The following is a 72089-nucleotide window of genomic DNA, read 5'->3' as shown; positions in this document are numbered from 1 at the left end:
TCCAATAAAGATGTTAAAAAAAATAAAAACAATGGTGCACACACTAGGTTGACATCTAGGACAGATTCCTGCGAAAACTGTTGTCAGTCTTGTAAATCTTAATATTTGCTGATAGTGGTGGGTTTGAGATAACACCCCTATTGACTTCACACTTAGCACTCCAGATATGAAAAAAAATAAAAACTGTTGGAGATTTTTGTCCTGACAATCTCATATTGTCCCTTTTTTCCCTTTCCTCTCCTGCAATCCCAAAGCATTTTATCTCTGCTTCTTAGTCCTCTGACTGAATCAGCTCTGGAAGGAAGGCATTACCTTACATGAAGGCATCTCATTGGCTCACAAGCCCCCTCCGAGGCCTCCAGTGCAAGAGTAAATATTTCTAAATTCACACACATCCTTCCTGGTTTTTCACTAGCCCTGAAACAGGTGACATCAACTCTGGGACTTAGACAAGAGGGTAAAATCCTCCCTTCTCTCTTTACCTCCTGAGCTTTCTGTAATCTGGTGCAGTTGGCTTTTGACACACAGCTACTTCACTGCTGCTTCTGAACAGACCACTCCAAAGCCTCTGCTTGGTCGTGACCCTTGACCTCTTTGAAATTCCAGGCTCTGTAGAGCACAGCCTCCCGGAGGGAGGCTTTTCCCCTGCTGATTTCTGCCTCAGTCTCCTCTCCAACTTGCCTGCCCACTCTCTTTCCTCCGTTGTTACCTGGTGGATCCTGGGTTGCCTTCTGGCTGTGGGGCTATACACCCAACTGGGCAATCTTTTCCAACACCCCCCAGTCCGTAGTTTCAATCATATTTCTGTTTCTAGCTCTGACCCTCCCTTCACCGACTGATCATGCCCGTCTCTAGATGTCTGGGAAGGGGTGAGTTTCCCATCCATGGCCTGTCTTGTTCTTTTTCCTCCTGTAGTGAATTCTAGCTCACCAAACATCCTAGTCCTTTACCCAGGAGGCCCAGATAGAAACCTCAGTGTCATCGTTGCCCTCTCCTTTGCCCCAGCCTCTCCTGCATTCTCATCTACTCCCTCACTATGTCCTATTGGTTCTTCCTTTTTCACCGTCATGAGACACATCAGAATCACCTTGCTGCTTCTAAAACAAACTTGCTGGGCCCCATCCTGGAGACTGTGATTCAGTACATCTAGGGCCAGGCATCTGTGTTTTGGTTTTTTTTTTTTTTTTTTTTTTTTTTGCGATACGCGAGTCTCTCACTGGCCTCTCCCTTTGCAGAGCTATAGGCTCCGGACGCGCAGGCTCAGTGGCCATGGCTCACGGGCCCAGCCGCTCCGCGGCATGTGGGATCTTCGCGGAGCGGGGCACGAACCCGTGTCCCCTGCATCGTCAGGCGGATTCTCAACCACTGCGCCACCAGGGAAGCCCGCATCTGTGTTTTGATGAAGCTCTGAGGGATTTGGACGCGCAGCCAGGGGGAGAAACACCGCTGGAAAGACTGGCTCTACTTTCTGTTTCCACAGAGCCTGCCTGGGGTCAGGCGGGCCCCTCTTCATCCCGCACTTAGCTTGCCCCCGCCTCCCTGGCTTTCTTCCTCCAGTTGGACACCCGGCCAGAGGAACTTTCTAGAGAGGCATCCAGTCGTGTCATTCCCTTGTTTGAAAGTGTGGGCTCCTGTTTTCCACCAGCAGTTCCATACCCCTTATCATGATTGTTCATTTACTCCTCTTCCCCCCTCTGGGCGCCTTCCTGCTATCTTTCCCACCATCAGGAAGGCCAGCTACCCCTTTCTGTGCCCTGCGGATCATTGTGGCAGCACGTGTATTAAAGCTGGAGTTGTTTTTCCAAGTCCAGCTCCAAAGCCAGGTCTCTCACCTGCTGGGGAAGCCCTTGTTGGCCAGAGGCACTCCCTCCTGTGTGTCCCGCAGCACAGAGCCCCAGGCCTGCTACCCCTCCCCCCGACCGCCACCCCCAGAGGAGAGGGACTCCTGCAAGGCAGGGCCCACTGCCCTCCACGCTCCCCTCGGTGCGCATGCAGACAAACGCACGTCAGTTTTCACAGAGACTTAGACAGTGTTGTTTCAAGCTAAGGGATAGGGCAGGTTTCCAACAACAAAAAAATTAGAAAGAATGAACATTTTTTTCCTTCATTAGAGCTATTACCCTCTTTGTTAAAACATTTTTATTTTCTACTGGAGTAGAGCTGACTAACAATGGTGTGCTAGTTTCAGGTGTACAGCAAAGTGATTCAGTTGTACTTATACATGTATCTCTTCTTTTTCCAATTCTTTTCCCATTTAGGTTATTATATAATATTGAGCAGCCTTCCCTGCGCTATATGGTAGGTCCTTGTTGGTTATGTGTTTTAAATATAGCAGCGTGTACAAATATACCCAGCGTGCTACGTGCTGGAACCACAGTGGTGTGAGTGGGAGAAGGACAAGGGCTCAGAGAGAACAGGGTTCAAACCCCAGCCCTGCTCTTTCCCTCCACGTGACCCAAGACCGGGCATTTAATATCTTTGTGGCTTCGCCCCTTTGTCTGTAAAATGATGTTAATTATACGTACTTTGCAGGGTTGAAATAAGAATAAAATGGGATGGCGTATAAAAAACACCCAACCCACAGAGGATACATGACAAATGTCATTTTCCCTTTTTTCTCCAGGAACCAGGATGAAGTATAGTCAGTCCAATAGGACACCAAAGGACAGTCCTCAACTCCCACAGGAGTCCCACAGTCCAACTTCCACAAGTCTGCTTTCCCTCGGCTTTGTTGAGTCCCCTCACCCCTCCCTCCCACCTGCAAGGCTTCCTGTGTGTGTAGTGGTAAAGCCAAGCATGGAAGGCATGATCTGGACTCAGGCTGTTTTAGCTACTGCCTGATCCCAGAGAAATTACTTAATCTCTGTAGACTTTAGTTTTCCCTTCTGTAAAATGAGGTAGTAATATGACCTATCTCACCATCTTGTCATGGGAATTAATGATATATACACACAGTGCCTGACACACAGGGCTGGGTATGTAGTAGTTATTATCATTAGAAAAGGGAGGCAAGATGGCTGTCATGTCCTAACCAAGCTGTTGATATTTGGGGGCATAACCAAGAGAAAAGATGTCCCTCTCTCACTGGTATTTCTCTTCAGTTTGTCTCCTAATACGTTGGGAGTTCCATTTCACCATCTGAGAGAAGAGTGACTTAAAAATGCTTCCACCCTTTGGTAAATTTTCATTGTGCTATGCAATTTACTGCAATTAATTATAGGATTTAATATAATTATACTTATGTAATTAATTTAATAAGCCAACTCAATTTAAATTGTCCCCCCCCCCTTTTTTTTTGCATAGAGTGTGCAGCTCCTCACTCAAGTCGTTGCCTCAGGCTTGCAGGAGAGAACTTGGCTTCCTGCCTCTCTCCAGTGTTTTGGAAAACAGGAGGGGAGAGCCTTCAAGGTGTTATTGGGTCAACTCTCTTCTTGGATAATTCAAGCTTGAGGCTGCACAGTAGAAAGTGTTTCTCACTGTATACCTTTCTAGGTGTTTCTACCTATGGAAAAAAGCATAAGGCCAAGTTCTTGTGGTCCTCCTGGTGAAGCTTAATGACTGGGCTTACTGGGAACTGCTTTCCAAGCCACAGCGATCCTCTCCTCCCCATGCGGACAAAGGCCATGTTGCTTGGGTCTTTGTCTGTGGGAGTTGGAATCCTAGAAAATATTTTTCAACTCAAGACAGCCTAGTAATGAAAGATTACTTCATATTGTTAAAGTAAGTGACACGAAAGAAGGGTGGGCCAAGACTCCTAGAACCGTATTACACCATGTTACATGTTGAACCACCTCCCCTGTACCAGGAAATTCCATCCGATTTCCTTTAAAGCCAAGGGTTAGTTTGTCCTTTAGAATGGGGTGAATTTGAAGTTGGAATGTTTTTTCCTGATTCCTGTTTCTCTAAAGAAATAATCAGGCCTCGATGCTATGGTTGGTGAGGTCCAAAGCTTGTGTAACACTGCTCCCTGCGGAAGGAGGATCTTCCCTCTTCCAGATTGCACAGACTGAGGCACAGGAACACAGAGGCGGTTCATGAGCTCTATCATGGTGAAGGCTATTTAAATCAATTAACACTTACCATGTTTCTGGCACTTACTCTCACTTATGTGTCTGTGGATGAGCTCGCATTGATCTGATTTACGACGGGCTTGGCTTCAAGCTCCTGACTGGGTCTAGGTCTGCTCCACATGCTTCTAATCTACCTTGGCTCAGTGGTTGCCCAAGGCACACAAAGAACAATCCAACTGTGCAAGCATCTTTTGTGTCTGTGCTCAGAGTCACACCTATTAACATCCTGTTGGCCAAGGGAGCAGCACTGCCAAACCCAGAGTTAAGCGGGTGTAACTCCACCCTTCATGAAGCCCAAGTCACAGAGTGGGGGATGGGGGCGGAGGAGTAATTATTTGCTGAGCAATAATATAAGCTACCACCGTCACCTATTTACTTTACGTGCAGGGCAAGGAATTCAAACTTACCTACTTTTATTGTTTTAGTTAAATCGTATATGAACATAGGAATAATGTACTACCTTAAAAAATTTGCATTGTGAATCTTTAGTTTCATGGCAATAGCATGGAAGTTGGAGACAGATGACCAAATCCTGTCTCTGTGACTTCCTGAGGGTGGCTCTGTTGACAAATGAGTTGACCAGCCTAAACCTTAAGACCCTCATTATAAAATGCAGACAATCCTTCAGTCTGGCTTCCAGTGTTTCCATGAGGATGAAGTAAAGTACTTTGAAAATGGTAACGTGCCACCAAATTACTGTGGTTGTTTTTTTCTAATTAGCAGAATGAAAACCTTAGCCAAAACGACACTCGTGCTTTTTACAGAGGGAAAAGGGAGCTGTCTTGGTATAGGAACTTGGGTTGGAACCTTGACTCCATCAATTACTTGGCCTTTATGAACCTCTGTTTCCTTCTCTGTAAAACTTGGATCATAACATCCGCTCTGCTTACCTCTAGTGTTTTGGAGACATCAAATGAAACAATGGATGAAAAACACTTCATAAACTGTAAAATGTCATGCCATGTGCAACGGGAACTCAGAGCATCATCTTCAGTGCCGTTAATGTTTATCTGTCATCTGAAAGAAGGGGAGTCACAGAGAATTACAGGTTCAAAATGGTTATTCTTTACATGCAGATATGGTTTTGGAAGAATAAGTGGTTTTTGAGATCAAAGTTTAAGGAAAATTGTGTCTTATAAATGCAGTAGAGGGGGCAACTTTTGGAGGAAAGTCAAAGGTTGATATTCTCTTCTGAGTAAAGGTAAGCAGAAGGGCTATAGAGGTGCCAAAGGGGCTGTTTTACAGGCATCTTATTACAGGGGACTCAGGGCATATTCCAACTGGCTTTTCTGTAGATCTTCAAAACCTCTGAGTTTAAACGAGGGAACTGAACTAAAGGGAGGGAGGTGAGGCCGGTGGTCAAGAGTGTGAGAAGATAGGTCTGGATTTATATCCCAGTTGTGTGTGGATTTATATCCCACAGCATGCTGTGGAGTGGTATGACCTTGGGAAAATTACTTAGCCTATCTGCTCCTGGGTCTTCTCATTTATACAATGGGATGAGCATCTGTGCCTAACTAACAGGAAGTGTTGAGCACCTCATGGGCGGTTAATATGGCCACCCAGCCCCTGAGACCTCAGGGTCATACCTGGCAGGCCTGAGGGAAGGCAGAAATAGAAGCTGATGTACTTTTTAGGAGTAAAATGCTTGACTGGTGGGGCCTCAGTGTGGACCATCGTATAGAATGATCCTCTATCTTTAAGAACTTCCTCTAAGTTCTCAGTTTAACCCCCTTGGACAGCCTTTAAATACCAACATGGTCAGACTGTATTCAAGGTCAATCACTAAATTAGAATTGCTGGGGGTTTTGTCCAGGCATTGGCATCTTCAAAACCCCACTCCCACCCCCAGGTGCTTCCCATGTGCAGACAGGCTGAGGACAACCGCTCTGGTGCCACAGGCAGCTTCCTCCTGTAGGACAGATTAACCTGGTGGTCAGGGATGCAGGGCTTTGGAAGTAGACACATCTGGGTTCGAATCTTGGCTCTGCTGCAAGTAGCTGTGGCCCTCAAACCTCAGTTTTTTAATCTATAAGTGGAGACCACAGTCCTTACTTCATGAGGCTGGTGCAAATATGAAATGAAATAACAAATGTGACCTGACTGGCATATAATGAGTGTTCCAAAAATGGTGGCTACTGTTATTAAAAGAGGCCTTCTCTGAGCAATCACTCCCTTTAATTCATCTTCCTTTGATCTCACTCTACTCTCTACCATATTACCTGATTTTATTTCCAATGTAGCATATAAGAAGTCATTTTTGAAAAATCTTAAGTCATTTTTATTTATTTGTTTATTGTAATATAGGTACTATCATCACAAGGATATTATCTGTCCTGCTTGCCTCTGTGTTCCAAGTACCTAGAACAGTGCCTGGCACACAGTAGGCCTTCAATAAATACTTGATTGAATGAATGAATACATGAATGTTACCCATCTTTGGAAAGTCTAATTAAAATAGTCTCCCTTCCTGTTCAAGTGAGAGTTTTTAACTGTTGAGTTCCCCTTAGAAGAGATAATTGATTGCAACTGGAAAAACAATCTAGAAACTCAGGGTTATAGGCATAGTGTATTTCTGGAGAGACTTCTGGCAGACGGCTGCTTCTGAGAGCCCTTCTCCTTTCTCTGCCCTGGAGGCTGGAGAAAGCACACCTGCTTTTCTTTTTCTCCCAGACTGACTGCAGACGGGGAGATTCAGAAAAGGCTCCTCTCCCCACCAAATGAATTCCACCCCAGGTCACTGGGGGTAGTGGGAGGTGGAAAGTGAGAAGCCTGCATTGTTCTCTCTCCCACCCTCTTCAGAAAGATCTTTCACCTGTCCCCTCAGGAGCCTGCCTGTGTCTGTTGAACATTCACTCACCTTTTGCTAACCCTTTAGCTTTTCAGAGCAAACAAGCCTCTTAAAGAGGAAGAAATGCTTCCAGGCAGTTTATGTGAATACTTCAATGCAAAATTGACAAGTTTGTGCTCGTTGGTAAACTCAGGTGGGTTACTTCTATCGTTGATTTGAGCCAAAGAGATCGTTGATTTAAGCCAAAGAGAAGGAGGTGGGGGGTGGGAGTGAAGGCTGTTGAATAATCACAGTTTGAAGGTGGCTTCCACCAGTTGCTTAGACCACCAGCACACCACGTGGTAGACGCTACACTTGGTCATGACTGAAACTCTAAGACAGCCCTTCCTTTCTTGAATCAAAGATTATAAACCTGGGAAGGACTTCAAAGTTGGCCTTGTGAAGTACAACCCCTTGAGTTTTACAAATGTGGAAACTGAGGCTCATAAGAGTTTAAACCACATGTGCAAAGTGCCCTAGCTGGTTACTGTGGACCCAAGACTGGAATCTTAGTCTTTCAACTCCTGGTTCACTCACTTGTCTATGACCCTACGTCTGCCCTCCTCATGTACTAAAAAAGAGCAGAGAGAGACAAGAGAGTTTGACATCTTGACTGAAACAGAATAAAGTTTCTGGATCTTCTAAAAACTGAAGGTGAAAAGTATGGAGAGAAAGGACAAGGGTTTGAGCAAAACAAACGGCCCAGGTGAATGAGTATCTGAACCTTGAAGTGACTTTCTGGTAAACCCAAGCAGGAGAGAGACTTTTTCCCTCCGTAAAAAACCATCCAGGCTGTGTGGGAAAACATAGTTTATTGTTGTTATTTGTTCCCTGTTACCTGGAGACCTCTTTGGGTATGGAGAATTTGTACTTGTTGGAAATTCAGTAGAACCTTCATTATTTCATTTGAGTGATTCTCTAGGAAGGTTGGGACCCAGGCAAGGATGTGATAAAGATACTGTGAGCTAATCCACGCTCTATGTTCACTGTCTTATGTTTTGCTTTCTTTACCTCACATTTCCCACCTAGATTTGCTGGTCTCTCGGGTCAATCATTTCTTCTGAGAAAATGCACTGTACTCTCTGTTACCCACACGTTATTTAGTACAAAGCAGTTGTTTAGCTAAGTGCTTTTACAAAGTGCTCTAGAATCATTTTTGTGAGATATTCTTTACCAAGCCACCATGGAGAGCATTGAAACACAGACTCAGAGACAGTGGAAACCGCACAGCCTCACATCAATTTGTCATTCTAATCAACACCAAATTCAAGCTAATTAAATCTATATTTTATGAGCTCTATTGATTCATGTTATTTTGGAGTCTATCAGAAAGGCGAATTTTATTGGTAAATTGTTGTTATTATTCCTGGAGTGAGACCATCTCATGATTCCTCTGATCCTTGGAAAATACAAATGACCAAAATTGACTCAAGAAGAACAGGAGGCTAGAATAGAGCAATAAATAGAGAGTAAGTTCAAATGCTATCAAAGAATTGCTTCTGAGAGAGACTTTAGCTCAGATTATTATTCCAAGGGATTTTCTTCAAAGTTTTAATGAAAATTCCCATTACGTATAAACTGTTCTGAAGCAAAGGAAGAAAACCATTGCAATTGATTTTTCAAGGCTAACATATTCCTGATACCAAAACCTGACAGAAATGGCGTTAAAAAAAGCTGCAAATCGATCTCACTCATGAATAATGAGAAGCAATAATTCTAAATAAAATACTAGTAAATTGAATCTAGTAATGTATGAAAGAATGATTCACCATGAACAAATAGAGCTTATTAAACACATGAAAAATGTTTTACTATAGAAAATCTACTGGTATAATAGGTCAAAGAAGAAAAAATATGACAATCCCTACAGATTTTGAAAAGCTAAAATTAGATATTCATTAATAATTCTTTGGAATCATAGATTCCTAAGAATAGAGGGAATTTTCCTTAATTTGATATGGAAAAATCTAACTCAAATGAAAAGACAGTGGCACTTTTGAGGGTAAAAATATGGCATTCTTATTAATTCAAGAACAAGGGAGGAGGCTATCACCACTGGTACTTAATATTGTTCTAGAATCTCTGACAAACGCAATTGGTGATAAAGAATAAGTGCACTTATAGTAAAGAAGCATAAGAGGTATCATTTATCTGTGCATTACAGAAATGTCTACCAAGAACAAGTGAGCAAGTTCAAAATACACAGTAAAGAAAATTTCATTTATAATAGAAAAATACTTAGAAAATATACAGCAAAAGATTATATTCACAATAATAACAAGAAGATACAAACTACCTAGGAGTATATTTACAGGATAATTTGGGTCTATTTGAGAAGAAAACCTACAAAACTTCACTGACTGTCATAAAAGAAATGTGAATAGAAGGAGTGGTATTAGTGTATCCATGTATTTGCTGATTCAATATTGTAAAATTTTAATTTCCTTAAATTAACAGATAAGTTTTATGTAATTACAAAAGAGAGTCCAGATTATAATTCTCATTTTATTTTGGAGACAACATTTGACAGAATGAATCTAAAGTTTATTTGGAATGGCAGTGGATAAAAATCCTCAAGAAAATTTGAAAAGCAGAAAGTAATAGAAACAGAAAGTAATGGAGGGGAATATTTGTGTTGCACAATATTAAAATACCTTATTTTTATAATAATAAAATGGTTTTATACCAGTGCAAAAATCGACAAACAGATGTCTGGAAGGAAATAGAGTCCAAAAATTATATGTAGAAAAGGTGGCATTTCAAATCAGTAGGGAAAGGAAAGTTTTTTTTCACAAAAGAGTTCTCAGAGAGTTGATTAATTATTTGAAAAAAATACCACAAAATAAATGATAATTTGATTAAAAATTGAGTATAAATATATCATCACATGATAGCTAGAGAAAGGTAAATATCTGAGTTAGAGACAGAAAATAATTTTTGTCTATTAAAGCATACTGGAAAAGACCGATTGTATTGGCTATAAAAATATAACAGCTTATGTATATAAAACAAAATGTCAAAATTAACTTTTTCAGAACACCATCCTAAGTCCACAATAGCCTTAGCAACCTGAGTCAGAAGTAGCTCAGTGTGAAAAGCCTTTGTCCTGGAACTTTACCAAAAATAATCAACAATTGTTTAACCTTATAATTTCCTGGGACAGCAGTAACAATAAGAGAAAACAATTTTAAACACTTAAGGTAAAGATGAAAAACTTAGAGGTGAAAACTGGAAGATGAGATGTCAATTGGGGGCTTTGAAAACCTCCAGCATATTACTGGAAATCTAGATTGTCACCTGCAGGAGAAGGGCTGTGTGCACACCCAGGAAAGACCTGAAAATGTCCTAATATTTCACTTCTGGCTGACCTGGAAGCCCTGCACAAGCAGGAAGTGAAGGCTAAGGCAGAGTTGTCAACAGTCCAAGTATTGAAGATATGCCTCAACATGCACACAAAGCTCCTTGACAATGGCTGGAGGACTTATTATTTTAAGGCATTTGAAGAATCCTTGCCCAATCATTAACTGACCTAAGCTAACCAAGCCAAGGCTTCAGTGGATACACATAACAAAGAATACAGACTTCACAGAATTCATTCATGAAAGTCACTAAACAAACAGCAATAACAACAACAAACAGCAGTGACAATGAACATTGTTGTAAACATAGCATAAAGAAAAAAGTATTCAAAAAGGAATTTCCCGGCAGTTACTAAAACATATAGATAAACCTTAAGTAAACTCCTGACTAGTGTAAATGTACTGAGATAGCATAATCCAAATGGCAAGTTATCCCTAAAAGGTTTATATTCTATTTCAGTGCAGAAACCCAAGAGAAGGAGATGGCTGGAACACTTAAAATGATGAAGTCATCTCTGTTTTTAGAGACCAAATAGGGAGCAGTTGCTCTTGGATACAGAGCTCTGTACCAGTATTATATCAGTTCTGATACTTAGATGTGAGTCCTTTCCTGTGAAGCCACTTGGACTGAAAAACCTCCCTGAAGTGAAAAGGATTGGGCAAAGCAGAAGAGGGAGAATAGAAATAGCCCTGGACCTCTGATCCCTATGCTTCATTAATAGCCTGATTAGGAGAGAAGGAGAGTTAATAACAGAGCTAATCTGGTGTCAACTATAGCTAGAATTGTACATTTGAATTTGTAGCATATTAGCTAATGATTTATTAGTAAGTTTCATCAAGTTCATTCTATACTGTACATTGGGCTCTTCTCAATTATTTACTTTATCTTTATGAAATTGCCCCTCACCTGGCTTTTTTTTTTGCGGTACGCAGGCCTCTCACTGTTGTGGCCTCTCCTGTTGCGGAGCACAGGCTCCAGACATGCAGGCCCAGCGGCCATGGCTCACGGGCCCAGCCACCCCGCGGCATGTGGGATCCTCCCGGACCGGGGCACGAACCTGCGTCCCCTGCATCGGCAGGCAGACTCTCAACCACTGCGCCACCAGGGAAGCCCCATCACCTGGCTTTTTTCCCACCATAGTAAACTGAATGGTATTTTTCAAAAAGAACTAAATGTTCTTTTTCTTCTGTAGACTCTTTTTGAGTAACCTCATCCAATTTCCTTGCTTTGAATACCAGTCTATATCTTGATGGTTCTCAAATGTATATGTGCAGCCTCATCCTCCCACATTTGCCTCTTAAACAGTCACACTTGATATCCAATAGATATGTAACTCTTGACATGTCTAAAACAGAATTATTAATTCCTATCCTACCAAATCCACTTCCCTATTTCAGTAATTGGCACCACCAGTCACCCAGTTTCTCAGATCAAAGATCTAAGAGTAATCCTTTATTTCTCTCTTTTCTCACATCCACATCAGTAAATCCTGTTGCTTGCCTCCACAGTGACTCTTTTCTCTCCGTCGGCATTGCTACAACTCTAACTTATCTGCCACCATCTCTTACCCTGATCGCTATAAAATAGCGGCTGGTTCAACCTCTTGAAAACTGTTTAGACGCATCTGCTCAATCAGAATAAATCATATCCCACGACCCAGCAGTTCAACTCCTGTATACATACTCAGCAGAAATGCATATATACACCCACTGAAGGACATGAACTAGAATGTCATTATTCAAAATAGCCCCAAATTGGAAACTATCCAAATGTCCATCTACAGTAAAATGGATAAATTAACTTATGGTGTAATCACAAGATTTTATACTATACTGCAGTGAAAATGAATAATTCATGACTATGTACAATAATATGGATAAATCCCATAAACACAAGGTCAAGCTAAAGAAAATTGACAATAATGAGAATATACAATATGATTACATACATATATAGTACAAAATACGGAAAACTAAGTTATGCTTGTAAAAGTCAGGATATCCTTGAAAAGTGTGTGTGGGGGGGTGGGTGGTGAGAAGAACGAATTCCAGGGTACTGGTGACATGACATTTCTTGATTTGGGTGCCAGTTACATTGGAATGTTCCATCTGTGAAAATTTATCAACCTGAGTACTCGTGTGCATTTTCTGTAGGTGTATTATATTTTAATTCAAACTTAAACTTTTTTTTCCTAAAAAATAATTCACAGACATAAATGTAAGACATAAAGCTGTAAGATTCTTAGAGGAAAACATAGACATATATCTTCATGACCTTGGATTAGACAATAATTTTTTAAATATGACACCAAAAGCACAGGCACACAAGAGAAAAATACAGATAAATTAGATTTAATCAAAACTTAAAAATTTTGTGCTTTAAAAGACACAATTATAAAGTGAGAAGACAATCCATAGAATGGGAGAAAATATTTGCAAATCATATACCTGATCAGAGACTTACATCAGTATATAAAGGATGTGTACTACTCAACAGTAAAAACAAATAATCCAATTTAAAAATGGACAAAGGATTTGAATAAATCTTTCTCAAAGAATATATACAAATGGCCAATAAACACATATAAGATGTTCAACATTATTCATTAGGAAAATGCAAATCAAAACACAATGGGAGGGGCTTCCCTGGTGGCGCAGTGGTTGAGAGTCTGCCTGCTGATGCAGGGGACATGGGTTCGTGCCCCAGTCCGGGAAGATCCCACATGCCGCGGAGCAGCTGGGCCCGTGAGCCATGGCCGCTGGGCCCGCACTTTCGGAGCCTGTGCTCCGCAACGGGAGAGGCCACAACAGTGAGAGGCCCGCGTACCGCAAAAAACAAAACCAAAAAAACCCAAAAAAACCCCACAATGGGATACAACTTCACACCACAGATGGTTATAGAGTAAAAAATATAATATTGTATGACAATGAAATAACAAGTATTGGTGAGGATTTGGATGAATTAGAACATTGCTGGTGAGAATGTAAGATGGTGCAGTCACTTTGGAAACCAGTTTGGCTGCTCATCAAAAAGTTAAACACATGACCCAGCAATTCCACTCCTGAGTATATATGCAAGGTAACTGAAAACATATGCCCACACAAAATCTTGTGAAAAAATGTTCATAGTAGCATTATTCCTAATAACCCAAAATTCAAATAACCCAAATGTCCATTCAATGATGAATGAATAAATAAAATGTGGTATGTCCATACAATGAAATCACATTCAGTCATAAAAAGAAATGAAGTACTTATACATGCAACAGCATGGATAAGCCTTGAAAACATTATGCCAAGTAAAAGAAGCCAGATGAAAGAATAAATATTGTATGATTCCATTTATGTGAAATGCACAAATAGGTAAATCTATAGAAATAGAAAGTGGTTGCCAGGGGGTAGAGAGAAAAGAGTATGGGGAGTGACTCTTGGTACAGGATTTACTTTGGGTGGGTGATGAAAATGTTCTGAAATTAGTGGTGATAGTTCCCCAACTCTGAGTTTATTTTGCGTATGAATTTTACCTCAACAAATATGTTACTTTAAAAATATCCCATGAGATATATTCCTTTGGGTGAATAAATTATCAATTAAAAAAAGAAAGATAATAACCAGGGTTGACAAAGACGTGGTGAAACAGTCATTCCTACATGTTGCTTCTTGGAGTTCTGAAGAGTATTTTTCCACATGTATCAATAACAATAAAAATATTATGCGCTCTCATGCAGTATTTGTATATGATATTCTATGTAAATGATCAAAGGGTTAGACCCCCTCATGCCACATTTTGTCTAAGTGTGTTCATTGAAAAATTGAAAATAATATGTATGATTTTTTGGAGGAAAATTGGCAAAGTAATTTTGCATATGCTGCTAAGGTAGAGCCCTATGTGATCATTAAAATCAAATGGTTGAAGAATATTTAATGACTTAGTAAAGTGCTTGTAATGTAATGTTAAGTGAGAAAAAAGCAGCATACAGAAGTTTCTGATTCTTATTTGTAAGAGAGATAGAAATAGAGATAGAGATGTGTGTGTTTGCGAGACAGAGAGAGAGAAAGAGAAAAGTGAAGCTGATACAAAGTACTTAAAGGAGACTTCCAGTCACCCCAGAACTGATCAATGCATCTCAATATATGAAACTGAAAAATGGGCAAAATAAAGAAAATACTCTAGGCATAGTCTGTGTAACACAATAAAGAAGAGCTGTTAGATGCTGTGTTTTATACTTCATATTCTACTACAGTGCCTATTATTGGATTTCTTTCCCCAACTTCACTCAATTCAGTTCAATTAAACAAATATTTACTAAATACCTACTAAATGGAAGACCTTGATCTGGGTGTCATAGCAAAAGTAAAGACGAATATATAAGTCAGTAAGAGAAGCTTTGACCACTGGTCCAAGCAATGTAAGAAGACGGATAAGAGGATAAGAAAGGGGATAAAGATAACGTAAGGGTGAAGATGAGGTTGAAGTGCAGGTGCAGTTGTGAAAGAAAGGAAAGATGGTTGTAGCTTCAGTCCTTTGGAACATTTCTGAGGGTTGATGAGACTGTCATTATGGCCTGTCCATTTCCCAAAATAGAGAAATAGCTGATAGAGCAGAGGAGGTGAAGGCACTTTTAGAACATTGCACTTGGATGCTGAAGTCATGGGGATGAAGAGAGATGAATTAGGAAGGAAGGCTGTGCACTTGCTGTGGAAATCTAAGCACCTGCGTGTATTAGGTATTTAATAGATACCTGCTGAATGAATGAATGAACTGCAAGTCTAGAAAAGGATAGATAAAATTGGGGAGAAATTATAAATAGATCACATGGACCTTCTAGAGCAGGGGTCCGCAACCCCCAGGCCACAGATCAGGCTGCATGGCAGGAGGTGAGCGGCGGGCAAGTGAGTGAAGCTTCATCTGTATTTATAGCGGCTCCCCATCGCTTGCATTACCACCATCACTCCACTTCCTGTCAGTGTTATGGTGAGTTGTATAATTATTTCCTTATATATACAATGTAATAATAATAGAAATAAAGTGCACGGTAAATGTAATGTGCTTGAATCATCCTGAAACCATCCCCCATCGCAGCCCATGGAAAAATTTTCTTACATGAAACCGGTTCCTGGTGTCAAAAAGGTTGGGGACTGCTGTTCTAGTGGGAGGTTTGTTGAGGGACAGTGAGAGTCCAAAGGGTTGGGAGCTAGGTGCATCCTAACTCCTGTGGGCCTGAAGAAGGAGGAGAAACAACTTTTCCCACCAGGAAGGTTTGTCAGGGACTGGTGGAGTCAGGGGTTGGTTAAGGTGAGGAAGTTGGGAAGAACCTTAGAGAAGAAAGTGAAGATGGAGAGCTGTCATGGGGATCCCAGGAAGGACCTTATTCCAGGGTGATCTAGAGTAAATATGGAGGTGAATAACTGCATGGGGGCATGGAGAGAGGATGGGGGGAGATAAAGGGAAGGAACTGGGGAAACTAGCATGAAAGAAACAAAGCTGGAAGCTAAGCCTGGAAGTAGGCAGAGGGTCAAATAAGAAGAACTAAAATAAATTCTCACATCTCTTGATCTACCTCCTGAGAGCTTGTTTGGTTGTATAAGGCCTTGTAACATCTCCATTAGGAATGGAATGGGATGACCAATCATGATGCCTTTTTTCTAAGAAGTTGGGCTTGTGCTTTGAAACAATAACAATAATAAAAGTATAGCTTATCTCATGACCCCCCTTTACTTGTGCTGCCCACCCCCTAACCCCCCTCCCCTTTGGCAACCCCTGATCTGGTCTCTGTATCTATGAGTTTTGTTTGTTCATTTGTTTTGGTTTTTAGATTTCACATATAAGTGATATCATACAGTATTTGTCTTTGAATTATTTCACTTAGCATAATACCCTCAAGTCCATTCATGTTGTCGTCAATGGCAAGATTTCATTCTTTTTTATGGCTGAGTAGAATTCCTTTAGATATATGTGTGTGTGTGTGTGTATATATATATATATATATATATATATATATATATATATATATATATAGTCTTCATTTATTCATCCACTGATGGACACAGGTTGTTTCTACATGGTGACTATAGTCAATAACACTGTACTGCATATTTGAAAGTTGCTAAGAGAGTAAATCTTAAAAGTTCTTATCGAGAAAAAAATTTTGTAACTTTGTATGGTGACATATGGTAACTAGACTCATAGTGGTGATCATTTTGCAGTGTATACAAATATTGAATCACTGTGTTGCACACCTAAAGCTAATATAATGTTAAATGCCAATTATATCTTAATTTTAAAAAGTATAGCTTATACTTGCAAAGCATTTACTCAGTGCCAGACACTGTTCTAACATGTTACATATGTTAATTCATTTAATCTTCTCAATAATTCCACTGAGGTAGATACTATCAACAGCCTCATTTTATAGATGAGATTACACAGTTAGGTTAAAAGTTTGCCCAAGATTCTACAGCTGGCAAATGGAGGAGTTGAGAATTTAACTTGGCCACTCTGGTGCTAGAATCTATGCTCTCATTTCTCTGCTATTCGGCCTCTCCAAGGTTATGTAGAAGTATTATTATCCTGTGACAATCTCTCATATATCAGTAAATCAATGGGCTCTAAAGATATCACTAAGTAGCTGCAGTGATACTCCTGAGATCACTGTGTGGTTTATTTATTTGTCACAGACAAAATTTGAACTGATTTACCTAGTAAGTATTTTTCCCAATGTCAGTTTAGATTCAGAAAGTTAGAGGGTAATGGATGAAGGCTGGAGACGAGCACCATTGCAATAGCAAGAAATGACGATTAAAGGCAAAATAGACGACATGAAAAATGAAGAAGTAAAAAATACAAACACTTGAAAACTTCCTGGATAAATCACATGAAATGCAAAGTGAGGCCCTGGTGATGGGTTGGAAGGAGACAAAGAACATAGCTCAGTGCTCTCTAAGAAATCAGTAGGTGGCTGTGGTGGGTTGAGCAGTGAAAGAGAGCCTAGCAAAGAGCTTGGAACAGGATGAACCAGGACAGAGAGGCAGAAGAAATTCTTAAGAAGGTCTAACATCCGATTCTGACTGATACGCTTTCTGTAATGTTAAGCTCCTCTGTGGACTCAAGCCTTCGGTAAAGTCTAATACATACACTAGAGCCTGTGTGGTTACATTTTCAGCCGATGACTTGGAGAACATTCAAGGGAGGCTAAACCCAATGAGATCAAGAATTCAGTGGAAGCAGAAGGTTGGCACCAAGAGTGGGTGAACATGAGAATTTGCAGACTCTGTAATTTCACAGAAATCTTAGTTAGGGCATTCGTTTTGCATAGAACGTGGGATACGTGGCTTAAGTTAATTTTCCAGAGATCTGAAAGGACAAGGAGATCTTGGCTCCATCTGACTTGTCCTCCTTGGTCTTTATTAGATTAGTTTTGACTGTGGGCATCTGTGCTGGTGAGTGGAAGTACAGTGAGGGATAGGGAGAGTATATAAGATTAGGAGAAGTAATCACAGGCCACATTCTGTAAGATCTTGTCCATGACAAAGGGTATGAGATTTGCTTTTTCCCTAAGTACAAGGGGAAGGTATTGGAGACTTTCTGGCAGAGGAGAGACCCTACTTGTGCTATGTTTTAAGAGGATCACTCAGGCTGCCTTGTGGAGGTGTTCAGGAGTGGAATCAGGAAGACTGGTTAGGAGGCTATTATAGTCAATCAAGTGAGAGAAGGTGGGGAACTTGGAGTAAGGTGCTGGCAGAGAAGGTGGTCTGATTCAGGGTATATTTTGGATTTGGACTCAATAGGATCCACTGATGGACTAGAAATTGTAATAAAGAGAAAGAGAGATGATGCCTAGATTTTTGACTTTAGCAAGTGGGTGGAGAGAGGCTGCATTTGCTATGAATGGAAAACCAGGAGAAGAAGGGGCTTTGTTTTAAAAAATGTGTTTTATTCATGGTAAGAGGACAGGCTACTTTTCCAGTCTGGTGTATCTGTGGGGAGGAAGGTGATCTCCGCGTCTTACTCTTCTGCCATCTTCCCAGCACCCCCCCTACTTTTCCAATCTGGATGTGAGTTAAGGACTTGGGAATAGAGTGGAGACCAAAAGAACAATAAAAGAGTGTATTAGAGAGACCTCCTTAAAAGAAAGAATGGAAGAGACTAGAGGGTGAGTAATGTGAGGGAGGGCCATGCAGGGAAGGGAAGGGAGTCACACTCAGCTATTCACAGTTACTGCGTAGGCCAAACTCTTTTGCCTGAAGAAGGATCTGGGCTTAGAGAGGTTAAAGGATTTGTCTAAGGCCGGCTAGTCAGGGCAGACTTGACATTGGAACCCACGTGTCCTGACTCCCTCTGTTAGGCAGCGGGAGTTGATAGCTACTGAAGACCCACAGGTGTTGGTGTTGAGCGCTGGGCTTCACAGGCTTTTCTAATTCAATACTTGTTAACAACCCTAGGCCCCGAGAGTGCTATCATCTATCTCACTTTTTAGATAAGGAAATTGAGTCTTAGAGAGATAGGTAACTTGTTCCTTGTGCAAACACATGCAATAAGTGAAATTTCTAGATGAAGAGTCAAATAATTTCAGACCTTAGAGATGTCCAGCTTCCTCATTATAGATCAGGAATCCAGTCCCCAGAGAGGTAAAGTAACTTGCCTATGATTCCTCAACAGTAGAGCTAGGATTTGAACCTAGGTGTCATGACTCTCTGCTCAGTGTTTAAAATCACTGGATTTCTAAATAGAATTTTTCCAGATATTTGTTTAAAGGGTCATGTTGGAGAGAATTGAACATATTATTAAAGCCAATATAGACTGCATTTCCTAATTTCCCTAAGTTTACTGTATTTTATAACATCATAGGAGGAGACTTTAATAATTTTTATAATATCAGAGTGCTTACTACCTAATAACCCGGTCCTAGTCTATGCATTGAAAAATTGATTTTGTGATGATTCTTTCCTGTGTCTAATCAGGTCAATAAATTAAACGTATAGGTCTGTTATTCTAGGTTATTCTTTTTCCCCTACAAAGAGCTTTAGCCATTGCCCCTTTCCATATATTACTCTGAAGCTTTCGTTCGCCTATTCAGAATCTAACATCTGAAGCTCTTTGCTGCACACCAATGACCTCCCTTCCACAACCCCGCTCGCTATGATTGCCTTTATTGTTTCCAAAGACAATGCACTGTGATAACTATTTCCTTTTAGATGCTGCTTCTGATCTCTGATTGACAAAATGCGATATTTGAGAGTTCCAGAATATCCTGATCAGATTCCTGATCCTGGGCCACATTTGCAGTTTGGAGAACTATATTAACTATGCCAGAAAAGCGCATTCTTCCAACGATTTCCAAATTTACTCCAGAGTTATCTAGGATAAAAATAAAGTTTCCAGACCATGCACATCCAAGATGAAACATTATTATTTAGAACATGTGTTTGGTTCTTTAAAAGAAATAAATTGGGGGTGATTTGAGTACAAATCCTGCTACCGTGGTTTCCTATTTAAACTAAGCACATTAGCTTCCCTTTTCAAACATACCACTCAATTTCAGCCCTGCTCCGATCATAAGAAATGGGGAAAAGAAGTATCTACCTTTTAAAATACGTGCCAATCATACACTTGGCAACTTGACATGCTGTTTCCAAATACTATTACTTCACCTTTGAGCTGTTATCAGCACCAGTGATTAATTAATGGATTATTTACTAAAGTTAGTTTCCTTTCTTCTCTCCTGCAAAAGATGCAGGAGACAAGTGAAGAAAAGCCAGACATGTGTATTCCATTTGAAAACCATGATTAAAAAGTTTAAAATTTCAAACCAACGGAAGAAACTGTTTTATTTTAACACTCTGGAAGGTTTCAGTGAACTCCATTATTTTCACTCACTATTTGCTTGAATAATTTAGGCAAGAAAGCTAAATTATACATAAAGTGTACAGTTAGAAGAAAAAGTTCATGCACAGCCCTAGGCTATAGCCTCCCCTAATGATGTCTGAAGTCAGTGAAAAGAACTCGTTAGACTGAGAGTAATTTCTCAGGGTTTAATTTTTTTTTCTTAAAGCAATAATGTTCTTATAAAAACCTGACAAATAATACACTAAAAGAAAAGCCACAAAAGAGAGTTTCCAGTTAAGTCCTTAGCCCCTGTATATTTTCATTTAATTTCATGTAAAAGTTGGCTTTCCACACACCACAATAGATGATCATTGGCAGCCTTGAGTGATTTGATCCAACAAAGAAAATACACGTCTTGATTCAACAGAGTTGCTATTTGGCCTCATCAGAATTCTGAAGTTACAGAGTTAAAAGGAGATGCTTCAGGCTGAGAGACAAACTTGAAATCTTCTGTAGAAAGGGGATCGGCACCCACTCAGTGTACCATCATTTGAGCAAGTAGTTGTCACTTGCTAGGGTATTGTACTTGAGGAGCAATCTGTATCATTAAACGTTTACAGATTCACTAAAATGTTCACATCCCCTTTAAGTGTAACAAAGAGAGTCTGACGGCTGTAAGACGACAGGAATATCAAAATGATACATACTGGAGTCACCTTTGATTCCCGAGCTGCCTTTGTTTCTTTTCTTAAAGTTACACAATTGTAGAATTTGAAGAATCCAGTTCAGTCCCTTCACTTTACAGATGAAGAACCTGAGACCCAGAGAGGGGAAGTGATGAGCTCAAGGCTATGCAGCTAAGGCATTTGTTCATTCATTCCCCAATGTTTATACACTTGGAGAGAGAGAAAGGAATTCCAAACAGAGAGACCAGCCATATGTAAAGGTAAAAAGGTGGGAACCAGCATGATTCCTTGGGGGAAAAAGATGTGCCAATTATTGTCTGGGCATCTCTTCCCCCACCCCTACTTCTAAGAAAATTTGCACCCTGGCCATAAGCTGGCGGGGAAGGGCACAGAGAGTCTGGGGTCAGATTGCCTGAGACTGACTCTGACTGTGCCTTGTAATAGCTGTAAGACTGTAGGCAGTTCACTTACCTGTCTCTGATTTATTTTCTCCAACAGTAAAATGATGATGGAAACAATAGAACCTACTTCTTAGGGTTGTTTTGAATGGATAGTAATGCATATAAAGGGTTTATAGACAATGTCTAGCAGTAAGAGTTCTATAAATATTAGTTATTCTCATTAACATATTAATAGAACATAAATTCTTCCACATGTATGTTGTCTCCGGGTCATAGCTGACCAGAAAAGGGGTGGTGGGCAGTTGACCCAGGTGGAGTATCTGTGAAGCAGCCAATGTCCTATTACTTGTATGACCTGCTTTTGAAGAGATAAACTGGACTATTAAGGAATTATGAAATGGGCAACCAAAGATCCAGGCTAGTTAACCAAAAGGCTGAGAAAAAGATGATTGAGAAGACTAAGGGCCAGGGCAGGAGTTATGGTCCCAAGTGAAAACTGCAGTTACAAAGTTTTGAGGAAGCCAGTTGGTTGGAGAGGAGGATGGGGCCTGTGCACACACTTGTGCACACTGTTCCCCACCGCCCCCCACCCCAAACCTCAGTTCCTAAAAACTTTATATGTCTAGTCCAATTCCATGGGTAAGCAATGCTCACAAGACCCTCATTTCTTAGAGGTAAGTGGAATGAGTCTCAGGTCCTTCCAATTAGAAGAAACTACCAAATACTTACAGACAATTCTTCAAGGAAGACGCCCAATACTGGGATAGACAGAGGCCAATTGTGAAAAGCTGGGTGTGCCAAAGTGAGTTTAAACTATCTCTTGAAAGCCACTAGAAGTTACTGAAGGATTGAAATGGGTGTCATGTATGCTCAAATTTGTCACCAGCTCTGTAAGATCATGCATGCAACAGTGCAGAAGGTAAATTTGAAAGACAAAAAGAGATTAGAGAGGGGAAGCTATTAAAAGGCTTTGGGTAGGGCTTCCCTGGTGGCGCAGTGGTTGGGAGTCCGCCTACCGATGCAGGGGACACGGGTTCGTGCCCCGGTCCGGGAAGATCCCACATGCCGCAGAGCGGCTGGGCCTGTGAGCCATGGCCGCTGAGCCTGCGCGTCCGGAGCCTGTGCTCCGCAACGGGAGAGGCCACAGCAGTGAGAGGCCCGCGTACCGAAAAAAAAAAAAAAAAAAGGGCTTTGGGTATAATCTAGGTTAGAAGTGGTCAGGAGCTCAACTAAGGGAGTAGCGGTAGAAATGCAAAGAAAATACAGATAAGGATGATATAAAGAGCCTGATGACCTACTGTGGGGCACAGAGAAGCTCTCAGAGTTGAGGAAAAATTTCTGACTTGAGCGTTTGGATGGATAAACTCGGAAACATAGTTTGGGGCATAGAAATTGAGAGAGACGCCTTTGCACATGCCGATTTTGAGGCCTCTACGGGAAATCCAAGTGAAGATGTTCCATTGCATTTGGATAGGTGGTTATGGAGCTCAGCAAAGAATCTGGGATCATAGATTTAGGAGTCTACAGGATAATACTGATAGTTGTAACTAGTGGTCTGGCTATGTCTTTCAAGGTAAGTTTAGATCATGAGAAGAGATGTATAGTCTGGGGAACACCCATATGTAAGACGTGAGTGAGCAGAGGGGCCTGTGCAAGGGTCCAAGGAAGGATAGATGGAGAGATGGAAGAAACCCAGGATGAAGTGGGAGAGGGAGGCTTAGGAACCAAGACGGGAGGACATTTCAAGGTGAAGAAAGTGATCAGCAATGTCAAGTGCAGACAAAGTTTCTTGTGAGCTAAGGGCACAAAATGATCCATTGAACGTAGCAGCGTGGGAGGTTTTCTGAGACCAAAGCTAAAGGAGTGAGAGGAAAATAAAGATGACAATGGATTGAGGGATGAAGTGGGGGGAAAACTAAAGGAGGAAAGCAAGTATACTCCAGCTGTAAAAGAAAGAAAGGTGAAAAGGATTAAATAAGGATTATTTGTTTGTTTAGTACAGAATAGACTTGACGTGTTGCTGAACTGAGTCAGAAAGGGGAAGTTAGTGATAGAGGAAAAAAGAGGTCTGACAGAGCAAGGTTCCTCCTGAGGAGGTAGGAGACTGCAAGATCAAGGTGGATGGATTAGCCTTGGATAGGATGAGGGACGATGCTTCCATGGAAACAGGAGGGAAAGAGGAAAAGATGGAGGCCAGTAAATTTAAGTTTGTATTTGTTGATTCAGCAAGTTAAAGGAGCTTCGTGTTTGAGACAGTTGTTTTTCTTAGGAAAGTAAGAAGCAAGAACATTTGCTGAGAACAAGAGGAAAAACTATGATGCAAGGAGTTTGAAGAGAAAAGGGAATGTTAGGACAAACCACCGCAAGGACCAGGAGAAGGGCCGAAGAGGAACTTATAGAACAGTAGAGCCATTTAAGAGCCCAGCTGAGTCTGAAGACCATTGGTGTATGAGACATCAATCCATGTGGTGATTTGATTTCTGCAACAGTAGTCCACACCCCAGAGGTAGGAGGAGGTGCAGGATAGGTTTGACGGTAAAGCAAGAAGACAAGGAAATCCAGAGTGATGCTAAAGGAAAGGTGGGCTAATTTAGGCTTCCAAAGGACAGAAATGACTCAGGAGGGAGGAGTCAGCTTGGGAGGAAAGAGACAGAGGTTTGAATTGGAAGCTCTGGGTAGTCAAAAGTGGGGAATCATGAGAAGAGTGGTGGCACACAGGACAGGAGTTTGTTATCAGTGTGAAATCTTCAGCGTTGAAGATCTCAGAAATGTCAGTTAATCGTTGCCCAAACCAAGACCAAAGGCAGGTCCCCTAATTTAGTCACAGATTTTCTTTTCCTGGAATGCCTCTGGCTTCTCTGAAAAGTCCTAGAGCCATAATGAGAAGGCCAAACTTGTTATAGCCTGGCAAGAACTTTGCCAGGGTAATTTACCTTTGCCAAGGTAATTTATCCTCTTTTGTCACTAGAGTTCCAACTGAGGCTGGGAAAGATTGAGAATGTTTAATCACAGTGTTCTTTGGAGTCCATTGCAAGGCATTAATAACTTGCTGTGATATTAGCAGCTTTACATCTTACACTGGCATCATTTTGTCACATTAGTGTAATATTGCCATCATGTAGCTTAGTATTAACGTGACACAAAGTAAAATTACATGTGCACTTTTCATATTGTTGTGTTGAAATCCAGTACGTATGTGACACTAATACTATTCAAATTCCATAAAATATACAGTTCCGAATACAAAGACACTTTAATGTTATGTTAGAATAAGAATGAAGATCATTACACTTTCAGAACCGTGCAGTGGAGGAAGAAGAACTAAAGGGCTTAACATTTGTGAGCTCAGGGGAGAACAATCCAGGGACGGTTCCCACTCAGGACAACCCCACCCTTGCCTTCCTTGGCAGTCGGGGCAGTGTTCATTGCCCACTTGCATTAGAACAAGAGCTGGAAAACTTTTTTTTTAAGGCGTCAGCAACTAAATATTTTTAGTTTCATGGACTATATATATGGTGGCAACTACCATGGTTCACCCTGGTGGTGCAAAAGCAACCCTGGGCAATATGTAAATGAATAAGTGTGGCTGTGTTTTGATAAACTTTTATTTATAGACACTGAAATGTGAATTTCATATACTTTTCACATGTCATGAAATAGTATTCTACTTTTGATTTTCTTTTCAGCTGTTTCAAAATGCAAAAACCACTCTTAGCTTGGGGGCCATACAAACACAGGTGGAGGACCAGATGTGGCCCTCGGGCCATAGTTAGCTGACCCCTGTGTTAAAAGATGATGAATCCAGGGTTCCCTGGTAAGCACGCTCAGAGCCAAGCTCTCTTGCAGAGCTTATATAGGTGAGCACGAACATTCTCATCCTGGCCTTGAAGCGGGGTAGACACGTTGTTTTCTTTCCGTGTTTTCTATTTCCTCTCTTCTCACCCCAGAGAGCTGGTGCTGCCTGTCACAGTAGCATGTCCTCTGAATGCCTGGCCAGAGCACTGAAGGAGGTGTGCCACGACCTTGTTTGTCAAAAATGAAAGGATCTAATTCTTCAGTTTAGACCAAGCCTTCGGATGCCCTACCCTTTCTATTTTTTTAAAAAAAATTAATTTATTTATTTATTTATTTTTGGCTGCGTTGGGTCTTTGATCCTGTGCACGGGGTTTCTCTAGTTGCGGCGAGTGGGGGCTACTCTTCATTGCAGTGCACGGGCTTCTCACTGCGGTGGCTTCTCACTGCGGTGGCTTCTCTTTGTTGCGGAGCACGGGCTCTAGGCATGTGGTCTTCAGTAGTTGTGGCTCGCGGGCTCTAGAGCTCAGGCTCAGTAGTTGTGGCGCACAGGCTTAGTTGCTCCGCAGCATGTGGGATCTTCCCGGACCAGGGCTTGAACCCGTGTCCCCTGTATTGGCAGGCGGATTCTAAACCACTGTGCCACCAGGGAAGTCCCTCCCTTTCTATTTAGTAGTAAAATATTTCCCAAGCAGAAGACCAAAATTATGCTAGTAAATGCAATACATTGTTTTCGAGCTTTTGTGTATATATATATACATATTCATACATATATATACATATGGATGTATACATACTGTTAGAATTTTTATTCACTTTTAGTTAGATGTCATGTCAGGTAGCAGGCTTCAAGTCAAATCTGAGACCCTTTGAACCCATTTTGAAGTAACATTGTAAAACTTACCTATGATCTATGGGAGAACTAAACTACTTCCCTCACCTTCGTGTTCTTTGATTTAGATCCAAGAGAGTAAGACAGAGATAATCCTAATAGATTGTTGAATAACCAAAAGGACCTAAGTCACACTTCCAAAGGAAACCTGGACTTAGACTATCTGGAGCATTTCATCAATGAGGAAAAAAGAAAACTACGGTCCATGGATACTGAAGGGTGAGGGACCATGTAGTGGAGATGAGGGGATGACGGAGGGAGGAAAAAGTCATGTAGTTCGCCTTATCCCTCTGCAGCTCTTTTTCTTATTTTTTCTTTCTCTTTCTCTAGTCCAGCCATCACAGACCTGGCCCTGTGCTCTTCTCGTGCTGAGGCTGAGGAAGCAGAGGAGGTACAAGGAGTGCCATGGTGGCACAGGGGCTAAGCAACTGGGGAAGCCAATCATAGGAGCAACGTGATTACAGACTGATGCTCTACCTCTAGAGATGGATATTTTTTCGCTTAGGCCTCAACCCAGAGACAAGGATTTATTGCCATCTCACATCCCCTGGACATACAGTAGGGAAAAAGAGTAAGATCCCTATTCAAAGAAGGGAGTTAAGCTTTGGTTTCTGATTGTTTCAGAAGAGGGTGGATGGAATGCTACTACCATCCTGTAGGTCCGCGGGACCCTGAATACTTCCTGTCCAGTCTGAGGGAAGAATATATTTCGGTAGTGGGTTTCAGTAGGTGTGAAGTAGACTTGGCACCATACCTTGTTGACCCAAGCTTTCCTGGAGAGATGGGCATTGGGGCCATTCTCTCTGGAACCAGTTGAGTGTGGTCCTGATTCTTGTTGAAGGTGGCCAAGCTTAAGAGGGGAGGTTCCCCAGTTACAAAGAATCCACTCATCCTTTGAAAACATACATCTAACAGAGTAGGCTGAGCATAGGACCCTGTTTACCTGGGACAATCCCAGGCATTTATATTCTGACTAGTTATTAATGGTGCCCCTTCCTTTTAACTATGGCATTGGGTAATAAATTATATGGTCACTCTAACTGAAAGTTATTCTATTACAAGTCCAGCTTCCTGTGTCATAATCAAATCACAATCGCCAGCTTATAAATGACTCACTCTATATTGAAAGCTTATGATCTTCAGCTACTTTCAGGGATAGTCTATTCAAAAGTGACATTTTCGGGGGCAGCAACCAATGTGAGGAGAGCCAGAGTATCTGAGGAACAAAGTTGAGTGGACCATAGGGAAAGGTGTGTTCAACTCTGCTGGAGTCAGGGGACAGAAAAGACTTTACAAAGAAAACATTTTGAGGAAAGGGGGAAAGGTGTTGCAGGCAGAGGGGACAACGGAGCAAAGGCTCAGAAGTGAGGAACAGCATTGAAACCACTGAGGAATTGAAAGTTGATGAGAGTGGCCGAAGTGCAAGGAGCAAGCTGGGTGGATAAGCCATGAGGAAAGAGACTGGAGGGAGAGGTATGTTCGGGACCACACAGGGCCCTTGGTACCTTGTTGGGGGACTTCAACTGAATCTTGTAGTCACTGGAACTTACATCTGGCTCGTCTTCTGAAAACCTGGAAAACATTTTAAATGAAGATTTATTCCAAGCCAAACACACACAACATTTATTTTATAAAATTAAGGAAATGTAAGTATGAACTGAGTATTGATTATGTTAAGGAATGATCATTACATTTGCCATTTTGCAAAAAAATGAAACGCTTTTAATTTTTCCTTTGTGAGGTGTATTACTAAGTATAAGGGATCAAATGATGTAATGTCTGGGATTTGTCTTGAAATACTCCTGCAGAAAAAAAGGGGAGACTGGGGATCTTGAAAAAAATAGGATTGGGTATAGGGAAAGAGTGTTGGTTGAAGTTGGGGGACAAGGCTAGGCATAAAGGAATAGATTTCTTGTATTTTCCACTTTTGAGTGTGTTTATATATTTTCATAACAAGAAGTTGAAAAAATAAAATGCATATTTCCTGGGTCTCAGCCCAGATCTACTGAATTAGGATCTTTGGGTAAGAGGATCAGATGCAGATGTTGGATTAAGGGGGGAGTGGGGGATGGGCAGGAGGCAGGGGCCCCATCTGGAAAGCCAAAGCAATGGAGGGTTGAATCTCAGCTGTGGAGCTGGGGAGAGGAAGTTGGATATGAGATGTCTGTTGTAGTTTACTAGACAAGACCTAGTTTCTGATTAGAGGGAGAAGGTGAAGTCGAAGGTGACTCTTGAGAGACTGAATGAATGGTGCCATTACTGAGATGGGCAGTAGAGAAGCAGCAGATATGAACAATGAAACCTAGAGCAGTCACAGTTTCGAGTATTCCAAGTATTAAAAACATTTGAGTCTCTTCGGTTAACACCATTTCAATATTCTTGCCATATTTCTTATTCTTTAAAATCACTTAAAGACTTGAATTATATGCAGATAATAGTTTCTCTGCTCCATCTTCCAGGAATATGTCTTTAATCGGGGTTTCCAGCAGGTATGCCTTTGAATTAATGTGACCTGATTCACTATTTTCAAAGGCGCATACCCTCCACCTTCCAGTGTCCACAAGCTTTTTTTTGTTTTTCCTCTCTGCTTTTGTCCACTGTCCTACCGGTGTTGTCCTTAGAAAATAGGAAGCAGCTCAGGGATTTGTGGTACACAAAGTACAGTGTCCTCTCTTCCCTTTAACCCTCCAGAAACTATGGAGATATGTGTAAACACACCCAGAAGCTCTGAGACCCCAAGGTCAGCCGCATCAGTGTTCTTGGAATTTTTGTCTTTTTCCTAGTCACTTCCTATTTTCAGTTGTAAGAACCTAAGCCTGAAATGTGACATCTTTTAGGAAATCCAGTTAAACCCCACACTTTCAAATAACTAGGTTTCGATTTGCCCAAGGGACATGAGGAAGTGGCCTGCAAGCTACTTCTCTGGAGACTTGGTCTTTCCTGTAATCTCCACGGGCTCTTTGCAGAAAGCCATACTTCTTCCAAGTCCTTCTTTTCCTCCCTGTCTGAACCTGCCTTCGTCTTCCTAATGGCTAATTAAAAAATTACAACCAAGAGCATTAAATAGTAAACCTCTTCCGTGCTATTCTCTGTTTAATTTCTGAGGCCCCAAGCAAAATGCCTTGAACAGAATTCAAAAGCGCCACCTTTCTGCTTGCAAACTGCATGATAAACAGCATTCTAGTGGGGAGGGGCCTTTATTCTAATGGGTAACCCTTCTATGCAGGGTCTGCTTGGCCATTATTCACACCTTATTCCAGAAAGACAAAGTTTAGGGGGTTACATTCTCTCCAATATTGTGACTTTTCACTTGAGCTGTGTGTGTGTGTGTGTGTGTGTGTGTGTGTGTGTGTGTTTCCTTTTCCCTTGGTGCCTGATGTTTCCATTATACCTTGAAGCAACCAGGAGTTTTAAAACTCACAATTATTTTTTTCATTGAAGTTAGAAGTCTGAGCTTGATGAAAATTCATCCCAGTTCATGATGTGCCTCTCACTGCTGCGGCCTCTCCCGTTGTGGAGCACAGGCTCCAGACGCGCAGGCTCAGTGGCCATGGCTCACGGGGCCCAGCTGCTCCACGGCATGTGGGTTCTTCCCGGACCGGGGCACAAACCCGTGTCCCCTGCATCGGCAAGTGGACTCTCAACCACTGCGCCACCAGGGAAGCCCCATGATGTGCACTCTTAAGTTGCTGCTTGATTCCATTTGCAAAGAGAGCTCTTGGGAGGCAGTGTCTAAATAATAATCAACATAGTGCTCTATTTGCCTTCATTTATACATTATCTCAACACTTCATTATGGATTTTAATAGGACCAGAATTTAAAAGCTAGAAGCAGACATAGCAGACTCGGTCTACTTTAGATTGTTCTTCATCAATTGTTTCTTCTTGTGATTATACAATTTTACTTTATCATCCCTTTGATAACAATTTCTGCATGGAAATTGACTTTATATTTCATTTTTCCCGTCTGTTATCTTCGCGGCATCCATACGCAAACACCCTTTGTGCTGCACTGGTAATATAACTGATCAGGCGAAGCTGTGCCACAAGAAATCAAAACCATAATAATCTCTTTGGATTTTGCATTTTAAATATTGCATTCATTGTTGCACTGAGGTTTCTGATCCCTTTCCAGACATTACGGAGATTACCTTTGGTAATGCCTATTTCATTGTACTTTGATATAAAATAATGTGTGTCATAAATCATCTGAGTGACTATCATTAAACAGAAAATCACCTACTTAGGATATGTAACAATTTGCTTTTCTAATTTGAAGAAGATTGAGGCATTTTAATTATAGAAGGTCTCTGTAAGAGACTGGAATTCAATATAAAATTGTATTCCTTATGGAATTGTAGATTAGAAATAATAAAATCTTTATTCATTAATTTTACATTCTTTTTTGCAAGTGCTAAATCAAAACATTCTTGGGAGGGTTTCCTAAATAAAACCCTACACTTTGGTCACCATCACTCTGAGAAAAAGTTGTGTTCACTTATTCAAGAAAAAGGCACAAGAGAATCAGCTGTTATTGCAGGTTAATTTGCACTTGTAAATTTAAGAAATTGTAACATTGAAAGCTGGGAACGGCATTGTCTAAAAATTTGAGAAAAGACAAAGAGAAGGCATAAAGCCACAAGGGATCGGGGAGGGGCTGTTTAAAATTATTGGTGTGCTTCAGAATTTCAAGACTGCTTCCATTTGGAAGAGGATGGAGGTGTGGCGCCTTCTCAGGGAAGAACAATTTAAAATTATTGGAGCCCTCCTCTTTAAAGGTCATCAGGGTTCTGCACACGGACAACGTAGAGAGATTTAAAATTATGAGAGCACTTCACATTGTTTAAAACATTGGTTTTTTATAAAATGTATTTCCACGTTTTATTTCTTCAGTGACTAGGTAATTACAGCAGCCTAGAAACTGAGGTACCTCATCCTGAAACTAGTATTTTCTCTTTGGATTCTTCCCTTTTCTTTCCTTCTGCCTTTTTTTTTTTTTGCCCCCTTAATAAGTTTTCTAGTTTCCCTTGCTGCCGGGATAGACACATCATTCTTTGTTCTTGCCCATAAATCACCCTGTGACTGAGGAACCAGGAAGTTATTAGGGGTGAGGGGAAGGTCAGGTTGAAAATTCAGATTGATCTAACCTATTCTCGCAAAATAGCACTTGGCCTACCTCAAATCCAAAGCGAAGCCCCAAAGCCAGGCTGCCCTGAGATGACTTTTAGTCCTGCTTCGTGACGGAAGAGGCTTCTGCAGCTTTGATAGTGAATGTTACAGAGAGTCACAGAAACGGCCAGTTTGTCCTCAGTAAGTATTTAGTTATAACTACATTGACCTAGACGCATCAGAAACTTTTTTCCTTCTTCTCTCTTGTTTGTCCTCTCTCTCTTCCCCTCTTCCTTTGTCTCTCAATATGGCCAGCTAGGAAGGACATTCTAAAGATTCAGTGTGGAGGCTGATCAAATTGTTGAGGATGGGGCCTTTTATTTGGGAATTCCAGATGTTTCTCTTCTCGTGTCAGAAATCCGTCTTGTGTACACACAACACACACACACACACACACACACACACACACACACACACACATCAGGGGATGTGATGAGGAAATTAATTCAAGGACCCTAGCTGGGATAACAAATATGTTTCTTCCAGTCTTTCTCTCCATTTCTGAAAGAAAATCCCTTCCCTCGCCAGGTCATCTTCCCTGTTGGTTATGTTACTTGGTAAAAGGTGGAAGCAGTGTTCCATGTGCTTTGTAAAAAGCTGTATCAAAGTGAATTGGGGCTTCCCTGGTGGCGCAGTGGTTGACAGTCCGCCTGCCGATGCAGGGGACACGGGTTCGTGCCACGGTCCGGGAAGATCCCACATGCCGCGGAGCGGCTGGGCCTGCGCATCCGGAGCCTGTGCTCCGCAACGGGAGAGGCCACGGTAGTGAGAGGCCCGCGTACTGCAAAAAAAAAAAAAAAAAAAAAAAAAAAAAGGACAGAGTGGGGCTTCCCTCAGCCCACAATGGTAGAGCACTTGATATATGTTATGGTTGGAAGAGGTAAAAAGTGATCCTCCCTTTTTGTTCCTGCTTCACTTTAGCACCATTGAAAGACAGGTACTGAAGCCAGACAGATGGAAATTAACGTATCAGCTTTGAGAACGAGGCTTAGGTCCTCAGGCAACTGGGCTGGCTGACATTTTACCTCTGTTAGCATCATACTCACTGGGTCATGGCCAAGGGAGCCTAGGCTGTGGTTGTCTTCTGGACCAGGCACACCTGGCAAGGAGAAAACTCCTCAAGAGAGACCCAGCAGGTGCCGGCCATCCTGCTTAGTTCCTTCTCTCCAACTTAATATGAGAAAAGGATAGAGAGAAACCAGGAAAGCAACTCTACCTGTGGAAATTCCTTCCTATGAAGACATGGGGAGTAAGGAATAAGTGTTCCCCAACTGTAAATATGAAAAAACAATTATTCCTACTGAGCTTAATGTATGATGATACCAAAAAAGTACAATGTAACAAATTCACATTCTAATAATTCAGAAAAATTTTTAAATGTTAAAAATTAAATTCCTTAAAGAACATTGACTAGCTCAAAAAATTCTTCAGTCGTTTAAGGAAGGACAAAGATTAACTTTTAAACTTACTTTAGTAACATGTAAAACAATGACTATGTCAATAACATTATTATTTCTTATTTATGAGAAGTTCCTTTAGAACATCTACATGATTATACCACAGTAGACTTGTTCAAGGTTCTGTACAATTCTTGGAAGTAGAAACAGACATTTTCTTTTAAAAAGTCTTTAATTCATGATTATGACAGCAATGAATTCAACAAGGTCCCTAGGCCTCCCCATTTGCCTGAATCAGCGATGCTTTATCACATTAGCCATTCCGGGCTGGTGATACAAGGAGAGAAATGTGGCCACCCAAGGACCTTTTATGATTTTTGTCGCTGGACTGCTTGTCACCCAGAGAGGTCTGTTTCCACTCCAACTGCTCCTTCATGAAACTATTCATTTTGCTGAGGCGCATAAGAGGCAGGTGGGCTTGTCAGGGCCAGTCTGAGCTGCTGGCCTTTTATGACTGGTTTGCATGGGAGCCCATTCAGGCTAACCCGAAACCCAGCAATGCTAGGAGTAGATTCAGTTCTGCTTTGAGTTAAGCTGGGTCTGAGAGATTCCCTTCCTTTACACAGAACATTTGCAAACATTAAGGAGTGAACTGGGCTTCTTATTTCAGGGGTAAAGCTTTATGGTGTTATGGGACAAAGAGGAAGGTAATTCAGTTAGGGAGTGACACAATCACCTTTGATAAATTGCATTTTTAGGTCATCTAGGATGCAAAAAGGATAATGGATGGGGGCGGGGTCGTCTCCTTGACTAATTTATTCCCGAAGTGTGCCAGTGCTGACAAGGGAAGGGTACCCGGCTCTCTGGCTGTTAGGTTCTCTCTGTTGGAACACACCCCGTTGGAGGGGAATGTTTTGCCCATTTGGATAGGGCAGCAGCCTCTGTTTCGGGTGATTTGTCATAATGATGATGATTGTTGTTGGATTACTATAGTCGCCCACTGGCAGGATGATAGTTAAAAATTTGGCAGTGTTTGCATTATAAATGACTACTTTTACAGCTCAGCTATAAAAGTTTACTTAGGTCTGAAATTCGATATACAAGCTCTCCATCCAGGAGTGCTTTCCTTTCAAATGAAATCTTAAAAAATGGTTAATAAAATTGGTCTGTCTAATTTTCCTGACTTGTATGAGTATTTTAGAAAAACAGAAAGGTATCATTTGCAAAGGCTTTCTAACACTTTTTCTGAGTTAGCCTTGAGTTTAAACAAGATGCTATAAAATTTAAGTTATTCAAACTGATCTTGGATGGATTGAGAAAGAAATGATATTATGCACAGGGCTAGACCGGAGAAAAGGAAGTAAGCAGATAGTCTTTATACTTAACCTTAAAAACTCTACCTCTGGCCCAGAAATGGAAGCTCTTTTGGAACAATTATCACTGTGCATTTTCATTATGCATTTTATACCTCTGAGTACATAATCACCTGCTCATGTCTATCTGATAAATAATGAGGTTTTTATTTCACATTTGCATTGTTAATTACAGTATATTACAGAAGTAGGATACCAGGCATGTTATTAATAGAATGTAATTAAAAAAAAATAACCAGGGCACTTTAAATACACAAAAAGCACCCTTTATTAGAGGCCACCCAGATCTGTTGATAGCTTTTTATTTGCACTTTACGGTAGTCGTGGCAGGAATGAAGGAAAAATACCACATGCACTGAAGCTATCAAGATAAAATATAATGTGCCTTACAGCCTGGCAAGCAGTTTATGTCCTTACCCTTGAGGAAGGAATCACGAGTTGTAAATGCAAAAGCAATAAGAATATATTTAATGTTGAGAAGATGGAAACTCCAACCCATGAGTTTCCTCTAAGTGTCTGACAACCGCTGGTGATGACATGAGGGTCCAGTTGGAAAAGTGAATTCTAGGGTCTCAGGATAACTCTCTTCACTACTGAAAGATGGTTCTTCTGAGCGGGGCTCACTTTCTTCCCTGACTTCCGTGACTGGGGTCTTGTTGAGAAGAGGTGTGGTGAGAAAAGCAATAGACTAAAAATCTAGGAGCCTGGGAATTCTCCACTGCCTATTTCAATAACCACCCAATGGTTATTGGTCACTTCTGCATAAATGAGGAGTACTGACATTGCCCTTCCAACCCCAGAGGGCTGTACTAGGCATCCAAGTGCAGTGAATACACTGTGAGAAGCAGATGCATGATAAATAAAATGCAAGTGATCAAGTAATGACTGCCCTTTGGGAAAGACTCTGCACAGGCCAGTGTTGGAATGTCTTATCTTTTGGGCAATAGATTTTATAGCCTTATCAGTCACCACAATCAGGATATAGAACTCTTCTAGCACCATAAAGAAACTCCCTCAAGTTATTCCCTAATATCATACCCTCCATCCAACTCCAACCTGATTCTTGTCCATTATTATAATTTGGTCATTTTGAGAATGTTATATAAATGGAATCATACAGTATGTAACCATTTGAGATTGGTTTTCCACTCGGCATAAAGTCCTTGATATTCATCAAGTTTTTGCACGTATCAGTAGTTTATTCCTTTATATTGCTGAGTAGCTTTCTATTGTCCTTATGTATTGTTGTCTATCTGTTCACTCATCAAAAGACCATTGGGTTGTTTTTAGTTGGGGACTATTATAAATAAAATTGCTGTGAACATTTATCTACAGGTTTTTATATAAATACAAGTTTTCATTTCCTGAAAAGAAATATGCAGAAGTATGATTGCTGGGTTATATGATAACCCTGTTTAACTGTGTAAGAAACTGCCAGACTGTTTTCCAGAATCACTTTGCCATCTTACGTTCCTGCTAGCAATGTATGAAAGATCCAGCTGTCCTGCATCTGTGCCAGCATTTGGTGTTATCAGTATTTTTACTCTAGCCATTTTAATAGGTAGGTAGTGGTATATGTCCTTGTAGCTTTAACCTGCATTTCTCTATTGGTTAATGACATTGGACAGCTCTCCATGTATTATTTGCTGTCCATATATTGTCTTTGGTGAAGTGTCTGTTCAAGTCATTTGCTCATTTTCTAGTAGGGAATGGGGTTTTGAAGAAGTTTTGCTCTTTGTCATGAGCAAACATAACCTATGGTACCTACACAAGAGGCTGTAGTAATAAATTAAATTTCTTTCCAACTATTGTGAATGCTGGCCATGCTGTGATGGGTCAAGCATGAAAAAAACCAGCCTGTCATTTTCTTCTAATATATCTTTCCTTTGTTCCATATTACAGTATATGCTTGGAATGTTTCTTTTTGGTTTTTCACCAGGGACAGGAAAATCTCACTAATTCAGAATGATGAAGGGAAGAGGGAGAGTAGAGCCGGGATGCTGCAAGGAAAATTACAGACAAAAGATGTTTTTAAAGAAATGCCCTGAGATTAGAAGTCTGCCGCGACTAGAAAGAAATCAAGAAAGTCTGATGAATAAATACTAAGCTTAAATTAAATAGTCAGTTTACAACAGATGAATGGATAAAGAAGATGTGGCACATATATACAATGGAATATTACTCAGCCATAAAAAGAAATGAAACTGAGTTATTTGTAGCGAGGTGGATGGACCTAAAGACTGTCATACAGAGTGAAGTAAGTCAGAAAGAGAAAAACAAATACTGTATGCTAACACATATATATGGAATCTAGAAAAAAAAAAAGGTTCTGAAGAACATAGGGGCAGGACAGGAATAAAGACGCAGACATAGAGAATAGACTTGAGGACACGGGGAGGGGGAAGGATAAGCTGGGATGAAGTGAGAGAGTGGCATGGACATATATACACTACCAAATATAAAATAGATAGCTAGTGGGAAGGAGCCGCATAGCACAGGGAGATCAGCTTGGTGCTTTCTGTCCACCTAGAGGGGTGGGATAGGGAGGGTGGGAGGGAGACGCAAGAGGGAGGAGATATGGGGATGTATGTATATGTATGGCTGATTCACTTTGTTATACAGCAGAAACTAACACACCATTGTAAAGCAATTATACTCCAATAAAGATGTTAAATAAATAAATAGTCGATTTAGGGTGGGACTAATGCCATTAAAAAATAGATTGAGGGCTTCCCTGGTGGCGCAGTGGTTGAGAGTCCACCTGCCGATGCAGGGGACACGGGTGCGTGCCCCAGTCCGGGAAGATCCCACATGCTGCAGAGCGGCTGGGCCCGTGAGCCATGGCCGCTGAGCCTGCGCGTCCAGAGCCTGTGCTCTGCCATGGGAAAGGCCACAACAGTGAGAGGCCCGTGTACCGCAAAAAAACAAAACAAAAAAGATTGAGAATTGACCGTATAAAAAGGATCTTGCATTCAACTTTTCTGTGCGTTCAAAATATTAGTTGACTTAATATTTTACTTTTCCAGGTCTGCATCGTTTTCTTAAATTATTTCTGAAAATTCCTAGGAAAGTGCATTTAAAACTTTTTACTGAATCAATACTAAAAAGTAAAGTAATCTAAGTAAAATGAAATTTATGATAGTCTTACTCTGAAAAGCTAATCAAAGCACAGAGTTCTTTTATTTATGTATTTTAAAAATTTCCTTCTTATTTATTTATTTATTTATTTAGGCTGCGTCGGGTCTTAGTTGTGGCATGCAGGATCTTTTGTTGTGGCAGGTGGGCTCTTCGTTGTGATCTGCGGGCTTCTCTAGCTGTGGCGCACTGGTTTAGTTGCCCCGCAGCCTATGGGATCTTAGTTCTTCCCCGACCAGGGATTGAACCCGAGCCCTCTACATTGGAAGGTGGATTCTTAAGCACTGGAGCACCAGGGAAGTCCCCAGAGTTCTTTTAAAGAAGAAGAAATTGTGTGACTGAAGAAGTTGAAGGAATATTGAAAGACTCTTAATATGAGGAATATTTATTTTTGAGAGACTTTTATTTTGGAATTCTTTTACTTTAAAGCCGTCTCCTTCGACATGAGCATCCTGCCTTGTGTCCTACATGTTGGAGATCGTGCTTTGGCTCAGTCCATGTGCTTCCCTCCTTCAAGGAGAGGATTCTGAGCAGTCACTGGAATGCCCACCTGCAGCTTGCCAGGGGTCACTGCATTGCAAGTGTAGCTGTGGACTTAGTTTGTGTCACATGCTGGTGTTTCCCATTCCTGCATGTGAAGCTCTCCCTGTCCAGGATGGAGCCAAAGGTGGGAAGAGATGGGGTCAGGCATCAGGCAGGGGTGGGGGGTAAGAGATGAGAAGCATTTGTACTCTAGCCTCAGGCCCCCAAACACAGGGCTGGGCCTGCTTATGTGAGTGACCCCTGCAAGCTTTCAGAAGAAATACATTTGAAGCTCCAACTGAAAATTCACCTTAACACCACTGAAATACTCCATTTTAAAAAAATTTTGGGGGTGTGTTTCACATCCTAACAGAGAGACTCTTTCTGACAACTCCTATAATACTTAGTCTGTACCGTGGAGTTTAGAACCTAATTCTATTCTGTCATTCACAGTGAGCGGTTGCTTTACCTGAGTTCTATTTTATTTTGTCTCCAACTAGACTGTAAGTCCCTAGAGATAGAAAATAAGACGTATGCCTCCGTGGTAGTTACCTACTATGTCTAGTAGAATTTTGAATATAAAGTAGATAATAAGTACTTGTTGCTTGACGGATAAACCTATAATGCCTGATAAATATGTTAAACAAGACTTAGGCTAACAGTTTTAAAACCTGAGATGGTTGGGGCAAAAGGCAGTTTCTCAGGTATGAAAGAAAACAATATAAAATTAGTGAAGGGAGAATAAAGAAAAAGAAGTCATTTGAGCATCTGCCTTTGCTTGGGGATTGAACCCACAAAAGGGGCCCGTGCAGACTGGCTCCCTTTCCCAAGCCCCACCGTCACCTCAGGGTCTTTAAAATTGATAGCCAGACCTAGGGAGGACCTAGTAGACAGGGCTGATTTCAACTGTAAAAACAGCGGTAACAAGGGATTTGAAGAGCTCTGTTGTTTCACAGCAAACAACTTATTTGTGCCCAGATCAACAGTAAATAAACAGAATGGTTTTGTGTGTGATTAAGAGGATTACATGTTAGAGAATCTGCTTTTGCTATTAAGGCACAATCCACAGTAACTCCCTCTGTCTTTCTGCTCCGAAACTACCATGATTTCCCATAAAAATATCAACAAAAGTCAGTTCATTCTTCTCAAAATCGGTTTCTCCTATTTTTCTAATGTCGAGAGCACAGACTTTTCAACAGTTAAAGGCTTTAATTTGCCTTCTAATGTAGCACAGTTTGATTTGGCTGTCTTCAGACTGGACTCGACTCCTTGCCAACTGCCTATACATCCAGGTCTACTCTGAGAATAGGGCCATGCTTCCCATAATGCAGAGGATCTCAGAGTGTGGTCCAGGGACCATGGGGAGCCTGAAGATTCTCAGGAGGCCTGCAGAGACTATACTATTTCTATAATTATACGAGTATGTTACTTGCTTTCTCATCTCATTCTCTCAGGAGCATACAGTGGAGTTTTCCAGAGACCACATGATGACATCATCACTCTGATGGATAATGGGCTGTATACTTGTGTATTCTGGGGTCTTAAAGATTTTTCAGTCTTAATTTCTAGTAAAGCAAATACCTATAGATAGAATCTACATAAACAAAAGCTCTTTGGGGTCCTTAATTTTTAAGAGAGTAAAAAGGGTCCTGAGAGTATAAGTTTGAGAAGCACTGCCTTGAAGACAAAAATAACTACCTATATTTCCAGTTAATTCTTGAGTGGAAAGGAACCAAAATTTAGTGGAAAGTCACAGAGATGATTAAACATTAGAAAGTTGGATTTACAAGAAGAGGTGGAAGGAACTGGGATTTATCAGCTCAGCTCAGAGAAGCTGGAGAGATGCCACAATAATGATCTTCAGGTATGTGAAGGGTTGATGTACATACAGAACAAGAAGAAATTGGCTTCAACTGCGGTGTGTGAGATTTAAACTAGAGATAAAGAGGGGTTCCCTGACAGGCGCTGTTAAACAGCAGAGTGGGTGACTGACGGGCTTGTGGAATCTCCTGCACTGGAGGTCTTTAAAAACCGGATAGATTTCCATCTGTCTGGGATGATTTAAATGTGGCCTTGCCAGAAAGCCGAGGGGATGGAACAGATGATGTCTTAGGCTCCCCTTCCAGCCCCTCGGTTCTATAATTAACTTGATGAAAGGAGCCGTGGTGATTTGCAGTGAAGGGTTTAGACAGGAATGTGCTTGCTGATCTCGGGATAGGTCATGGGTAGGAAAGCCAGAGGTTTGCTTCATGGCTGGTGGCGATCCCATGTCATCCTGTAAAATGACTGACGCCCGGAAAAGTCCATTTCAGGTCAGATTTAGGATTGGGCCCTAGGTCCCTGTGGAACCCTTGTCTAGGAACAGTGGGAAAAGGAACTTGGTAGGTTGATTGTAGTCAACTCAGGTGGGACCTGGAAAATTTCAAATATTAGATGTAGGTATTTGGGCATGGAATGATGCCCGTGATTCTAAAGGAAAAAAGAATGCAATCCTAAATTTTATAGAAGGATGGCATCAGAAAATCTGAATGCAAAGTGTAAGAATAATGCTCTTCACAGGCACACTCTTTCAATTTTACTGCGTGTGGGCGCTTTATTTTTTTCTTTCAGAATTGGTGGAATTTCATTGCTTCCAGTTTTCAAAGATTTTGCATTTTAGAGATTAGAGTTTGAAGTTTCCCTGTGCTGGGTCAGAGATCCAGAGAATCCACGAGATTCCAAGGTAGCTTGTTTCTTTTGCTTATCACTTGAATTTCCGTGAACAAGAGGAAGGAAAGAATGCAAATTTGCTGTGGTTATTGTTGGATCCTGACATTAGGGACAACACAGTAGAAATCAGTAGAACCATCTGCAATAATGAGCTGGATTAGAGAATATAAATGAGATTTTATCTAAATGTAGACCCAATCACCATGGTCTACGGTGACACTTAAAAAATGTTTGGATCATGCATTATCTTGGCTTGGGTTGACTGACAGAAAGCAGAGAAAGAAGACAGAGCTGGGAAGACTCCCTTGGGTACTTTTAGAGACTGCAGTGTAGTTTGATCAGATATCTTTCAGGAAAACAACCCTGGCAGATAGCAGATAACCCCACTGTGGGCAATGATTACCAGGCTCTATCTATCTCCAAAAGACTCTAAGAGGCTACTGACCTCTCCTTTGACAAAGCCTTCTAGTGTTGAATGAGATGGGAAGACCAAGCCTGTGGCAACATGGTAAATATGCATTCTGTCCAGAGAAAAGTGGGAGAATATTATAGAAGCTATAAGACAATAAGCCTCTTTGATTGTTAAGACCCATATCGTGCAAATACTCAATTAAAAGAAGGTATCTTCCAACCTTCTTTTGTGTCTCACCTTCATGTCCCTTGATGTTGAAAGGTGGGAAAGGGAAGGAGGAAAAGAATTCCTGTTTTTAGAGAGCATAGAATAAACCTAGGAAAAGTATTATTCCAAAAGATATTTATTAATAGTAAAATACCACAGATGGGATTTTTAAATGAGCTTGATAATGTCCTCATTTCTTCTAACCACCTTTGCAGCTAAGTTAACTAAAATAAAGAAGGTAAGGACCACTGGATAAAAGTGTATCACCTTTGTGGAGTAAGAAAGAAAACTTTTCAAACCCAGAAAACCTGTGACCATGAAGGTCTGAATTAAGGTTTTGTGGTTAGAAAAGGGAAACATCACTGCTTCGCTTTTTTTTTTTTTAAAGCCCCATTCTAAGGCAGTCAAAGACAACCTCGCTAAAGGCTGTGAGTGTGCCTTTGGGGCATCACAGTTCGGTGCTTTGACCTTCCCTTCATTTATCCAAATTGTTCTTCAAGCAGTTACTTCTGCCTGCTGTGCTCTTCACTCTGCTTCCCCCAGTAGTCTTCCAGCCAAAGTTATACTCATTTTCCTAGACTCAGTTCTCAATCTACCGTGGCCTCCATACATTCCTAGAGCCCCAGAGTGCCCCCCCCACTCTGGCATAACCCTATCCTAAGACTTACTACTATTCACTTTGCACTAGAGTTATTCGTGTGTGTGTCCATGTTTGTCACTGAAGTGTGTGCTCCCACAAGCGGGAGCCAAGTTATTTTTTTCATATCTGAGTCTTACACCTAGTAGTTGCTCAATTAATTGTTTACTACTGAGTCAAATTTGACTGAACACATCTTTTCCAGAAAAAAAAAAAAACCAAGATCCAGATGCTACCAATAATGCATTTCACTTCTGAAGTATATTTATTAGACCTTTCAGCAAAACAACATAACTTATATATGCAAAAACAGAAGTAATGGGAAAACCTATTTCTACATGCATATTTATTCAGTGTATTGAATTCAATATGATAGTGACTGAAAGAGTGCGTGTACATGTACGCACGCGTATGTATGTATATTTATATATGAAAGCAAACAATTTATTTCTACATCTTAGTTTTTCAGCCATAAACCACATAAAATCGAGAAGGACTAGAATTGAATAAAACATTTAAAATGTCAGATTAAAATCCCTGGTGAATAATATTCTGATTTTCTTATGGAAAACAAGATAAGAGCAGAAAAACAAGTAAAATTATCACTCTGTATCTTCCTAACAGAACTTTCTTATTTTTATAAAAATTTTGTGCTTTGAAAGGCTGATGTATTTTCTAAAAGTTTATATTAATAGTCATCTACTGAAAAAATATGTAAAGATGACATCTGAAAAGTAATATAGTCACTGTTTTTATTTTTCTTCTGTCCTTTACGTAGGGAAGGTTACAAATTATTTTCAAGGGAAGAGCATGACATTTCTACATATGCTAACTTTCTAGCACAAAGGCAAACTACAGAGCAAATAACTTTTTTTTCCCCATGGAAAATGGTCTCTGTAGTTGTACAAAGCATACTTTGAAATGATAAGAAACATAAAAGATGTGAATAATTATTGTTGGAAGAGATATAATTGTGTTTAAGTTTCTGCATTACTCGTGTATTTATTCTCTCCCTTTGTTTCCTCCACCAAATTTCTTTTTCAAATCAGGCTTCAAACTTGAATTAATTTCTGCTTGGTGTGAATTTAGATGTGCGAGAGGGTGTGCACGTGTATTTTACACATTTTTTCAAGCTTCCTTTGAGATATTTGTTTGTGTTAAGTTCACTATACTTGATTGCACAGATTTTTTTTTTTCTTGTTAGAGGCAGAAATCAGCCATTCCAAACGCTGTGCTTTAATATATGGAGCCAGAAACCCAAACTGGGTCCTACAGCCTGGCTGTGACAGAACTTGGACCGAATCTTGGGGTTATTTCCTACATTCCACTTTAAAAAATTGACACTGATTTGCTTATTTTTCAGCAAAATCATGTCCCTTGTAGAAATCATATTGATCACTATATTAGTGAAAAGTGCAGAATCTGTGATCTAAAGAACATAGGCTCTAGAAAGATTGGCTTAAAAGGATTTCGGTTTGATCCTTCAGTTCTCCAGAAGGTCTTGGGGAGAAGCACTTTCAAACTTGATATGAGCAGGATTCTCAATGTAGAATGGACTCCAAGTTTGGTTAGACCACAAAGAAGTGTGTTGAAAGCCATCAGCAATTAAGGGCATGGCTCTGTGCTGATTTGCTTTATGGTATATTTCATGCTGCTCATGCACAGTAGGTAATACACATGGATTCAGCATAAATTTAGTTTTGCACATTAAGTAAAGTGCAATAGATAAATTATGCCTGAAGAAGAGCCACCAGCTGCTATAGCCACTTCAACTAATGTACCCCAGAGGTGCCTGAACACGTCAGTTGTGTCGAACCACTGATGCATCCTGGATATCTGCGTGGATACATTTGCTGTGTGGAGCCAGGAGTAGCCTCCTGTCTCTCAGGGAGAGGCCATACCTGGCCTCATTCAAGGGCTCGGTGGAAGGGTCTGAGACAGGATTTTCCCATGACCTGGGGAAGTGAGAAGGGGCAGGAAGGACCCCAAGCATCCCTCCCTTGGCTTAGCTGAAGGATCTAGAGTCATATGAAATGGGCATTCCACTGAGGATTCAGAAATCGGAAAGGACGCATTACTGCAAAGATGGCTGAATTAGAGCTGCTGGGGGAACACTTACTTCTGAATTTCTTGGCATCCTTGGACCTCATTTCTCAACCTTAATGCTCACTTTATGGTTATTATTATTATTTTTTGTATTTAATATATCTACATCCCATATAGGGAATTGAAGCAGAACACTCTGAGGGCTTCAAGGAAGAAAACAGATCTCCAGTCTGTGGCAGGATTCATTCCTGTGGCCGCGAGTGGCGATGACATGTTTTAAGTTATTTGAGATGAGTAAGCAGTTACAAGTTCCACTGGAAATGTGGCTCTGATGGTTTTCAGCCAAACCCTGATAATGGAAGTTTCATCCTCTTGGCCATCCCCTCCTGGGGCCCCCGTGACTGCACCTGTTCCAGGTTTTTGCTCTTTCCCACAAGGTGGGGAGGAATGCCTCACAGGCACCTGTCATCGTGCCCTTTTGCCCATTGAAAGCACTCTGCTAGGACCGGCTTTCTCTTAAAAAGTCTTTTTACTGTACCCCTTTCTGGGGTGAATGGACTCTATCGGCTGCTGCTGCATCTTAGAAAAGGAAACCCAAACACACGGAGCCCCGTGACAAGGGCAGACCAGACCATCAAAGAGAAGTGACACGGGCAGCTTACCCCAAGTCCGACCCCAGACTAAGCCCTTTACCTGCATCACCTGAGTTCTCACGGAAACCCTCTTATCGTTTTCATTTTGCAGAGAAACAACCACCTGAGGTTTTGAAACTTAAGTTACTTGCCCAAGGGCAGATACTACGGGTAAAAAGCAGAGCCAGCGTTGAACCCAGAACGCTGGATTTGGGAGCTGTGTACTTTAAGCACTTTAGGCACTTTGGTACACCGCCTTCGAGCAGTGATTTTTTTTTTTTTTTCCTGCAATGTAGAGATTTTCTTCAACTTGTTTTTTACAGACAAAGTAGGTCACTCTGCCTTTAAATGGAAACTTTCTCTTGAAAAGAAACTCAAGATGTTCTTCATATAGGATGTCTATTCATGATGAATGGTTTCATGTTCCAGAGGAAGAGTCTGACACAGGTGGACAGAGAGACTCTTATTACCCATGAGTTAGTCGACTGATTCGCAGAGATCAACCTCACTTTGGGGGTTTCCACGGCTCCTTCTAGTAGAAGAACATAAGTCACAAGAGTAATGGATCGCTGGACCTTCTCTGAGGTCCTTCCTTGGGCCCAGCTGGAGGAGAGGGACCCTTCTGTTTCCCACTAGGGTCCTTGGACTCTTTAATCAATAGAAATTCATGACGCCAGATAAGGAATTCAAGCAAGGCTTTAATGGGACTCGTACTATAGCACGAGGGAGTGAAAACAAGAAACAGGTTCCCTTGCTCACTCCCTGAGGTGGGACGACCTGGTTCCTTAAATGGGGTGGGTCGGTGGGAGCCGGAGGTGTGGCTTAGGTGGCCTGGCCACTCCCTTGGTGGTGCTTGTGCAGGGATCATGCGTGGTAACCTGCTTTTGCTCCTGGCACCTCAGAAGAGGCAGTTGGTTTCTGGCTCTTTTGTATCTTATTGTTCATAACTGCCCCCACTGTGCATGTGTACAGTTATTTCTAGTCCTTTATAGCTTCTTTTTATTCTGTTGTATGAGGAGACATTTGTCTCGGAGCAAGTCCAAGCACTCCGGTAGAGGGTCCCGAGTTCCAGCCCATCTCACTTCTAGTGGTGCACTGGAGCCTGTTTGCACCGGCTTCCAGAACCCTGTGTGCATTCTCTTCCCAATTCCACGGGCAGTGACATTCCATTGGTAGCTTGAAATTGCTCATGGTAGGAGCCTCAATACACAGAAATTTGTAAGCACTACAAATCAGGGCTTTTTCTTTTTTAGAGAGTGAGTTGTGACACATTTACCAAGACACCACTGGGCACATCCCCATGGCCTCGGGGGACTTTGGGACTGTTCTGGATGCCTGGTAGTTCTTGTTCTACTAGCTCTTCAGTCCAGAACTCTTAAGGGGAGAAACAATTTTCAGCAGCAGCACAAAACTCTTTATAACATATAAAGCATGATTCATGTGTTGGGTTTTAGCAATGTTGAATTCCGGCATTATTTACTAGGACAAACAGAAGGTGTTATAATATTAAGAACAATGTTACATCTAACACTGAAAGTGGGTATATGGTAGTAGAGTGCTCCAAAAGTTTGCCTAAATACACCCATGTCCTACACAGGAAAGAGAAGATACTAAGAGCTTTAATGAAGAAAGAGGATCTATATTCTTTGGTAGAGATTATTGCTATGGACAGAGATGCTCTTCACCAGTGACTATTTCTACTTTGGATCCAGTTTGCACCGAGTAGGATCATAATGGCTGTAAACTTGGTATTAGATTCTCAGTGTTCCACTTAACTTTACCCAAAATTACTTCATGAGGCCCAGACACATTATTCAATCCATCTGCATTTGAGTTGCCTGTCCTACCTGTACTTCATTTAGTGTTCTGTAGTTGTAGGCAACAGTTGCTAATTTAAGCAGGGAAGAAATTTACTGGAGGATCTTTATTTTATTTTTATAAATTTATTTATTTATTTAGGCTGCATTGTGTCTTCACTGCTGCGCGCCGGCTCTCATTGCGGCAAGCGGGGGCTACTCTTCGTTGTGGTGCGCGGGCTTCTCATTGCGGTGGCTTCTCTTGTTGCGGAGCACAGGCTCTAGACGCGTGGGCTTCCGTAGTTGTGGCTCGCAGGCTCAGTAGTTGTGGCTCGTGGGCTCTAGAGTGCAGCCTCAGTAGTTGTGGCGCATGGGCTTAGTTGCTCCGCGGCATGTGGGATCTTCCTCGACCAGGGCTCGAACCCGTATCCCCTGCATTGGCAGGCGGATTCTTAACCATTGTGCCACCCGGGAAGCCCCACTGGAGGATCTTTAAATGGCTCAAAGAACTGATGGGGAAGTGGGAGAACCAGGCTATGAGAAGAATTGGAACAAGGCATTACTATGAACCAGTCACTTCCTTGGTAGCACACTCCCACTGGGAAGGAATCAGCCACAGCCATTTCCCTCTTCTATTATTGCCAATCTGCATAAGAGCCAATGTTGCTGGCAACTTGGAGGGCCAGGGACAGAGCACCTTCACACAAATAGGGGATAGGCAATTCCCCAGAAAACAACCAGGATGTGTTAGCAAAGCACTGAGAAACAGATGCAGTGTGGTCAACCTTTGCCTCCCTAGTGATTGCACAGCAGTCAGTGGAGGAGACTAGAAACCATTGTCTACTTCACAAACGAATCATTTATAAAATGTTTTAAACTTCCATGATAAAGTTCTGAGAACCTCCTTTTCATGAGTCATTTAATCTTGAGCAGGTTTTTGTTTTTACCTTGAAACTTAAGAGTGTAAGAGTCAAATCTGTGCTTCATTTGTAGAAGTTCACTAGCTTATATTCGTTCCATTCCTGGCTCCATTTATGTCTTTATCCTGTGTTTTCTCTTTTGCTTTATGCTTACTTCTAATTTATGCTCTGTAGCTATTTTTTATACATGCTCCTAAGCTGCTGAGATGACTTTTTGCAACAAGGTAGTGTATAAATAAGTAGACACATGCAGTCATCTCCTAGGATTCTTTTCTAATTTTAATACCCTGCTGTTCTCATTCAGAAAATTGGATATTCAAGTGAACAGAATATGTTCACTGCAATTCAAGTATATCAGAGTCACCTTGTCTTGACTGATACTTACTCAAAACACAGAGTTGCTTTTTAAATCTCTTAAATTCACATGCAGAGGAAAGCAATACCATCAAAGTAAGACGAATGGTAATTATTTCCCTGGAGAACAATAATTTTACAATAAATTTCAAAAACAGCACGATTTAGCAAATTAAGCTTAGAGCCAAGGATATTAAATAGAGTTAACTTTGTAGAAATAAATGCTGATACCACAGGCTTCAAACATTACTTTAAATCTGTTCATTTTGAAAACAGTTAGTGAAGGGGCCCTTAAGGTTTTGGTTTAGGATGTTGGATTTTGGTTTTAAAGGCTGAAGGAGTGAACCTTTCTCATGCCAGGCAGGATATAATGAATATATGTCTATATGTGCACTGTATTTTGATATTGCTAGACTGCTGAGTAAGCAATATTGATAGCAACATCCCCTTCAAAGGAAACTTGTACTTTGCAGCCATGCTTCTGTGCTTTGGCAACTCCATACGGAAACAGTATTTCTTTGATCCTATATTTAGTGCTGATATTGTTTATGTTTAAATGTTAAAAATAACTCTTCAAAGCCACATGCCCTACGGTTAATAATAAAAGCACATTATCACCTTTTAGAAGAGTTTACGAGAAATCTTGGGCCACCTTCTGTAGCCCTATACTAAGCTACAACGTCTGCGAAGGCTTGAATTGAGTGATAATTTGTTATGAAAACCTCCCCTTTTAACTCTCTCCTCAATATATGTTCCCTAGCCCACTGAATTGCTACTTGGACTTTCTTTTTTTCTTGGACCAGTCTTTGCTGAAGAGAATCAAAGCATCCATCTTTACAAAAAAAAAGAAAAAAAAAGAAAAATAAGAAAAAATTCATACAACAGACAACACATACATACCCTATCTATCTATCTATCTAACAATCTACCTAATAGATACTGTCTTTCTCTCTGCTTTCATCTGAAGGAACAGTTCATAAATGGAAAGACAGAAGTTCAGCCTATCTTGCTCGAGTTAGAAGCATTCCTCCCAAACTGCTGATGCTGATCTATTGTCAGACTACACTGCACTCTCTCATTAATCTTAACCCTTTCCTCTGAAGGGTCTTACTCTTTGAGTCACTCTGTTTTAGGGAGCCATTGTTTTTATGTGGTTGCTAAGTCACCATCAAAGAATTCTAAGATCTGTGAAGCACGAACGTACAGGAAATCGACCTTATCAGTTCCTTGGTCCTGGCAGGTCGTGTGAAGTAATTTTTGAAAGATGTGGAGAAACTGTGGTTGGGTACTTCTAAGTTGAAATCCATTCTACCCTAGAAATTAAATGCACTTTGCTGAAGGATTAACCACACTGTTATCAATGTTGCTCTGCTACAGTATATACAGGTCATTACCACCGAACCTATCTAATGACTAAGTGTATCTGTGTGCGTGTGCGTGCGCGCGCGCCTGTGCATGAGTGGATAAAAATAACACATGTTCTAGTTATAGCTAAGATATTTTTGTAGAAGGAAACAGACTGTACGTGGCCACCTCTAATCAATTTGAGTATTAAGTTTCTTCTCAATCTATTTACTCATTGATAGGCTAGTTGGCTGCAGGTGGGGAAGGAAAAGTCTCTCACTGTTTAGTTTTTGTTTTGTTTTGTTCTTCGGTGAAGTCAAAAAGGTGACTGTGTAGCTTAGTAATCGGAGATGAAATATGCATGACAGTGTCTGGTCGAATGCTTTCTTTGATTGCTACTGATGAATCATATCTCGTTAGTCTAACCTTGGCTTCCAAACCCCAAATCACTCCAAACTTGCTTCTACAATGCCACATGGGGCAAATCTGTGATCTTGCCAAACCACCTGAAAAGAATTATTTTCCTTGCACACACCAAAAATAATCATCAGTTCTTTAAAGTTCAGATTGTAGAGGTTTTGAGTAATTAAAACCTTTTCTATACCTCAGTAGCGCTCCCAAAGGTTAAATACGTTTCTGTTCTTGCATCTACAGAATAATTGTGGGAAAGCAAATGAGTTTCTTCTCTGAAAAGACATGGAAACCAAGTAGTTATTTGTGCCTGCAAATCCTTTTGGGTAAAGAACCAGCGAGATAATAAATTGTTTTGCTAAAAACAGGAAGTTTGGCAAAGATGCAAAAGTACAGCTAAACTTTGGCCAGGCAACCCAAAACATTGTGTTCTTCTTTGAAAGTATTTCCAGCAAGAAAAAAAAAAGTGCAGTGCCTTGAATACATAGTTTAAGAAACAGTGAAGGCATCTGGCAACATGAACTTCTTGCCAAGCTTGTGGTTGTGCTGTGCTTGCTAATGGGAAGATGTGCCAGTTTTCAATGACTTATGTCATGCACAGCTGGAAACCCACGCATAAATAAGACCTCGAATGCTGTGAAGTCCAAAAACATTCAAGAAAATATCCCCTCTTTTCACTCCCTTCATCCAAACTGTAGAAAATATTAAATAGAAAGGGAATTACTTAGAGTTTTGATAGGAAAAAGACAACTTCAGATTTCTTGAGGAAACCTGTTTCAAGGCAGGAGCATTCAATCAGTCGAGACATTCTGGAAGTTGTTAGTTTTTTTTTTTCTCTCCCCCTCCCCTTCCTCAGATTCTTCATACCCACGCTTGCCAGCTTTATTAATATGATTGTGATTATGTGGCATCTGTTTTGGACAGACCCGATAGGACTGTAATTTCCACTTCAGTCCATCAGGCTGGAAAGACTTCAAAATGTGGGCCAGAAAAAATAAAGAAATTAACCCAAGACGTCTGGAAAGAAGAGCATTGTGCTTCTGTCAGTTCAAGCTGCAGGGAACCCTGGGACATCTTGATTGGAGGAGAATGTGCTGCAGAAACGGTGCTCCCCGGGCTGGTGGGGCCCCTTCCAGCTGGCAACAGCAATGGGACTCTTTTTGTTCTCCTTCTACACTGAGCGATTTGGCTTGCAGTTTTGATTTTAGGATTCAAAGAGAGGAACTCCCAATTTTAGTTCTTACCACTTATTTGGGACTGGAGGCAATGGTCCATCTCCCTGAGTTTCTTATTTGGGCAGAAGAAGCAGGAGGCAGAGGGTCCCATAAAGTTCAGCAAAGAGAGTTAGCAGCTCTGGCTCCCCCTCTGGGGACATCTGTGCTGGGGAGACGGGAGCAAGCACTGAGAAAAATAGCTCCTTCCTTTTCTCTTGCGAGATGGGCTTTCTCTGGCCGCTGCTTTCTCTCCGCCTACCCTGTGAGTGTTGGTTTTTACCTCTGAGGCACCTCGATTTTAATTGCAAACAGTTTTCTCTTGGGGGAAACACTGAGGTGGCCAGCAGCCTAGTGTAGCCCATGGAACAGGGATATGAGCCTCTGGCCCTGGCTCTGCAGCTGGTGACCAAGACGATCCTGTCTCTCTAAACAGTGGTTTCTTCATCTGTGGATGAGTCATTATAATGGTAACTGCCTCAAAGACATGTGGAGACGAGGGAATAGGTGAATGTAAGCAATGCATGGACTGCTATCCTGGGTTGCACTGATCTATACGTGATCAACAAATGTCGGCTGCTTTGGGGATGGACAGAGCCCACCGTGTGACCCCTCCACCGAGGAGCCAGGTGGAAATGCTTTTGGCTTTCCCAGCATGACTTTCAGCTCTTAGACTATTATATTAAAAAATACATAAATATACAGACTTTGTTGATTGGATGTTTATTTTAGATTTTGTAGAGAGGCAAAGAAACAAATCAAAATACCCTTTAATTGACCACTTAGAAATAACCATTATTTGAATGTTGACATAATTCCTTTCAGTCTTTTTTCTATGGTTTTGTTTGGAATTATTAAATTGGGACACTATTATACAAGCATTTTACCATATATTATTTTTAAACATTTTCCCACTTCTTTAAGTATAATTTTTTAAATGCCTTAAAATGTTATTTTAAAGGGCTTCATAACATTCCACTATATGGTTATTCTTATCGGAGTTAGGGTTTTTGCTTTCGTTTTTTTTAACATCATGATGAATATCTTTGCATTTGTATTTCCTTAGGATAGAATTATTGGATTAAGAAGAGTCTTTTCAAGAACTCTTAATAGGTGTTGGTTATTCTTTGAAATTATGAGGGGTAAGGGTGGAGGGAGAGATCTTTACCCCGCATGAAGCAGGGAATCCTGGCCACACAGACTGGGAGTTGAAGTGGCTTCTTGCAGAATCGGTGAGCCAGAGCCTCTGCTTTCCCTCTAAACAAACAAACAAATAACTAAAATAAACACACACACACTATATATACACTATCTATATATACTATATAGACATATATGTATATAGCGTGTGTATGTTTATGTACACATGTTATTGAACAGGGAGAGAGAGGCAGAAAACTCTGCTTCTCACCACCCTACTCACCTTGGATTGCTTTTGAGCTCTAGAGGGGAGGGAGTGCGGCTGGAAGATGGAAGAACTGGCTTTAGGGCAGACCTAGTGATCATGGGCATTAGGAACACTGCCTGGGAGAGCGGGGCAGCAGAGCGGAGGAGACAGCCTTTCTCCCGACTTCTGCACGGAACCTGGCTCCACGCTGGTCCCTTGAGGACTGACGGCTTAGGCAGCTACAGCAGGCAGCACCCTGCCTAGACCTGACTTTTTTAGGTTAGCGCTGGCAACAGTGAAAACTGTGAAGCTTCCTCCAGAGGCTTTGCCAGTGGAGTCCCCAAAAGAAGGGCGCCTGAGCCGTGGGAAGCATGCAGAGCAGATGCCCGCGGTGATGCTCCTGGCAGACACGTTTGCGAATGCTTGCGAGATGCCTCTTGGGGAAGAGCGGGTCCCAGAAACAAAATCTGTTAGGGTGGCTGTGGGGACTGGACTTCCTGTTTGAGCATCAGGAGCTTCTGGTTTTTTTTGGCCAGTTAGAGCTAGGTTTCACTGCTCCCGTGGCTTTATTTCTGCCCACAGCCTGGCCAAGCCCAGGGTTGCTGGCTTTCATACGTGGAGTGCTTCACTCAATGAGATGAAAAAAAAACAGAGCAGAAACTGATAAAAGAGAGGAAATTGTGATAAAGGGAAAAAATGAAGCCGTGCAAATCTCAAGTTTTAAGAAACTGGAGCCTGGAGCTGAGAAAGGTACTCAGAGTTGCTGAGCATGTGGGCAGGAAGGAACAGAGGAGGTCCTCTCCCATTTCAATGTCCTCATTCTGCACAGGAGGCACTGTGGCCCCTGGGGAGTTGTCGCTTCTTCCCGGTCACTTGGTGAGTCCTCTGAGCCAAAGCAGAGGTCTGCAGGCGCTTCACTCAGAGCCTCTCCCGTGACCGCCCACTGCCTCTCTGGTCAGGACCCTGAAGCATGGGGGTGCTACTGATGAGGTCGCTGGTGCTCACCAGTTGTTCCCTGTCATGGTCCATTTGGGCTCCTATAACAGGGCACCACAGACCAGGTAGCTTCCGCAACAGAAGTTTATTTCTCACAGTTCTGGAGGATGGAAGTCCGAGATTAAGTGCCAGCATGGTCTGGCTCTGGTGAGAGCACCCTTCTGGGTTGCCGACTGTCCACTTCTCATTGTGTCCCCCTAGGGCAGAATGAGAGAGAGAAGAAGCAAGCTCTCTCTCCAGTCTTCTTGTAAGGGCACTAATCCCATTCATGGGGGTTCATCCTCATGACCTTACTTAATTCTAATCACCTCCCAAAGGCCCCACCTCCAAATACCATCCCTCTGGGGGATAGAGTTTCAACATCTGAATTCACGGGGTGCGCAATCATTCAGTACATAGCATTCCCCCTAGGAAGCACACAGGAACAGGCTCCAGCGTTAGGTCAGTGTTCTCCTGGCTGGTTTCAGAATCCCCTGGGAGCTTCCACAGTCCTGATGCCCAGGCTGCACCTCAGACTGTTGAGATCGGCATCTCTGAGGGTGAGACCCTGGTATCAGTATCGGGTACAGCTTCCCTGGGGATGGCAGCATCCGGGCCCCTGTGCGAGAGGAGTGGCATGTCACTGTGTCACCACAGGTCCTGGATCCTGCTGTTCACCTGGCATCAGGGGCTATGTCACTTGCCCCACTGGCCTGTTTGTTGCACTGTGATCACAGGATGCAAAGTCAGGGGCTGGACTGGCTGATTTCTGAAGTCCCTCTCAGTTTGAGAACCCGAGAGTCCAAGTAAAAAGAAACAGACATTGTGTTAGAATAGCCATAAGTAAGCACACCTTTCCATATCTTGTGGTACTTCTTTGCTCTCTGCTTCCTACCACAAAGATTCCCATGAGCTCTTCATCATTTCGGAAAGAAAAAGAAATGGTAACGCATTGGATTGGTCTTGGAGCAGTTACAGCCGAAAGAACACAGTCCGTGCAATCAGAAGTAATTTGGAAGTAAATCAAGTCCTCTACTTGCACTTCTCAGATGCCCTGTGTGGGAGGGAAGAGGGCCCCCAACACAGCCCCACTCTCCCTTCTTCCCTGCATGCTGCCCGCCCCCGACCCCAGCCCCAGGCTGCAAGGCTTTCCAAACACTCCCCCAAGGCCCTCCAGCCTCTGCTTCACCCACTTCTTCTTCTTCTTCACCCATTTTGACCCAAATCTCTATCCGGAAGCCCAAGAGTGTCCTCCCAGAAGGCAGGCTGACCTCAGAGGGCAGAAGGAGGCAAACAGTAACGCTCAGAGTCATCCTGAGCAGCACAAAGGCAGGGAACACTCAGGCGCTGATGCTTGTTACCCGCTGTTCGCACAGAAGTAGTGGGCGAGGCTGTCAGAGCTGGAACGGGTCTGGCTGGGGGTCAGGGGCACCTGCTGCTCAGGGCGTCGAGGATGCAGCGAGGGAGCACGGGCCTTGGCTGCCTGGAAGCAGAGAGCTGGCTTGGGTGAACTCTTGAGTATCTTCCCTACTGGGAAGTCTTCATCCTCTTGCTTTTCACACACAGAAAGGCTATTTGGCAGCCGCTCGCTCACCTTGGGCTCTCCAAGTGGAGTATTGCTGTCTTCAGACACAGCTGGCTGTAAAACCCGAGCTCCGTTAGGCTCACTGACTCCAGTACTTTGTGAAGATGTTAGAAACAGAGGCCGAGTGAACTTGGTTTAATGTTTCCTTGGAGTTCTCCTGAATGCAGGGCATAGAGCTCTCTTTTTTGGGGGGGGGGGTTATTTATTGCCCACATTTTCTTTTTCTTTTACTGTGGCACTTGAGGTCAAGGCCGAGGGGCTCCAGAGAAAGCTCTATTGACGTGATGTAATTTTAGGGACAGAACGTTCCATTCTCCTCCTCTGTGGATGTGGAGGATATCCTGCAGCGTGACATGGGGCCAGAAGACGGCTTGGAGCCCTCTTGGCAGTAACGCAGCCTGGAGGGACCTGTGTGGAGAGTCAAAGTTCCCTTTATGTAAAGGGAAGGAACTACTGAACTGTGGGCGGGAGAGTACATGGTAAAACATATCCCATTCTGACATGGAAAAGGGGGAACTGAGCCATCGCTGCCGATTTCATCCATTCTGTGTTTGGACCAGTTTCATGTTGCCCAGGACATTTTTTCTCCTTGCTCCTCTGACAGCAGCCTCGGCACCAGGGTAGGAATCCCAGCGCTTACAAAGCCACTCAGGAGGCCCAAAGCAAGTGGCCACAGGGACTTAGGGGAGCAGGAAAAATGTATCCTACAAAAACCTGTTCTCTACTTATTAAGTCTTTCAGGGAAATGGGGGAAAAGATGGGTTTTGGAGCCAGAATTATTTGGGCGTACATTCTGCATTAACTTTGCGAGTTCAAGCCTCTAAGTTTTTGCACTGGTACAAAATGCATATGAATAATTGTTCCTACTTTAAGCAGCCATTTGAGGATTAAATGAGATAACACTTATAGCGGGTCTGGCATGGTGCCCGGCTTACAGGAGATGCATAATAAATGTCACGTTTCTCTCCTTCCTCAGATGCACATAGGCACACACCTGGAATAATACTTCAAGGGAGTTTTTTCAAAGGATCGATTACTTTTGTTCTAAATCACCAGTTCCTAGCAGGCAGGAATAATGAGCGCACAGAGTTGAGTTCTTTCCAAAATACGGGTGAATGTGTAACCTCTAAGTAAATAACCTGGCATTAGGTGTCTTCGCTGTGGAGAGCCAAGGATGTGGAAAGCTTGCTCCTGCCCTCCCTGAGTGTACAATGAAGCTGGGAGGACAAGGTACATACGCTGTCGACACTCCAAGACGAGGAATAAAAAAATGTGTCCTGTCCCCAATGAGTCTGGTTATTAAGGCTCGCAAACACTCCATTGGTCACCCCCAGGCAGCTAGTTCCCACGCCCCTCTTGCATGGGGCCAAGTGCAGCCTCTCTTTCCCTGCGTGACTCAGCTGCTTCTGGGAACACCATCCCCGGTAGCCCTCCCCCAGACAACCCACACCACCATTGCTGCGGTCTCTAATCTGTCTCCCCAGCTGCCCTGATCTGGAACAGCCGACCTTTGAGGAAGCTGGGGCTGAGGAATCCACCCTGCCTGGGCTCCAGCTGTTCCACGGAGAGCTGCCATTTCTCCCCTGCCCCAAGTAGAAGGTTCAACGTGGAGCACCTATTTCACCCATCCTTAGATGGTGGTGTTAGTGATTACTAGCTTTGACTGTGGAGTCAGAATGCACGGCTTCAAATTCGACTTCCACCACCTCCTAACTATGACTCTGTCCTAATGAACAATTAAGCCTCAATTTCCATGTGTGGAGAAGTGGGGCTAATAAACTAGTACCCACCTCATTTTGAGGACTAAATGAGGTGACTTAAATTTAGCATAGCACAGAGCAGTCTACCGGGAAGTGTTTGCTGTTATTATCTAATGATGGCAGTTTGGGGATGTGAAATGTGTGCTGCATTTACCTTTCTTGCTCATATTTCCCCCAAAGCCTGGGCCAGTGGTCCTCTCTCACCTGGTTTTCCTCCCCGACTCTCTCTTTGTGTCCCGGGATGGGACACACAATCTTCAATTCAACCCTGCAACTGGGAAAGCTGCTTTCTTCCTTCTGGGATCATTTCCTTTCAAACCAACGTTTTGCCATAGTTTTTCAAATCCCTGTGTTAGTTTGAGACTCAATCCTGGCATCTAGTAAAATACTTGAAGTACTCAGCATCAGTTCTTCCAAATAGCCCGGGGTCTGGGGTCCTTCACACAGCTAGGGAGCCAGAAATCTGCCTGACACTTTTGAAGTCCAAGCACACCTGAGATCCTTATTAAAACTAACAATGGAAGCCATTTTCACAAGAATGACGCCAATGATAAATGCTCTGTGGCACAGAGAAAGAGCTTTCAACTCTGCGGAAGGTGGGCCCAATGTAACAATCTAGGCTTTGAACTTCATCAGCCATGGCCTCAGAAGAGTCATTCCTGGCTGTAATTTTCCAACCATAAAATGGAGATGCCTGGGAATGGCTCATACTGACTAGAGAAATCTTCAAACTTGAGCTGCCGGGCAGATTTTTGGACTGAGCTCCAGATGGGGAACAACAGGGGCTGGGGGTGGGAAGAATTTGGTAATTTCACAGGGGCTAGGAATGTCCATCAGAGAAAGGGCACAGAGCCCTGGAGAAAGAGGACAAAGTGGAGAAGATGAAATGGAAAGCAGAGGAGTAACAGGAGAGAGGCGACAGGGAAAGAAACATAAGAAACTAAGGTGGCTTTTTAAGGTAGTGAAGAAGGCTGCACACAGACTGAGAAGAAAATGTGCTCTGGTCTCTAAGATTACACAACTGCAATCAACCGCAAAGCACAACAAGCATCTTGAAAGCATCTTGTCTCGAGGGCGTGATGCTTAGCAGTAGAATTTAACGCTAAATAAGAGCACATAGGTAAAACATTGTGGGACTTGGAAATAACGTCACAGGCATCCAGTTTAGACCCTTGCCCTCTGGACATTCAGACTTTAATTTGATGAAAATGAAAGTTTCCTTGATTCTCCACTGTGATCTCATCCTTGACCCACAGTGGCACTTTTTGGAATGACTTCCATAGGTTTTCTTCTGCCATATTGTAAGACAAGACTGATTTGCTTAAGGAAAGTGATTAAAAAATGTATCATTGATCTAGGAAAATCTTTTAAGGTCTATGACATTTTGTGGCTCAGCAAGGTCAATTTTTGTTCCAATGTCTCCAAAGAAAAACTCTTCTCTCTAAAGGTTTGACTGATTTATTTTAAATAGCAATATCATTCTTTCTTGTACCCTGTAAGCCATCTTGGTTTTAAATTTAGTTCCTGAAGGTCTCCAGACTCACCGGACTCATAAGAAAGAGCATCAATCTCTCTTCTGTAATTCCTTTTGATGGCCTAAATCCTTCAGGTGCTCCCACAGTCTTGTTAAGAAGTAAGGTGGCATTGCCCCAAGGAGTGACTGGACACTTGCTTGGAGCCCTGTAGAGTAACCTGTACCTTTTGTACTTTTCCAGGTAAGAGAGAAGATAAGAGGCTACCTTGAAACTCAGCCTAGTATCTGGCCTCTGGAATGATGTTAAAGCTACTGTATAAATATTGAATACAGACAATGAGGAAATTGTTATATCACTTGCTTAAGTGACAGCAGATTAGTAAATCAAGGATGTACTAAATGCTAAGTGATGGATTTGATATTCAGAGTTTGACTTCCTTCAGGGTTCCTGGGCCTTTGCCTGTCTAGCCCTCCATGGTTCCCTCTACACACTCCCTCATTCTTCTCTGCCCACAACCGGAGCATCTCGAGAGCAGAGGACTCCTCCCAGACTTTGATACTGCACCAGTTGCGCGAGAAACCAAAGCTCCATCCCCTACCATGATAACCTCTTTGTGATCTTGATTTACTTAACCCGTAATCAGAGTTCCCCCTGCCTAGAAGAGGTAAACCAACACTACCTATTGTCCATGTGATTTAGGATATTTCCTCGAACTGCCAGGGACTCAGTGTTTGTCTGTTTGTTTCTGCGAGTTGAGGTGATTGGGAGGATTTGATGATATCATGTATGAAAGGGCTTCAGAAGTTGTTAAATGCTAAATCAAGTTAAGACCTGCCCCTAAATAGAATGGAGTCTGAGGCAAGAGAACTGCTAGAGGCCCATACCCCACATATCTAAACGTTTAAAAGTCATAAAAACTGGTAAGTAAAATGTTCCATCTATCTGCTTTCATAAAGACTAGAGAGACCTAGTTTAAACTGAGAATTTTTGGATTCCTTGGACTTCCTGGACCCCTTCCCACACCTCTCCCCTTTTCTTTCTGCCCTGCCTCTGTCCTACTGCAAAGGACTCTGTGTGAGCATCTTAGTTCACTGGTTCAAGTTCTCGACCTCCCCTCCAAGCAGCTGCTTCTTGGCTAACTTCATGGCTGAGAGGTGTGCCAGGGCTCAGAAGAGGGAATTAAGAGTGTTTCTGTTTATGATGCTTGTGATGAGCCATGGGGCCTTTTCTTTTCTTTTTTTCTCTCCCTTCCCCACATCCCTCCCCCCTCCCCTCCTACCCTTCCCTTCTCTTTCCTTTGAATATGATCTAAATTTGTCAAAATGCAAGGGCCATTGCTCTGAGTTCCAAGAAGTCAGTTTATTGAGATCATTATCCTTATAACATTTTCCTAGCATTTTCCTAACAGATGACCATATACCAAAAATATTTAATGGCTGAAGATTGAATTTTGTCTTTGTGATTTTATTTTTTTGTACTTGTGGAATTCCCCGAACAAGTTTATATCCTCTGACCTTTTCCCTCTTTTCCCAGTTTTTGTGTCTATTTTAAACTAGCTGCAGTTGAGTAATACAACTGAGACCTGCTATAGTCTCAATGCAAAATACTATCCACCGATGTGTGGTGTGAGTAATAGTACTATTGCTATCAGTTATTATATTGAGTCAATAAAGTGCTCTGAGGATACACACAAGGTTTGGAGCATGAAATTTTAACTTTACCTGGAGACTGCTTATTCCCTTATCAAATATTTAAGTGGCTTCCTATCCACAGTATGATGGTTTAAGATCCAAAAGGTACAGAAAGACATGAACATAAGAAAGTATTGATCTGATGCAATTGAACCTTTGATTACTACAGAGGAAATTACCACCACAGTTAGCAAGAACTGGGAGACTGGTTTTAAACTAGAGGTCACAACTTAGAAAATGAAAGATCATTTGGAATTGCTGCTTTTAGATGTTTTGCCTTAGTGATATCAATCCCTTGCCTACTTACATGGTATCTGGATGCTTAACATAAAAATAAGTCTTAACTTGGAATAGCACAGGCCATGGCATGACTCACCAGGTCTCCCATGGAAGAGACTTAGGAGGTGGCAAACAGATAAACCTTCTTCATTACACGTAAATACTATACATCCAATATAACATATATATAATATTCAGGATATAACTTCTTCAATATATAATAACTATATCTTAGTTTGCAGAAAAAACCCAAGAGATACTTAATATCTAATGCAAGACACATGGGTTGACTGGAAGAAAAATATTTGAAACTGTATCTGCATGTATTGACGTTAAAAAAAAAATTCACCAAAGTAAAGTAAGTTCTCTTGTAATTTCCTCAGCCTTTTTGAATCCCAGTCTCATCTTTCAGACAGACTCAGTAATACCTACCTCACTGGAATGCCATGAAGATTAGATGATGTAGGCCTTAGAAAGTGCCTGGCACATACAGGATGTGAGTAAATGAGGCTTGACTCCCCCTTTTTCACTTTCTTCTCCTCTACCCCCAGGATTCCCTTCTCTAGGTCCTAACCTGGAGTCTCATCCTGACAGAGTTTAAAAATGTTGTTAATCAGAGTCTAAGGTGTTACCTGTCAACAACTGTATTTGCATTCAAATCGTGCAAGTTCTGAAAACTCTCGCATCTTCTACATGCAACCGAACGGATCTCTTAGTGACGGAATTTCAGTCCCATAGATGCAATTCTCGAGGGAGATATTTCTATAGACAGAAAAAGAACACCATGCAGATTATTTGTTAGGTCTGAATGGGGTGCAGAAGAACCCGCATTTGCTGTATTCCCATGAAGAGTTGTCACTTCCTCTGGGCCAAGGTGCTTACTTTCTGACATATGAGGCTGAGATAAAAATCTATCAGGATCTGCAAAGAAATGTTTGATGGCAAAAAAGGAAACCAGCTACAGCTACTCATCTAGAAATAATCTAAGGGAAGTGAAAGCTCCTGGTTTAGTTTTGAAACTGGGTTTTATTTTCCAGTGGACTGGAATGCACAAAGAATCCTGGCTTGTAAGAATCTCCCACGGGCCTCCCCGAGACCCTTTGTGAAAATGTAAGTTATACTTATTCTCACTCAGAGTGAGAGCGTTGTGTATTGTCTGGAAACAATTAGAGGTATTTTTCCATCTTGATCTGACACCCTCAGACACACAGGCAGTTGGGGGTTGGAGGGTGCGGTAGTTCGAAGTCCAAGTTCTACTGTTAACTATTTAAACAGTTAAAGTATTAAAACTAATTAAGAAAAATGTGCTTGGAGCCCCAAAGGGTAGGTGCTGATGGAACAGAGAGGCTCAGAAAGGTTTAAAAGTCACCAGGAAGAAAATCCTTGGAGCTCTGGAAAATATTTTGTCACTGCTAATGATTTTCCGAGACTCTTCAGGAAAATAGTGTGACCATAAAAGGCCATTCAGGGGAATGCCTGAGCTGACATCTGAGGCTGCCTGGGGACCTGGGTGACTGCCGGTGAGCCTGGCACCACCTGGTTTAAGGCGTGACACCAGTGAAGCACCCCCTGACCAGGCTGGACAGAGGGATTCCAGAGCAAGAGGCTGCAGAGTGATGTCTTTTGGTCAAGACGTGCCCGTCCCCTGGAGTCTGCATTTGGATTATTAGGAAGAGAAATTATGCTGGTTTACCTATCGTTTTGTTTTGGAAGAAGGCGGGAGCAGAAAGAATTCAGGGAGGGGGAAGCCTGAGAAGGAGCTCGGGTGTGGGGGGGAAGGGGGGCCAGAGGGGGACAAGAGATACTCAGAATCTGAAGCTGCCTCATCTGGCCAGTTTTGTGAAAAACCTTTTAAACTTTATTTTAAAACTGAAGTTGGAGGCAAATGTTCCCACCTTTGCTTGTCAGCAAAGTCCAAATTGCCAAGTGCTGCGGAGGACAATTGTGTCAACAGCACAAGGCTTTGCATCTGCCAAATGGTGATCAGCAAAGAGGCCTCACATTTGTGTAGAGACCTAACACTCTGCAGCGTGTTTTCACAGCTACAGTTTAGTGGATCCTTATGGCAAACTCGGAGGGAAGCGGGAAGGTGTTGGCATTTCAAAGGTGGGAACACGGGGGCTCGGAGAGTGGGAGGACTCATACAATATCGCAGGGTTAGTGAGCAGCGGGGTGAGGATTCACACCTGGTCCTCCCACTGTACTCGGCCCCTGTCCTCACACCAGGTGTGCCTGCAGGGCTGCCTCAGCAGAGAGCTTGGGCTGCACAGTGAGCTCAGGGACGTGGGGTGGGGGGAGGCGGGACTGTATCTCGTTAGGCCACAGCTGTCCATTTCTTTTCCTACCTTCCTTCCCCTTCCCCCTTCCTCCTCTGCACGTGTCTGCAGCCTCCAGGTGGAAAAGAGCAAGACGGGCATGGCTTCAGCCCTGGAGCAGAAGCAGAATACAAAAGCTATGGTGTGAGATGCCTGGGGTCCTAAGGCTCCTCCTGGGTGAGGCAGCACGTTTCAACTGGGCTTCAGAATCAACTTTCTAAAGTACAAAGCCAGAAAATCTCTGCAGATCCATCTCTGCAGTAAATTGGGAAGGCAGCTCATTTTTCTCCGCTGAGCATCACTTAAGACCTTAAGAATCCTTGAGAATATACCCTCTTCTTTAAAAATACCAGCTTTTTGTTCAAGGATAGAATGAATATTTTTCTTATGCAATACGAAGCAAAGTAGCAATAAAGACTCAAAATATTAATGACATTGACTCTATGCTGAAGAAAGCTGGTCAGTCTTTTCTTAGAAGATGGATTTACGTTTAGTCACAGAATCTCTTAACTTTGATCAGAGATGAACCTTAGAGTTGATATTATTTGTGCCTATGATTTTGAGGTCAGGTTGATAATAGACCTGGGCTTTTGCCAACCACGATGCTGGAGCTGGCAGTGCTGCCCATGCCAGCCCCTGTGGAAAGCTGGGCGATGGTAAGCAGTGCAGGCTTCCGAGAAGAGAAATGCAGGAGTGCCCAAGATCAGGTACTGAAGCTCAGGTGATTAGCAGGACTTTTGCCTGCCTCTCGATTCTGCATCTCTTTATGTTCATTTTATGTAAAACTTGAATTAATGTCTAACACATTTTCTCATTTCCTTGAAAAATTTGGAGGAGGTAAGAGATTGGCCCACAGAAAAGAAGTGAGAATTCAGAGACAGACAACAAAAGCAGCATTAAGACCCACAAGACACAGGCATGAGAACCACGGATCTTCATCATTCCAGGGCCATTTGTCTAGTGGCAAATACCACCACCCGCCTCAACAGGCTTTGAAGTCAGCACCACCCTACCGCCCTGTATAATATTTGACCTTCCAAAGGAGGAGCCAGTCAAATCAGATTTGGCACCTACTACCTGAGAAAATAGGAAATGCTGTTTTACCGAAAAATTATTTTAATCTAAATGACAATAACTCTGTCAGACTCTATTCTTTTTTTATTGTGAAAAATACATAAAATTTACCATCCAAACCATTTTTCTTTATTTTTTTTTAAACTACTGTATTTTTGATATCTCTTTTACATTACAATCATCGTTTTGAATCCCTTTAAATATATATATACATTTAGGGGGAGTTCCCTGGTGGCCTAGTGGTTAGGATTCTGGGCTTTCACTGCCATGGCCCGGGCTCAGTCCCTGGTCAGGGAACTGAGATCCTACAAGCCGGGTGGTGTGGCTATATATATAAATTATGTTATCTATGACTTTTGTTTCTGGGTTGAAGGATGGTTGTTATAAGAATAATTGTTTTCATGAGGGCTAGTTGAGTCTAAGATGTTTGAGGTGGTCCCTTTTCCTCACAGGTGACATGGAACACTTCGTTAACGTGGGCCTCCAGTGCTTTGGCCAAAAGCTTTACAAGTTGAAGGAAAAGCCCTCAATCAAAGAGCAAAGAGGAGTTGATGAAGAACTCATATGTAAAGAAGTTGATGGAGGACACCAGTAAGCTGGTCAATGGTACACTTGATGAAATGGGACGTCTTTTGAATATCCTTTGATCAAAGTGATTCCTGGTGTAGAGCTCTCAAACCCATGGAACACTCTGAATTTTGTATGATCAATAGGACTCGGGGTGGAGGAGCTTAGGTAGTTTCACATGAAGAATTAGTATCACCTATGTACAAAAAGTATGTTAAAAACAAAACAAGGGGCTTCCTTGGTGGCACAGTGGTTAAGAATCCGCCTGCCAGTACAGGGGACATGGGTTTGAGCCCTGGTCCGGGAAGATCCCACATGCCGCGGAGCAACTAAGCCCGTGCGCCACAACTACTGAAGCCCGCGTGCCTAGAGCCCATGCTCCACAACAAGAGAAGCCACTGCACTGAGAAGCCTACGCGCCGCAATGAAGAGTAGCCCCCACTCGCCACAACTAGAGAAAGCCCACGCACAGCAACGAAGACCCAACGCAGCCAAAAATAAATAAATTAATTTAAAAAAAAGATTTAATGTTTAAAAAAACAAAACAAAACCAAACCAGTGACTGGTTTGGGGGTGGACATGTGACGTAATTTGGCCAGTGAGATATGTGGGTATGTCTGCTGGGGGGCTTTAGGGAAAGGTTTCTCTTCTCCTGAAAAGAGACCCAAGGAAGAGATGGCCTCTGTTCTACGCTGGGGCATTATCTTCTTTTATCGTATGCCTGGCTCTCACAGCCATGAGCAACCGAACAATTTTTAAGTATACAGTTCAGTAGTGTTAGGTATATTCACATTACCGTGCAACAGACTGTCAGCACTTTTTCATCTTGCACAACTGAAACTCTTACGCCCCTTAAACAACTCCTCATTTTCCCCTCCCCCAGCCCCAGGTAACCACCACTGTACTTTCTGTCTCTATGATTTGGCTACTCTTGGTACCTCACTTAAATGGAATCATACTGTATTTGTCTTCTGTGACTAGCATTTCACTTAGCAGAATGTCCTCAAGGGAGGTTCATCCACGTTGTAGCATGTGACAGGATATCCTTCCTTTTTAAGGCTGAATAATATTCCATTGTGTGTATAAACCGTATTTGGTTTATCCATTTATCTGCCGATGGACACCTGGGTTGCTTCCACCTCTTGGCTATTGTGAATAGCACTGCTATGAACGTGGGTGTGCAAGTATCTCTTTGAGACGCTGCTTTTATTGTTTTTTAAAGAGGTAATTCCTCTGCTAGTCAGAAAACATGACTATCAAAATTCACTTTCAAATGGCCCCCTTTTTATTTAAATTATTTACAGGAAGCTGAGTTTTCTTTACAATGAATGCTTTTGTGCAGGAGCCTAAGAGTTGAGCTGGGGATATTCCAGGACTGCCAATCTTCATCTCCGTCTCTGGACAGGGATCCCATTCTCAGCCATAGCTGGCTTATTTTTATTTGCCCTAAAGTTTTGAGCATGAGTATTTCATTCTTTCCTTTCCACGTGCCTCTGCTTCCACCCTATGACCTTCCTTTCCCTAAACAGAGAAAAGTCCTGACCTGTCCAGGGCCCAGCCCTGTCCTTACCTGGAGGGGACCACCCCCGCCCCCCGGCCTCACCTCATTGGTTATCATTATTATGTCATCCAGATCAATCACTGGGCGCTCGTACTGTTGTAACTGTCGCTTTGATCATTCGTTACACTTTGTTACTCTTCATCAGATCCAGGCCCCACTAATCGGAAACAGCGGCCTTCCGAAAGCCAGGCAACTGGGGGACTAGGGGCAATTACCACATTGTTTGGTTTTTAAATTAGTCCCTTCTTGGTGCTCTGATCACCGCCAGGAGGCTGGTGATTCAGAAGCCCAGGGGGTGCCCGCTGCTCGTGCCGCCCGCAGCCGGCTCGGATGCCCGTACACCCTGCCTGTGGTCCCCAGTTGAGGGCGACCCCAATGAGCTGAAAAACACAGTCCATGACCCAGAGGCACAGCCTCCTCGTGCAAGGGAGTCCTTGCTGGACACTCCTACCCACTGGCGTTTATGCAGAAGACGATCCCCGCTGTAGTGCACTTCCTCTGTAAGGAGCTGTGGGACCTTATCACTGGGCCCCGGGCCCACAGCAGCAGAGTCCAGGGCTCAGCGGAAGCCCGTTCTCTTCTGGCCTCCACCCAGGAGGCTGCCAGACGTGAGGATGAGGTGGGCGCAGGCGGATGTCTCTGGGGTCTCCATATAACTGAGTGGGAGCTCCAGCCTCCAGCTCAAATGCCTGGGGCCTACAGAAAGGTGTGAGGGGGAGCATTTGGCGGGAAATTAAAGGTCAACCTACGCATCTTCCAGTACATCATTTTCTTTAAGGTCAGTGTTTCCCCAAACTTCAGGCATTTATGTACTACGTTCATGATGTTTTTGCCATGCACAATCCTCTTTCTTATTTTGAAAGAATTATTTAAAAGGAACTATTTTATACTTTGAATGGAAAGCAAGTATTTCTTGTCTTCCTTTCAGTGATGACCTTCGAAAATATCATTTTCATAAGCACCCAGCCCCACTGGTTAGTCCACAGATGAATACCCCTCTTACCCATGCTGGTCCAGGTATAGCTTCTGTCATGATGGGTGGGACAGCTTGGTGGCCCCTAAACAGTACGAATTGGATTTGGCGGACTACTATTGTTAATGAGCAATTGTAGTGTATTCCTGTTAAGGATTTCTTATATGTAGGTGTAATAACGTCTTGTCTTAGAAGAGTGACCGATGGTTCACTGACAGGCTGTGTGGCATAACAGGAGGGCTGTGGAGGCAGGGCACTGCCTTAGCTCCCCCTGGCTCATATCAGGCGGTGTCTTATCTTCTCACGCCTGATGGGTACCCACCGGAGCTGATGTCCATCCTGCTCATCCGCTCTCTACAGACTCCGCCCCTTCTCTCCTGGGACATGCATCAGCTCTCATACTTTTATTGTCCAGAAGAGTAGCATTCTTCTGTAACAAAGCTTTTACTCCCAAGGTATCCACTTGAGGACCTGCAAACTGTGTCCCAGCACATCTCAAATTTGCTGCCTTAGATTTCACGTGGTACAAATGTGGCCAAAATCGGAGCATTCTTAAGTTAACTCTGATGACCCCTGAGATGGAGGGGTGTAACAGCAAATTTCACAGGAAGCACATAAGAAGAAATGCATATAGCTCCTGCCTTCCCTCCTCCATCTCAAAAGCCGCAGTTATCAGGAGGAACATAGCTCAAGCATGTCTTTTGATTTAAGGTAAAAGGGAGATATTTTGTTTTTCAGTAAGGCGGAATATATCTTAATGTAGTAATTGAATTTAGTTCTATTTAGTCTAGTTTGATGGGGGTAGATCTAGAGTGGGGAGGGAAGAATTGACATCGTTTAATACTTAACAGATGGATAGAAAACAAAAAGTTTAGGAGATAAGAATGTCAGAAGGTTACCAGCTGCTGTGGGTATATAGTAAAATGGAATTTATTTGAAAGGTCAGTCTTATGTTTATTAATACGTCTCTCTTTCTATTATATTTTAGATTTACAAATTAATCAGAGGGAGAGGCGTCATTTTGGCTAAATCTTGAGTGAATCGCTGTGTTCCAAAAAGGTATCTTTGCGTTTCATGTGAGCTGTACCTTATCATGCAAGAAGTTTCTGCTCTTGAATGGTGGAGAATTTGGAGTAGTAATTTGTTAGCATGTTAACTTTATGAAGTAGCAGTCTTTGCCTTCTATTCTCAAATCTGGATGTCTGAAGATCATTAAACAATTATAGGAAGGGGAGTCAACTCCTTGACATGTGCATTAATTTTCACGTCGTGAGACGTGAAATTCTACTTCTGAGAGAGCTTATTAGGCAGGGGCTACCTTTATACTCTGGAAAGGATAAATTCGCCACTGAAAGTGGAAAGAATGATTACTCCATTGAAAGTTTCCTAATAGAAGCCTCTTGGCACCAACTCCTCTTGCATTGTGTCTTGTACTGAATGTGGACTCGTCAAAATGACTGCAGGTGTTGAGGGGTGATGTAAGCCTGACAGGAGGAGCTTGGCCTTTGGAACCTTCACAGAGTCTGAGGCAGTGACTTCCTCAGGGATGTTGGTCAACCCTTAACCCGTGGATTCAGCCTCCAACTTCCTGGTGGAGATTCAGTTGCTTAACTTCTTAGCAGGGGTTCTTTAAAAAGCAGTGAATTAGTTATTGCTTGAAAATCGGATTGAAGATGTACTAGGTACTATTATGGTTAACTTGAGGAAGGCTACTTTTATGCACACCGTCTGTAAAAACCATTAGATAATTCTTTGGGTCAAAAGGACAATGCATTAGGATAAATAAGTAGGAAATAAGAGAAGCCATCGAAAAGAAAGTGGAACTCTTGACAGGAACTCCACGTGTGGTAGGATGGATTGGTTCTAGGGTTACCTGGGATTGCCAAAGGAAAAGAGATTTGTGGGGAGGGCTGTAGGAGGGGGGAGAATGGGCGGGCTGTTGAGGAGAAGCTGGCTAAATAATTGAAGCTCCAGGAACTTAAATATAATACCAAACATGATATTTCCTTAAGGCATCAGCTTTTTCTGTCTTGGAAGCAAGTCGTATTCAATCAACAATTACTTGTTGCGTGTCTGCTACCCATTTATTACTATGTTAGGATTTGTGAGAAAAACTAAAGGGTAAGAAATCAGGAGTCCCAGGCCTCAAGGAATTTATAACTCATTAGGGGAGCCAAGGGTTAGATAAAGTAGGAGACTCTAAGAAGGAAATACAATCAAGCAGTGTAATCAAGGGCAAATGCTAAGTTTTGTGGGAAAGGTCCATCAGAGAAGGCCAGGGCTCTTATTAATGGAAACTTGGGGTAATTGCCAAAGGCTTTGCAGGGAGGTGATGTTTGACCTAGGTCTTGAAGGGTTTTATTGCTCACCAATTTTAGATGGAAAATTCTTCCACTTCAAGCCATTTCCGTTTCAGATTAAGATTGCTATTTCTCACTCTTTCTTTGCAGATTCTTCTACTTCTTCCCCCTTAAATGTTGGTGTCTTTCAAGTTTTGTACTTGGTCAAAACTCCTTTTCTACTCAAAAAACCAAACACTATCAATATGATGGGTTGAAAACTCAAATGAGAACAGGAAATTAAAAGGTAACACAGAATATGAGTCTGGTAGATAGGATACGATAAGGAGTGTTAGAGCTTGTGGTAAATGAAGAGTTTTTGCCTGCCTAAAGGCATTCAAATTTAAGTTAAAAAATATATATATATCTCCATACTGTTTTTGCTCAATCAATTACCTCTACTAGCTGGAATCTGGTTTGCCAGTAGGTGGGCTATGATCCATCTACTGACTTCTCCTAAACTTTGCTAAACCTGAGCTCTTCTCCTGAGTTTCAGTTTGATTGTTCTGGGTATTAATAGTCCACTACATGGAAGGCCCCATGCATGGAATATGTTAAACCAGGGGTTGACTCCTGTGGGCCAAACCCAACCCATACTCCTACCCCGTTCCACTGGAACACAGCCATGCTCCTTTACGTATTGTCTAGGGCTGCCTTGACCCTACAGAGGCAGAGTTGAACAGCAATGACAGACAGCACACGGCCAGCAAATCCTAAAATACTTACTATCCGACCCTTTTTAGAAAAAGTTTGCCAAACCCTGCCTTAAAGCAACATGTTCCCAAATGAGCTCATCCTTTTCTCCCCCAAACCCACCATTTACTCTGGAGCCCCTCTGGTTCCTTCCTCTACCTCACCTCCCTCATTGTAGATGTCCCGAGACCTGACATTGCTCATACCTCTACGCCCTCTACATTTCTCCCACCACAGCCCTAACCCAGCCGTCCCTATTCTCACCCATCTTAGATCTTGCATCTCTACGTGAACAACAGATTACATTTTTATAAAAATAAATCTGATCATGTCACTTCGCTATCTAGAATCCTCCAGTGATGCCCATTTCCTCCTGGATGAAACACTTCTTCCCAGTTAGGCAATGATACAATCCCCTTTCTCATTTATATCCCTTCCTACATGTTTAGCATCATCTCTTCCATTCTCTCACTTGCTCTCTTAAGCCTGTCTTGCTAATGTATTTATCATTGCTTTGAATGAACTATCCTCTCTTTCATGCCTCTGAGAGATGCACATACCGTTCTCCTTTTATCTCTTGGTTTTATATATAAGAAACTTAACTGTCAAAATTCAACTTCAGCATCATTTTCTTTGTAGCACTGTTCCACCCCTGATCTCTCCTCTGCCCTGCAGCCCGGCCCACCAGAGTTAGGGTCCCTTCTTCTGATTCTGTAGTGTATTCTGTATAACTTGTTAGAGTACATCTCAAATTACATTTATTTCTAATTATATATAGTTCTCTCTTTCTCTCTACTTGAGGTGCGAACTCCCTGAGGGATCCTATCTTATATATTTATATCCCTAGTAGCGATCATAATGCTTGACAAAGCTTAGGTGCTCAATGAATGTTCAGTGAATTCCTGAAGCTTATTACAAGTCACTAAGTCTTTAATAAACAAGGACTAATCCCTTGTTGATACACAGAACATTTGCTGGAGGACCACTAAACTTGGGCATAAGTTGTAAATACAGGTCTATGACTGATTAAATGGATTAAATGATGCGTTAACTCAGGAGCAGGGAGACTCTTCTGAAATGCAAATCACACCATGTTGTTTCCACCCTTAAAACATTCCATGGCTTCCCACTGCACTTACAATAAAGCACAAAATCTTTTTAAATTAATTAATTAATTATTTTTTGGCTGCATTGTATCTTCACTGCTGCACGCAGGCTTTCTCTAGTTGCGGAGAGCGAGGGCTATGCTTCTCACTGTGGTGGCTTCTCTTGCTGTGGAGCACAGGCTCTAGGTGCGCGGGCTTCAGTAGTTGTGGCACACGGGCTTAGTTGCTCCGCGGCATGTGGGATCTTCCCAGACCAGGGCTCCAATTCATGTCCCCTGCATTGGCAGGCGGATTCTTAACCACTGTGCCACCAGGAAAGTCCCTAAAGCTCAAAATCTTTGATTCAGCAGTCCAGCCTCTTACCACCTGCCTCTCGATTCACTACACTCTGGGAACACTGACATTTCTCCAGTTCCTCAAAAGCACCACTCTTTTCTGCCTTGGGGTCTTTGCACCTGCTTTCCATCTTCCAAGAAGACTCCCCTACTCTTCCTCTGACCAAGTCCTATTCATCCTGCCTGTCACAGTCCTAAAGTCACATCCTCTGAGGGGCTTCTCTGACGTAGAGTTTTCTGTTCATAATGCTTGCTCTTTTCCATTAAAGCACTACTATTTATAGTAGTGTGTTTGTTTGTTGGATGGTGTGTTTAACATTTGTCACTCTTCCATGTAGATGGAAAGCTCACAGAGCAGAGGTCATATCGGGTTTATTCACTACTGGTATTGCCTGGCACAAGCTGGGTGTTGCATAAGGATTTTCCAAATAAACTAATAAATGAAAAAGGGAACATTCTGGATATTTTTGAATAGAGAGGTGATTAGATCCATCAGCAGTATGTAGGATAGATTGGAGTGAGGAGTAACAGGAGTGGGGAGAAGGATTAGGAAGCCCTGCGTCTATGTGAGGCAAACGTATTTCAGAACAACTGTGATGACATAGGGATGGAAAGGAAGAAGTAAAATTGTCACTCTTTTCAGATTCTATTCTACCAGGAAAACTCAGGAGACAAACCTCTAAAGATGAGTAAAAATGTTAAATAGGTTGGCCATTTTCAAAAATATGTATACTAAAATCATAGCTTTCTTATACACCAATAACAACTAGTTTTAAAAGATATAATGGAAAATAGCAAACAAAATAGCAAACAAAATTTTTAAAATTATGAATAAACTAAATAAGAAATATATGAACAACCTTAAAAATCATAGTGAAATTATAAAGAAAACTTTATATATAAAAAATTTGCTTTATAAAGAAAACTTCAAAAAATCTTCAAATTACCAAATTCTTTAATGAGAAACCTCAACCTTATTAAAAGTGAATTATACCTATAATTATAAATGTAAGGCAATTCTTTTCAAAGTACTCAGGGGAGTTTTACAAAATTTGAGAAAGGTGATTTTAAAGTTCACCTGAATGAATAAATAAGAATAGCGGAAACACTATTAACAACAATTTTAAGCTATAATAATTAAAACAGTATGGTAATGCAAGAATAGCCAAAGAAACTATTGAACCAAATGGAAAATCCAGAAATGGATCTAAGTACTTATAAAAGCTTTTAATGTGAGAACCAAGATATTCCAAATCACTAAGACAAGGATTAATTATTCAATAAACAATTTTGATACACTGTAAAAGCAGTGGGAAAATTGAAATGAACTTTCTACCTACACCAAAAATCATTTTTTAAAAGTATTTAAGACGTTATGGAAAAACCCAAATGAACTTTTTGACTAACCCAATATATTATATCACATATGCTATATATTATATATATATATATATGATGCCATTAAGATATTATGAGAAAATATTCATATAAGCTTTGGGGGGAAAGTACCTTCCATAATGACATCAAAGACAGAAATTGCACAGGAAAAGACTAATATGTTTAACTGTATAAACATTTAAAATTTCTTTGTTAGAAAATAATATTAAGGTTAACATCTTTAAATGGCTAAGTTTCTCAAAAATGGATAATAGGAACAGGCAATTAATATATATACACATACAAATATACAAGAAAAGAAATACAGATGCCTCACAGCATAAGAAAAAGTTTAATTTCCCTAGTCATTAAAGAAACACAAATGATAACAATAGCAAGATGCAATTTTCACCCACCTACCTGACAAAATTAACATTGAACGATAAATTAACATCCATTAATATCC

Source organism: Leucopleurus acutus (genome assembly GCF_964270905.1).
Source record: "Leucopleurus acutus genome assembly, chromosome: 12".
In the NCBI taxonomy this organism is placed as follows: domain Eukaryota; kingdom Metazoa; phylum Chordata; class Mammalia; order Artiodactyla; family Delphinidae; genus Leucopleurus; species Leucopleurus acutus.
This window is presented reverse-complemented; position numbering follows the sequence as displayed.